Source organism: Arvicanthis niloticus, chromosome 23 (assembly GCF_011762505.2).
Source record: "Arvicanthis niloticus isolate mArvNil1 chromosome 23, mArvNil1.pat.X, whole genome shotgun sequence".
Taxonomy (NCBI): Eukaryota; Metazoa; Chordata; class Mammalia; order Rodentia; family Muridae; genus Arvicanthis; species Arvicanthis niloticus.
The window spans coordinates 39,159,197-39,226,499 of NC_133430.1; the positions used below are offsets into that span (position 1 = coordinate 39,159,197).

The 67,303-nt window shown below is 44.9% G+C and overlaps 1 protein-coding gene across 4 annotated transcripts; it reads left to right on the forward strand.

Annotated features, from left to right (window-relative positions):
• The first annotated feature begins 33,079 nt into the window (after nucleotides 1-33,079).
• Nucleotides 33,080-58,261, forward strand: Max (MYC associated factor X). Of its 4 annotated transcripts, XR_013106758.1 has the most exons (6): nucleotides 33,085-33,361; nucleotides 34,038-34,064; nucleotides 41,808-41,915; nucleotides 55,416-55,539; nucleotides 56,014-56,098; nucleotides 56,781-58,261. XR_013106758.1 is itself a non-coding variant. In XM_076921935.1 (5 exons), the coding sequence occupies exons 1-5, from the start codon at nucleotides 33,326-33,328 to the stop codon at nucleotides 56,966-56,968; spliced, it is 483 nt and encodes a 160-aa protein (XP_076778050.1). In that variant the 5' UTR covers nucleotides 33,093-33,325; the 3' UTR covers nucleotides 56,969-58,261. The 4 variants fall into 4 exon arrangements, 2 of the variants coding, with proteins under 2 accessions (XP_076778051.1, XP_076778050.1); XR_013106759.1 differs by lacking the exon at nucleotides 34,038-34,064 and having other exon boundaries at nucleotides 33,088-33,361; XM_076921935.1 differs by lacking the exon at nucleotides 56,014-56,098 and having other exon boundaries at nucleotides 33,093-33,361.
• The last annotated feature ends 9,042 nt before the right edge of the window (nucleotides 58,262-67,303 follow it).

The window sequence follows — 67,303 nt, forward strand, 5'->3', positions numbered from 1 at the left end:
GTCCTTGTGTTTGCCCTAAGCAAGGTGGGTTTTTTGGCTGCTAGTGAAAGGGTTAAAAATTTTTCAGAAACTCCTAGCAGGCTGAGCAGAACCAAGAGTGCAGGTCAGCTTGGTCGTGAGCTCTGTGTTTCAGGAACTTGGCTGACCACAAGATAGATAGTTGATTACGAATAGGCTCTTAGAGAATAGCCTATACAAAATGTTCCCCATGACTGTTCCTTGCACCCTGTCACTGTGAGAACAAAATTTTCAAAACCCATATTAGAACCATTACTAAAACTCATGGTCAGCAAAAGACCACCTACACTATGATAAAAATAGTTATAATAACAACATCCAGACCTACCAGGGACAGGATGACCGAAAATAAAGGGACATGCCCCAGACAAGTCCAAACATGCCCAAGTGAGTAATGGGCCATCTGGTTTTTTTTTTTTTTTTCCTCTCCCACCCTCCTGGGAGGTCTGAGGTTTCATGGTCACAAAGACATGCAAGGACATGTCTGGACACGTATTGGCACGTAGTTAAAAATAGCTAGTCATCCTGCCAACTCAACTTCCTGCCAGCTGGAAAGACTGCTCACGTAAATTGCTGATGTTTGAAATATCCAATCATATGTAACCATGCCAAATTCCCCCGCCTTCCCCAACCCCTGCCCATAAATATCCCCAGTTTTCTGGACTCTGGATCGAACTTGCTTTCTCCTTCGTGAAATACAGTTCGATCCGAGGGTCCTCACTATTAAACCACCTCTGCTTTTGCATCAAGAAGGTCTTCATGTGTCATTGGGTGTGCGCTTATCCGGACTTGAGTGGGGGTCTCCCTGTGGGGTTCTTTCATCACAAACTGAATAATGGGCTGGGACTTTCCACAGGTACTCTCCAATAACCCTCCTTTACTCCCCCTGGGTTGTGGTTTCCCCCCTGAGTTGTGGTTTTTGGCTTTAAATTCTGTCTCCAAAGCCCTGGGATCAGACCCCATTGCCCCTGCGTGAGCTACAGGTCTTGACCTCAACATGTTGATCGAAATATACCTCTTGCTGATTGTATCAAGTTCGGTGTCTTGTGAGTTATTGGGTGGCCTCGAATTCCTGAGGCTTGGGTGAGGTCCTCCCTTCGTGGGGGCCTTACACTAGAAATTGCTTTGTGGGTTCCTGTGGTGATGCATGCCTGCAATCCAGCATTCCAGAGGTGAAGGCAGGAGGATTGCAAGCTTGAGGCCTACTTGAGATATAAGTGAGACCCTGTATCAAAAAAGCACACACACACACACACACACACACACACACACACACACACACCTGACCTCAGCCTTGACCTCTCCAATATTCCAATGCAGCCATAGAGAGGGATAGAATTCAAGGGCTCAATCCCTTTGGGAAGGACAGCACATGCTCACATTGCTTTAAATGCACTATTGGGGGAACAGGTTCTAACAGTGAAGCCCCCTTTATTGGCTACATACACTAAAAAGCTTGTGGCTAAATCTTGCCAGACCAGATGTTTTGGACCAGATGACAGTGGCACTAACAAGTGCTCCTTTCTCAAATGCCTACTGAGGACTTGCAGCCTCATGCCCTGCTGCTTAGCCCTGCTTCTCCAGACATTTGCAAAGGTCAAGGAGCAAAGTACACTCACACCCTTAGTCCTCTCTGCTGCTGAAGAAATCTCTATGGCTTCTACCTCCAAAGACAATGGCTTAGCACCAACCAGTCCTGCCTGGTCCCTTCAGGCCTTCTCTGGGTATGAAAAGTTATCTGGGGTCATAAAAACCCGGCTTTTGGCACAGGTTCCCTGAGCATTGGAGAACATGAAACCCACCACCTAAGGAATCTACTCCAGTCACCCATCATGAAGCAGACCATAGCAGAAGGCAGAGAAGCCAAGGTCCCATACCAGGCACCAGAGCCAGTTCACCACCACCCTGCACATTATAGGCACAGGTGAGCAGACTAAATTGAGGTGAAAAAAAGACTAAATTCTTTATGCCCTGGGACCTCAATGACTCTCACCTGACATTGCTTCCAGCCTCGTTTGGTTGTGTGGATCCAGTCATCTCTCAGTGTTTGTGGCTGATTAGTCAGATTCCACTGGATTCTGTTCAAATTCTGTGGTACCTCCCTGAGCTCACTCCCACCTTATGAGGGCCTAAAGACAAGACATACATTTTGTTCTCTCTCCAGTGACATTTTTAAAGTATATCCCACATTGGAATAAGGGTTGAGGTAGCCTCCAGGAGTCAATAAGAACTCAGCAAATCTCTTGAATGTCCCTGAACTTTGGGCTACCTCCCATTATTCAACATGCCTAATTCATCAATATTAAATTTGGGAGAGTGAATTATTATAACATGTATACACAGTTCTCAGGCACTTGATGACTAGGGGTGAGAATATTTATTGAAAAATAAGATGTTCTATGTAACCACGAGACAATCAGGGCTGAAGTCATTCAACAAAATTCAATTGTCTAAATTCAATTGAATTCTGCCATTATTCACAGCTAGAATTTATGACTTTGAGGGAGTCACGCTAGAAGCTGCAGCTTCTCATTTGATAGGAGGGGAGGTTAGCCAGGATAGTGGGAAGGGAGTAGAAACTTTGAGGGAGAAGACTCTTGTGTATTAGGATTATGCTTTGTGGGAAACTGAAAGCCATCGAATATTTCTGGAGTGTAATGTGCCATAACAAGAAACTGGAGCAGGGGCTAGAGAGATAGTTAGTCAACAAAAGCATGGCATGCAAGCTGGAAGACTGACGAGCTTGGATATCTAGGTAAGACTGGGAGGAAGGGGAGAAGAGGAGGGAGGATGGAAAAGGGAGGGAGGGGGAGAGGAGGAGAAGAAGAAGCAAAGAAAGAAAACAAGAATGGGGAAGGGGATTCCAGGCAAAGTGGACTTGGTTGAGTAACTTACATGTTATCCCAGACCCAGAAGGTCTAAAACAGTATTGGTTAGCCACAGGTTGGCCTTTAAGTTAGTTGAAATTGAAGTGAAATTAAAACGTACTTCCACAATCACAATTACACCACTACATCCCAAGTGCCCAGTAGCCTCACAACCAATGGCTGCCATGTTCTAGGTGTTTCTGTTGTGAAGGAAACTGTTGGTCTTGCTCTTCTTGATTCTCAGGAGTCCTCAGAGGGATTTTTAACAGAAAGACAGGATCACGTGTCCATTTTAGAAATACCACATCCAAGTGCCTTGAGTGTGTCTGGACATAGCAGACTCCTGACAACTGTCCTAATGGGAAATGTGACCATCCAAACACAGACATGACAGTAGGATTGGAAGAAAGGGGCAGCGTGCAAGGTCACTTGGATGGTAGTAGACCTTGGTGGCAGGTGCATGCCTAGCTTAAAGAAAAGTTTAAGTCTGTGTGTTTCTGTGAAGGACGAGTCAAGGTCAGCATCTGAGACCTGAAAGGATGACTTGAACAGGCTATCTGTCCTCTATAGAGTTGTTGCCTTTTTCATTCTGTGGGGTGGGGCTACATATGTGAGCTTGTGGCACTAGGCATTGGATCCAGGACCTTACATGTGCATTCTACCACTGAACCTCAGCCCCAGCCTCTACAGCTGTTGTTTTTCCGATGATGCCTTTTTAAATGTTTATTTATGTTTTCTTTTTCCTGTGCTGAGGATTAACACGCTAGGCAAGTGTTCTGCTATTAGCTACTCCTGCCCCAACAGTTGAAATGCTTAGACGTTTACTTCAAATCACCTTTATCTAAGTACCTCTTTATCTTAAACCACACGTCAACTCTTAATAACAAAGTGTAAGCAAATTGTCCCTATACATTAACAGCTCTGAGAGCCCTAAGATAGCTCTTTGTCACGTTAGCTATCAACATCCAAGAAGAACAACACTCTAAAGCTTCTCTCTCTAAGTATCAACAGTTATTGAGTGACTGCCACTTATAAGACATTGGTGATTCAAATGAGCCAAGTGGGGCTGGAAGAATGGTTCAGTGATTAAGACCACTGGTTGCTCTTCCAGAGGACCAAGTACTTTTCCCAGAACCCACACAGTGGTTCACAACTGCCTGTAACTCCAATTCTAGGGGATCCGACTCCTTCTGAACTTCTTGACCACCAGACATGCATGGGTTACACAGATATACATATAAATGTTCATACACATAAAAAAAAATAAAACAAGAAAAGATGAGGCAAGGGAAACATGGTCTCAATCCTCAAACAGAAAACACCTCAAGTCAAGAAGTGCATAGCATCCTTCACAACACACTCTTGTCTACATTTTCTGTCCTATGGACAGAAAAGGTGATTTATATTGACCTACTACTAGTAACAAACTACTAAGTGGCCTCAGAAAGTTCTGGATTTGTACATTTGAGTGTAGCAAGAATTTCATCTCTTGGAAAGATCCTACAGGAGATGGATGTGACTGAAGAGATTTGCAATCAGATGAACCTGGGTGTGAAGCCTGCCCTCGGCCATTTACAGCACCAAATGCAAGCACCACTTCTCTGTACGCTAAGTAATAGTTCACCTAGTAAGATCGGTGTGGAAATTAAATAAGGTTAACTATTCAAGAGTAATGCAGCAAAAGGCTGGACCTGAGGGCTGGAGTGGAGGCTCAGGTGACGCCTGCATACTGCATAGGACCCGAGTTCAGTTCCCAACACCCACATTGCACACCCCTCAGCCTTGGGTTTTTGTTTTTCCTATAGAAGCTGTGCTGTGTGCTCTCTGGAGTTTGGTGGGAGTGTCTGTTGGCGTGCGGCCATTTTCTCCACCCGTCCTGCAGTAGCTGGGCGTACAGAGCGTATTATCATCCCTGTCTGCTGATGCCTGCCACCGTGGCTAAAAGTAACAGATTAAAGGAACACAAGACCGCCGTTCGACTTACTTGTAGCAAAGAGAAATGTGCAGAGTAAAAATAGATTACTAACTAGCCTCAGATTATTTTTATATATTTTTATGTATCCCTCACACAGCTAAAAACCATGCTGTGGGAAACCCAAGTGTTGGCCATCTGGCTGTCTCCAAGTCTCCAGCAGGCATTGCTCCTTGCATGGTTGAAAACCCAAAATGTCTACATGTTTCCATGATTAGCTCTCAGCAAATTTCTTGTTTATGATGAAACTTCTTCTAGGCTTGTTTCATAATAATTGTTTTGTTCCTTCAGCTGGACAAAGAAATCTGTCCATTGTGTTTAGAATTTGCCACAGCGACCTGGCTCAATGCAAGCCAATTCATGTACCAGCTTTTGGCCTGGCGTAGAAAGAAAGGTGTGGGGATAGCTTCTAAGAAGTGAATAGAAGTATCCAGGTGTGGTAGTGCATGCCTTTAACCTGGCACTCAGATCTCTGTGAGCTGAAGGGTAACCTAGTCTACATAGCAAGTTCCAGGCTAGCCAGGGCTGCAGAGTGAGACCCTGTACCAAAAATTTATAAATACATAGATATAAATACAGCACTTGGGAGGCAGAGGCAGGCAGATTTCTGAGTTCGAGGCCAGCCTGGTCTACAGAGTGAGTTCCAGGACAGCCAGGGCCACACAGAGAAACCCTGTCTTGAAAAACAAAACAACAATAACAACAAAAAAAAAAAAAAACACAAAGAAATATCCATCTTATATAGTAAGACCTTGTCTCAAAAAAGGAAGGAAGAGCCGGGCGGTGGTGGCACACGCCTTTAATCCCAGCACTTGGGAGGCAGAGGCAGGCAGATTTCTGAGTTCGAGGCCAGCCTGGTCTACAGAGTGAGTTCCAGGACTCGAAAAACCAAAGAGAGAGAGAGAGAGAGAGAGAGAGAGAGAGAGAGAGAGAGAGAGAGAGAGAGAAAGAGAGCAACCAGGGAGAGCCCTAAGATCATTGCTATTAAATCCTCACAAAAACTAGATGGCAGGACCCTCTTGCTTATTACTTACATACTCAAATAGTGGAAATAAGTATGGGGGGGGTCCCCAAAAAACCAAAACTAAAAACTACCATATGATCTTTCTATACCACTCCTAGGCAGGTGTCAGAAAGTCAATCTACTAAATGGGTACCTACATACCTGTTAATTTCTTCACTATTCACAAAGACCAATGTAAAGAATCAGCCAAGGTGTCCATTAACAGAGAATGGATAAAGAAAATACAACATAATGTATGCATGTGCATGTGTGTATGTGTGTGTATGTATGTATGTATGTATGTATGTATATGGAGAATCAATTAGTCACAAAGAAGGAAATTATGTCATTTGCATGAAAGTGAAATTGGAGATCATCGTGTCAATAAACCAAACTAGCAAAGACAATTATTTGCTTTGCAAACAATCTATATTTACAACCTAGATTGTTGTTGTTGAGGGGTGTTGGGGTATATGGCTCGGGATGGCTGCAAAGATGATAGCCGCTTTCTGCTAGAAGTCAGCTCCCAACAGGACCTCCTTTTTAAGTTTTTTTCAAAAGGGAAGGCTGAGAAAACTTATGGAAACCATTCATGCCTTAGGTTGGAACAAAGGACCCCAGCCTCCCTTTCCGGTCTTTGGATACTCAACAACCATTGGTTAAGCTCCTGTCTTAGGATGGTGAGGCCTCCCAGGTAGGGGCAAGGGTCTTGAAGTCTTCTCTTACCCATCATTGACTATCTGGCTTAGCGTGTAAGTTAGGGGTTAATCCTCGTCAGTCTTGATGATAGAGGTTTCAGAGTCCCCTACTTCCAGCCTGTAATAGTGGCCCTGTATGGATTTCATTTGAATAACGTCTATCTGTTGCCGTACAAAAGCCATCAGTTTGTTGAACAACATGAACAACAAGAGACTTAACAATGCCTGAATGGCCAGTATGAAAGCAACACTCTTTTTTAAGGGCAACTCACAATTTCCTCTGTTGGAGAAGTTAAAGGTCTAAGCCTTCTACCCACAAATTTTGAATAGAAGAAATCATACCAATGAAATCCTTGAATTTGCATCAGCTTAGTAACAATTATACAGATATCTACCAATAGATTATGGCTGTGTAATCAATTTTAGCTCTTCCTCCCTGTTCCAATAAAACCATTACTTTTCCCCAGAAAGACAGCCTAATATTAACCACCTCAGTCCCCAAGTCCAGGGAGTTGGGGCACTGACTCTTCATTAACTTCTTCAAACTGAATATGAGCGTTGAGATATTAGAAGAGGGATGAGGGGAAGGGTAAATTGATAAGCCTCTGATGTCTGTCATAACTGCATCCAGCTGGAAGTCCAGGGCATCAGTGAACATGCAGGTGATAAGAAGACTCATTTACCAAGGCTGTGCATTCTGTAATATAAAAATCTCAAAACAAATTTTAGTATCAAGATAATTATTTTGTTTGATTCTCTGGAATCTAGTCTTCTGGAGGCCTACCTCTGTCATGTCTGATCCATATAATTCTAGAAGATATAACTACTACCTTAATGACCTCTTCAGAAAACACATAGAAAAACCTTTTTTCCCAAATCTGCCTATCCTTGAGCCAGTAACCAGAAAAGCCTTTCTATTGACCTTTTATCCAGAGAAAAAAAATATAACTACACAACTCAGAATCACACCCATCTTGAAAGTTAAATCAATCTAATACAACTGATTAACACTATTTTTCTGTTCAGCTCTCTGCCTAGAGCAACCTTCTATTTATCTATTTATCTGTTTGGCTCTCTTGACTCAGAGCAGCCTGCAATTTACTCCTTGAGTCTTTAATGCCTTTTTCATCTGTTCCTGCTCACTTATTTCTTGCCCCATTTTTGTTACTATGACTTACTGGTCTCACTGCAATCACCTTTGTTTGTTTCACTTCTGAATTCTCGGCAGACCCTTCTTCCAGTAACATCCCTTACTGGGTCTCTCATTCTTGCTGTCTGGCATTGAGCACCACTGCCAAGCCAGCTCCGTCAGTCGACAGGTTCTCCAGCGCAGGAGTAAGGACACCCACTTCCAATTCTGGTGGTGTCCTTCACTGTATCCCGCTTACTGGAGCTCCAACGCTGAGGTGCCACTATGTTTCAGTATATGGCTCGAGATGGCTGCAAAGATGATAGCCGCTTTCTGCTAGAAGTCAGCTCCCAACAGAGGGGTTGGGAGATAGAGAACAGAGGATGGATTGGAAGTTTGCAGCCAGTTTAAACTATGTTCAATCCTGTCTCAGAAAAACAAAAACAAAAAAGATAGAGAGAGCACGTGGAAAGGGGAAGAGGCCTAGTGGAAAGGGATCAAGAGAAGAAGGTGCTAGGGTAAAATTAGTGATGTATACTACTACATATATGAAATGTCATAATGGAGGCTGGGGAGACAGATGAGCAGGTAAGAGTGACATAAGCATGAGACCCTGAGTTCTAGTACCCATGTAAGAGTCTGGGCATGGCCACACATGTTCCCATAACCCCAGAACTGTGGGGGCAGAGACAGGATTGCTAGGGCTTGTTGATCAGTAGCCTTGCTCCAGGTTCAGCGATCAACTCTGTTTCTAAGGGTATAGGGTACAGAGTGATATAGGAGGACTCCCAGCATCCTCCTTGGGCCTTCACATGGTACACACACTTGTTCATATATATATACCACATTCTCTCACACACATACACCACACACAACCACACACATTAACACACATACACAAATAAAATGCCATAATGGCACCCATCATACAATTAATATATGAAGAGGGGTAGCATGCTTGGCATAATGGTACAGAGAGGCAGGAGAATCAGAAGTTTAAGGCCATGTTTAGCAATATACCAAGATTGAGGCTAGCCTGGACTACATGAGACAAAGAAGAAGAAGAAGAAGAAGAAGAAGAAGAAGAAGAAGAAGAAGAAGAAGAAGAAGAAGAAGAAGAAGAAGAAGAAGAAGAAGAGAAGCAGAAAGAAAGGAGAAAATGGGGGAGGTGAGAGAGAGGAAGAAAAGGAGAGAGGGAAAAGAAAAGAGAAAGGAAAGATGTGAAGAAGGAGGGGAAGATGGAAGAAGGAAGAAAGAAAGGAGGAGGGAGGAAAGGAAGAAGGGAGAGAGGGAAGTGAGGAGAGAGGGAATATGCAACAGCCAAGTCCCAGGTAGCACACTCCTTTAATTCCAGTACTTGGGAGGCAGATGCAGGTGGATCTCTGAGTTCGAGGCCAGCCTGGTCTACACGGTTCCTGGACAACTGGGGCTACACAGAGGAATTCTGTCTCAAAAAAAAAAAAAAAAAAAAAAAAAAAAAAAAAAAAAAAAAAAAAAAACAAAACTGAGGAGGAGGAAGAGAAGGAGGAAAAGGAGAAGGAGGAGGAAAGAAGGAAAGAAAGGCCCAAGCTGGGCGTGGTGCACTCATGTCATCCCAGCACTTGAGAAGCTGAGGCAGAAGGATCATGACTTAGAGGCCAGTCTGGGCTACATAACAAGACATCCCATCTTAAATGAGAAAGGGATGAAAGCACATCCCTCCCCACTCCTAGCCCTATGTGAAGGCATGGGAAAGAAAGTAGTGGGAAGATGGCCCAGTGAGTAAAGTAATTTTAAGTATGAGGACCAGAGTTCAGATCCCCAGAAATTTCATAAATGCAGACAGCCATAATGGCTACCTGTGATCTAAGCACTCAGGAGTTGAAGACAAGGGATCCTTAGGCTAGCTGGACTAACCAAGTCATCAAGTTCTGGGTTCAGGTGAGAAGCCCTACCTCAATATACAAAGTGGAGAGAAACTGACAACAACCAACATAATATACCAATGGGCTACACATACACAAACATATAAACAAACCACACATATATGCATGCACACATGATATACATATATATGTGTGTATATATATACATATGTACATATGTGTATATGTATATATACATATATACATAAATATACATTCCTATGTATATATACATAGGCTCTGCTTCCTATATATATGTATATGCATATGTATGTATGTATGTATATATGTATGTAGCAGAGCCCAAGCAGGAATGAAGTTTCAAGGTATGGGATTGTAACCTCACCTGTAGCAGTGAGCCCCAAAGACAAGGAGGCCAAGCAAAGCAAGTAGTAGAAGTCAGTGCTTATTGGAAGCTGATGGTGTCCCAGACACTATCCTATACATGTGTGTTATGAACACAGCACAGCCCTGTAAGGGCTTGCTCTTCTTGGCTCTGTTCTGCAGACTATTAAATTAAAACATAGAAGACACCAGGTAAAGTTTTCAAGGCCCCAGAGCTGGTGAGGAACAGAGGCAGCCGTCCAACTCAAGTCCCTACATTGGGATGAGCATACACAGTCCTTAAGGGGCTATGGACTATGCCCAGCTTGCCTAGCATGCACAGAAGCCCTGGGTTCAATTCCAGCCCAACAGGCACAGTGGTATACACATGTGATTCCAGCATCCAAGAGGTGGAGACAGGAGGGTCACAAAGTCAAGCTCATCCTTGGCTACACAGAGAGTACAGGGTCAGCCTGAGACAACATGAGACATTGTCAAAAAAAAATCACACACGCACACACGCACACACGCACACACACGCACACAACCTGCAAGTAAACTGAAGAGCAAAATGCCAGAAGATGACTATTAACTACTTAATGGATCCTGAACTTCTGTTTAGGGGGATTTAAAAAAGAGCTTCTTGAAATAATAGTGATCATTACACAGCATTGTGAAAGTAATTAATCACACCGAATCATATTCTTTAAATGGCTAAAAACATCAATTTACATGGTCTTTACATTCTACACATACATACCAGAGGAGGTTGACGGTTTCCCTCAACTCTATGGGATCAAAGACAGACAAAGCAATAAGGATCAAACCAGGTAAGAGAGAGAAGAAAAAAAAAAAAAAAAAAAAAAAAAAAAAAAAAAAAAAAAAAAAAAAACCCACACCGGGTGGAGTCTGGGGAGGGGCAGTGGTACACGCCTTTGATCCCAGTAGAGGCAGAAGCAGCGAGTTTGAGTTTGGTATAAGGAGTGAGTTCTGGACAGCCAGGGTTACACAAAGAAACCCTGTCTCAAAAAACAAAAGCAAAACAAACGGTAAGAATTTACCCTTGTTTCTCCTTTGAAAAAAAAAAAAAAAAAAAGGTAGTTTGTAAAACTCAGAGCAATAATACAAATGTTTGTCTCTTAAAGAAAACACTGAACACCTTTCCATGCACAGACTCAAGCTTGGCGATCTCATCCCACAGTTTCATAGAGAACATTCTTAAAAGGCTGGAGAACCACCAAGGGGGAATCTACCTTCTAAATTAAGGGAATCTTAATACAGTAAGGGCTGTGTTTGTTGGGCAATATTTCTTTCTTGTGTAATTAAGACTTAGAATACAAAATGTTCTCCCCGAATAACGGATGAAGTTAAATAAATGTGTGAAAAATGCCAGGCAAATAGAACAGGCGACACCTCTGTAAATCCCCCAAGAGAGATTTACGATAAGCAGGTTATTTCTAGTCATAAAACAGTCTATAAAACAAAGGCATGGGATGAATGCTGGTCTGCTTTGTAGAGTATGTAGGAATGTTAGCATCTCTCACGGGGTGCGCAGGGGCCTCTTGTTTGCCTTGTCAGACACCGGCAGTTCTCTAAACAGGTGTGTGAGAGGACTGGAGGATTGCAGGGGTAGCCCAGGATGCCCTGTTGAATGTTCTGCTTTCCAGAGAAAAATCATCTGAAAGTGGATGATCAGCCTGGCACGCTGAGACACAGTGTAACAGCGAATTCCCTGTCTCTGTTCAATACATGGACTTTGGCTGGATCGTAAAAGGGCTGGAAATGTCCACTTTCCATTGGGTAGTGTCCCTGTCCGATGCATTGGTCATTAGGCGTTGCTAGAAGTCTGGGAGATGATAAGAAGTCTGACCAGCTCATAGGAGCTTTGTTTACTGAATTCTTGTAAACATGTCCATGTGGCACTGACCTCTGGCCCACAGGCTCCTCACAGGCCTCCTCCCTGTTGCTATAGAAGAACCCATGTGAGGGGAGACTTAGAGAAGGCAGTCTCAAACTCAGGCAAGAGGAACCCTTGCCCTCACGCATTAAAGGGCTCCTCTCTGAGGTCTAAGTGCTCAAGAGACGGGGGCAGAAGAATTGTTGCAAATTTGAAGCCAGCCTGATCTATGTGGCAAATGCCAAATGAGCCAGAAATGCAAAGTGAGATCTCATCTAATTTTTTTTTAAAAATCAAATAAAGTCTTCTCTCTAGCTTTTCACTGGCAGCCACCCTCTCTCGGGGCCAAAGGATGTGCTATATCCTTTTTTCCTAAGGACCAAACTCTGTACAAGTACAAGCTCCCCAAACCCAACAGGGAGCCCATCAGTGAGTGTGGGGAAGGAGATGCAGCATGGGGGTGGGTAGGCTTGTTTCTAAGTTGCATCCCTATCTACCAGATGACGCTTCACGAGAGTAGAGTGTTCAGTGTGCCCCCTCCCTTGGAAATTAGAGGGCTAAACCCAAGGTCTAGAAATAAAGCCCAGTAGAGGACTAGGCTTGCATGCACGAAGTAGGGAGTCACTCTCTAGCACTCTAATAAATAAGCCCACTCATCTTTGATCTGCAAAACCCTGGGCGTAAGAGCACAAAGGCTAAAGTGTTTGTCCCAGAGTTAACCAAATTGAGTAAGTTCAACACCCCACTGGCAGAGAATGAATAACTCAGATACAGCCCACAGGAGTTCATGGGTAACAGAAGTCCCAGATTTCCCTTGGGGATGGTCATTGCAGATCTAGGCATGGGGCTGGAGGCTGGGGGTGGGGGTGGGGGGGTGTCCTCTCTGCAGCTGGGAAGCTGAGCTGGCTTTTGTTTTCAACAGGCAAGAAGCATGTGCGGAGCCCCTGTTGGCTGGCAGCTCAAAGCTTTCCTTCTTCTCTCCCAGAGGTACCTGTTTCTGCCTGGGAGGAAACAAGAGGCAGTCTGCTCAGAATAACAAGCCTGGTGAGACTAAATGGGGCCCAGCCTGTGTTACCAGTGGAAGGGCCAAAGGGAAAATAAAAACTGGAGTGGAGACAGGCTGGAGAGCCATTTGTCACCTGAATGTACAGGGTGAGCACCAGGCAGGCCTCCTTCTTGGTCTTGATGATTCTCATACCACGTAAGGAAAGCCCATGGGTCAGGTTGTTGACATTTACAGTGAGGAGGAAGGAGGGAAGAGTCTAGTGAGTCAGGAGAGCAGTCAGGCCAGGTTAGCCTATGACTCAGCTCTAAGAAAGCTGAAGGTTGCAAGAGGCTAGCTCCTGGCCAGTCCCACTCCAGGGCTGAGGGATAGTCAGATATGAATATGGAGCAGCCAGAGCGCTAGAGGAGTTAAACACAGGTGACATAGTTTATTGCCCAGTCACCCTGTCTACTGGCAACGGCATTTGGATCCTGGACACCCTTGCTTTATCATGACAGATAGACATTGTAACTTGACAGAGAGTATACATCAAAGTCCACCTATCTGGGTTCAAATCCCGACTCTCATACTCAGTTGTGAGACTTTTGTGCCTGACTACATGAGACAGGTATCAGAAGGCTGTCACCAAAAAAAAAAAAAAAAAAAAAGGTGAGTTACCACCTATACAATACCAGATACACAATAAGCACAATAAAAGTCTGCAAAATAAACACATGATTACATGTCTAGGCTGGAATATAGCTAGTGGTCAGATGCGTGCTTAGCATACCAGGGTCCTGAACTCAATCTCCTGCACCTGGAAAAAAAAAAAGTTTACTCATTTTCTGTCTCCACAAGAAGGGAAAAGTCATGACCTAGTAGTGTTAGGATGCATTGAGTCCCAGAGAGGGTTTTCCAAGGATTTCTCATGAATAAAGAAAACCACATAGTGTCAACTTTTAAGAACAAGGTGGAACAGAAACCACACTCAATCCAGGTTCTTACTGTACAAAAGTTGACGCAAACATTATCCTCAAGGGGCTGGACAAATGGCTCAATGATTAAGAGAATTGATTGTTCTGCCAGAGAATCCAGATCAGTTCCCAGCACCCACAATGGGAACCCACAGTTGCCTGTTAACCCCACCTCCAGGGAATCTGATGCTCCCTTCTGGACTCCATGGTACCTGCACCCATGCACCATACATTCACACACGCATACACATAAATAAAATAAAATCACTCTTCAGTAAACCCAGTCTCAATTTGAATTACTTCCTGGAACTGTCATAAACAGTAATTATCTTAACCAAAGGTGCTTACGTTACTTATGCTTTAAGTAATATGGGTTTTACATGTATCACTAAATTGAGTTGGAATTGAATACATTTTTTTTTAATTCATTAAGCTGGACATGGCCGTGTACACCTGTAATCTCAGCACTTGGGAAGCTGAGGCAAGAGGATTACCAGAAGTTCAAAATCAGCCTTGTTACTGTAGTGAATTCCTAAACACCCTGAGCTACAGAGTTGGGGATCCAATACCTTTCTCCCAATAAGTACATAAAAATTTAAGGATAGTTGGGTGTGGTGGCATACTCTTGTAATCCCAGCAAAGTCCAAGTAAGGCTTAGCTATACATCAGTTTGAGGTCAATCTAAGTTACATGAGACCTTGTCCCAAAATGCCAAAAATAAATAAATAAATAAGTAAATAAATAAATAAATTTTAATAAAAAATATTTGATTGACCTCTACATGACTTTTGTTACATCTTCAAGTCATCGTGTTTTGATTATAATTCAAGCCAGGTCCAGTGGGTCACACCTGTTATCCCAGCACTAGGGAGGCAGAAGGGTAGGTAAGAGTTGGAAACCACTCTGGGCTACACTGTTAAGTTTCAGGTCTGAGCTAGAGTGAGACTCTGTAAGAAGTAAGAAGAGAAAAAAAGAAATACCTGAACCTAGTTATGAAAAAAAAAAAAATCTCAATGTAGTCCTGAATCCATCCATCATGCCCTCTAGACAAATTTTACCACTGTGCTGGGTAAATAAATATGACCTTCCTCATACCGCAACTGTAGCAACTCATTCTGTGCATGACTGGTAAGCTTATTATGTGGTTATTATACTTTGAAAGGGCAATATAGGCAGATTTTTACAAGACCCTTGGGTGTAAGGATCTCATGTGAGTGAATCATCACAGAATGTTTCCAAAGTGGGTGGAGCAAAAACCCTGCCTGGAAAGGGATTAGAAACGTCTGGTCCACCCTCTGTGTTGCTCAACAGCTCAGCTGTGGACAAGGTGTGTCCTTTACATTGACTGCATTAGGAGAGAATGAAAAAATTCCTAGAGATTCCAGAGGTTGTGTTCAATGAAGCTGAAGTTTTTTCTTTTCTTTTAGCTCTCAGGACCATTAATCCCATGGCTGAATATAAAGGTGTGTGAACTGACACAGGCATATGAACTGACGCGGGCATATTAACTGGAGGACAGTAAGCTGGTTCAAGGGTAGAGCAGCTGAGTGCTGTCCCTGAAGGCAGCACACAGAGCTCAGCTCTTTTTACAGAACACAGAATTAATCAGTTATTTTTATTGTGGTGACAGAGTCTCATGTAACACAGGCTCCCAAATATTGGGATTACAGGCATGCACCATCATAGCCGGTTGTGTGAGGTGTTAGGGATCAACTCCCTCATTCGTCTAAAGCAAGTACTCTACCAGCTAAACTACATCTCTAGCCCCTTCCCTTTCCTTAGTGTGTGTGTGTGTGTGTGTGTGTGTGTGTGTGTGTGTGTGTGTTTACAAGGTCTTGCCGAAACATCCTACCTAGCCAGAACTCACTACTCTCCTGTGAGCATCCACTATTCAGCTATGCCGCCTGAGTTCCGGAATTACAGCTGTTAGCCATCCTGCCCAGCACAGAATCTTAAAACAAGAAACTGAAGAGCCAGTGAGATAGCGTAACAGTAAAAGTACTTGCCACGCAAGCTTGACAACTAGAGTTCCATCCCTGGAATGGTGAAAGAAGAGAACTGACTCCTAAAAGTTGTCCTCTGGTTTCCACAGACACTCTATGGCATATACAGGTGCAGGCAAGCACACATGCACATGTGTGCACACTAGCAAAATAATAATAATGATAAAAGAAAAACTCAGGGCTAGCTTAAGAATATAATATTATATATATATATAATAATATAATAGCTTATATTATAAAGCATTGCTTTCTTTACATAATCCTTTCTTCATATATCTTTTTCTTCCTATCACCTCTCTAAGTTCTGTTAAGGAGATTTACCCATGGTGTCCTTGAAGAAAACAAGGAGTACATTTTACCCATAGGATCCTGACAAGCAAAAGAAGAGGAGCTAAAAAGGGGAGCGTTACAGCTGTGGAGATAGCTCAGTAGATAAAGTGCCTGCTGTGCAAGCAGGAGGTCCTGAGTTCAAGTCCTCAGTAGTCATATTAAAGCCAGGTATGGTAGTGCACACCCATAATCTGCATAGCTCAGTTCAGCCAGTATAGCCTATTAGTGGGCTCGTCGTTCAAAGATCTTGTCTCAAAAAATAAGATGAAGACCAATAGAAAACCTGCAGCATCAACCTCTGGTCTACACATGTATGTGTACATGTGTAGTGCACCTGCGTGACATGCAAGTAAACACAAACATATGTTACACATGTATACATACATAAAAATGGTTTTTTTTTTTAATTTTTTTCGAGACAGGGTTTCTCTATGTAGCCCTGGCTGTCCTGGAACTCACTCTGTAGACCAGGCTGGCCTCGAACTCAGAAATCCACCTGCCTCTGCCTCCCAAGTGCTGGGATTAAAGGCGTGCGCCACCACCGCCCGGCTTGTAAAAAATGTTTTTTAATTGAGAAGTTTGACTGGTGACACAGCTCAGCGACAGAGTGTGTGCGTAACATGTATGAGAGCATGGTGGGTTTTGGTTTGTTTGTGTGTGTGTTTGTCTCAAAACAGGGTTTCTCTGTGTAGCCCGGGCTGTCCTGTAACTCACTATGTAGACCAGGCTGGCCTCGAACTCCAATGTCCACCTACCTCTGCTTCCCAAATGCTGGAATTAAAGACCACCACTAGCCTGAGAGCATGGGTTTAATCTCCAGCAAGAACACAAAAGAAAAGGCAGAGATCCTCTGCAAGCGTGAACATAGAACACTTACCTGGGCTCAGTTCCCAGAGCTGCAAAGAAACAAGCGCTTAAGCGTGTTGGAAAAATCATGAGTAACCATATTATTATTATTTTTTTACTTCCCTAAGATTACATATAAAACATAGAATTGTATGTGCATAAGTGTATAGTTTATACACTTACAAACTATCAGTATATAGCGAAATTTCACTGGAAATTTCATTTTGTGCTGTCAATACTGCCCCCCCACCCACCCAGAGCAACAAGAGCCAAAAACTAACAAAGCTCCAGCATCAGGAGTGAGAAACCACCTTTCGAGTTGTTGGTCAGTGGTTCCAACAGTCTCATAAAACAATATAGGCTATTGCCATTGTGCTTGGTTTCGTTCCAGAGGTTGAAGGTAAGTCCATATTGCTTAAGATACCGTGCTCTTTGGCCTCAGAGGATGGAAACTAGACCTGACTTGAAGGCCTCCTCCCTAAGGACTAGCTGTCACAGTATCTTCAGGTGCTATGCAAGCTTCCAAGAGAGGTGAGGAACCACCACTCTGCTATGACACCTGTGACCCACACCAATGACCAACTTGGCAAGATATCCTTAGGAGCGCAGTAGTGGCAGGCATATCTTGGTGGCAACCAACAGCTGTCTAATTCAACTTAAGGCCTGCAGAACAAGATCGTGTCTGATCCTGGAAACCTACCCAGCTTCTCAGGGCTTATGAGGTCATGGGTCTTAGAGCAAAAGCTTATACCACTATTGACTAAATCAGCATAATTCCCAAGTGCATTCTAATACTTATGCCCCCAGATAAGTGTATTTCTCCTTATCAAAGAAACATCTCTTTAAAAGAGATGGAGACCAAATCAGAAAAGCACAAGTGGTCAATACGGAGCAACTGATCATGTGGTGCCCAGCCCCAACAGATACATCCTGCACCAAACGCTCAGAGACAGTCGAAGAAGAGGGGATAGTGAAACTGTTGGAGCCAGAGGACTAAGAATCCTTTTGGGAGGTTGTGTCTTCTAGAAATGACAGAGAAGCATCACCCATGAAACTTCAACAATATGACTGCTTCAGCAAGACCTGAACAAGTACGGCACCAATAGCCGTACTAACGTGGAAAAGGAAATTTCACAGGTCCTCACCCCTAGACGAAGAAGGATAAGCAACTAAAGAATTTGGGGAGTGAGAGAAACGAAATTCCCAAGGGTTGAGCCCACCCAATTGATTATCCAATGCTAGCATTTTGTCTAGGCTCTGCCCCACAGTTACCTGGCAACAGCCAGGTGTGCCTGACTCACTATAAAATGAGCTGCTTGGCCCCTCTTCTGTCTCTTGCTTTCTTGCTCTTGCTCTGTCGTGTCGTCCTGCTCCTGCTTCCCCTCTCCCCCTAACACCCCTCTGTGCTCATTGCCGGCCTCTATTCCTCTATTCTCTCTCTCTCTCTCTCTCTCTCTCTCTCTCTCTCTCTCTCTCTCTCTCTCTCTCTCTCTCTCCCCCTGGGCTTGTAATCTTGTAATCCCAGCAAAGTCCAAGTAAGGTTTAGCTATACATCAGTTTGAGGTCAATCTAAGTTACATGAGACCTTGTCCCAAAATGCCAAAAATAAATAAATAAATAAGTAAATAAATAAATAAATTTTAATAAAAAATATTTGATTGACCTCTACATGACTTTTGTTACATCTTCAAGTCATCATGTTTTGATTATAATTCTCTCATGTTTGTGAGCAAGATCAAGACGGGTGGCTTTGAAGTACAGATAGAGCCGGGCAGTGGTGGCTCACGCCTTTAATCCTAGCACGTGGGAGGCAGAGACAGGCAGATTTCTGACTTTGAGGCCAGCCTGGTCTAAAAAACAAAAAAAAAAAAAAAAAAAAAAACAAAGTACAGATAGAAAGATTGGTGGGGGTGGGAAATGGTGGCAAACACCTTTAATCCCAGTTCTCCAGAGGCAGGGGCAGAGGCCGGTGAGTCTCTAAGTCCTAAGTCAGCTTGCCTTCAGAAGCCTCTTTTCTGGCTTTTATTTGGCTTTGCTTTTGACAAATCCTTGCCCTGTAACCCTGGCTGGTTGGCTTACTTGGAACTCAGTCTGTAGACCATGGTGAACTAAAACTGTGGCAATCCTCCTGCCTCTGCCTCTCGAGTACTCAGATTATAGGCACGTACTCCCACACCTGACAAATATAGTCTTCTTGACAAATAGTAATTTGACATACATGGTTTTTTTTTAATGTCCCTTGGTCTTTATTTTCATACCCTACATATAAATTAATATAAATTAATCTGACAGGCAGATCTGTTGTGATGGAAAGTAGACAGAAAGGTGACAGTTTAGAGCTGAGGGGAGGGAGATGTGAGCCAGTGCTAACGAATGTGAGGTTTCTTTCAGAGTTGATGAATACCACTGATTGTTTTATATACATCGAGAAATTTGTTTGCTGGGATGGGAATTATATTTCGATAAAGCTATAAAAAAGAGATAAACTAAAGCTGAATCGTAGGCCTTAGATCTAACACAAAGACTATAAACTTCTAAAGGAGGGATACAAGAATCACAGTGTGATGGGGACTTCTGTAATCCCAGAACCAGGCAGGAAAGTCCAAGGATATCTCAGTATACATGGAGAGGCCCAGGCTAGGAAGGGTTACATGACATTGCCCTGTTTGAGGAAGAAATAAAAGAGAGGAAGGGAGGGAGGAAGGGAAGGAAAAGTCTTTGCTATCTTGGATTAGGCAATGGTTCTCAACCTGCAGGTCGAGACCCCCACCCCATGGGAGTCATATATTGGATATTTACATTATGATTCATAACTGCAGCAAAATTACATTTATGAAGTAACAACAAAATAATTTTCTGGTTGGGAGGGTCACCACAACATGAGGAACTGAGTAAGGGTCTCAGCATTAGGAAGGTTGAGGATCATTGGAATAGGCAAAGAATTTTAGTTTTGTTTGTCTGCTCACTTTGCTGGCAACAAGGTCTCACCAGTGTAGTCAGGCTGGCTTCTGTACCCATGTTCTTCCTGCCTAGATTCTACATCACTAGAATAGAGATGTGTACCACGAAGCCTGGCAGAAGGATCAGGAGTTCAAGGCCATCCTCAGCTACTTAGGAAGTTTAAGGTCAACATGGGCCTTGATGTGATGCTGTTTCAAAACCAACAAACAAGAAGGTTGGTAAATATTCTTGTGCTTATCTTGAGAAATGCTCCTGTTGGACCTCACTACTAAGGTTGTAGTCTACCATGTCTGGACCGCTTTCCTGAGCTTGTTGCAAAATGAAAGACTCTCTTCTCTTAGTGTAGCTTCCTCTTCTTCACCTGATCTGGGGAGTCCGACCCCCCCAATCTGAGGGATGTCGCATAATCCTTGGCAAAATTACAGGTTCAACTTCCTGGAATGCAAATGAGGTATCCCCAAAACCTTAAGCCTCAATCAATGAAACTTCACAAAAAGAACCCCTTCCCAGTCTCTATATAGCCCTTGATTCACCCGAATAAAGTATAAATGCACAAGCTCTTTCACTGAACCTCATCTAAGAGAGCTGTTCCAGTGAACCTTGTCTAGGAGGGCGGTAACAATAAAATCCTCGGAGAAACCCCACCCACCTACCACCACTCCACCCCACCCCACCCACCCCACCCCGCCACCCCCAATTCCCCACACCTCCACCCTCCCACTTCCAATTCCCTCATCCCCCCCACCCTCTCAAAACCCCACCTCCCCACCCCTCTGCATTTACTATTGGACCAGGATCCCGCTGACCGGTCTGGACTTCCGCTTCATCCTTCCCTGCCTAGATACAGCAGTGTTGGATACTCCAAAGGAAGAAAGGGCAAATGGAACTACAGTCTGCCTTTGTATCTCAGGCTGCTCTGGAACTCCAGATTCCCACTGTCTCGTCTTCGCTGGAGCTCAGGGCTTGTGTCACCACTTCAAATCACCTTTCTCGTGAGCATCACCTCTTCTTTTATTAGTAGCTGTCAAGGATGCAGTGGACTTTCTATAAATATGCTGACTGTCTCCGCTTGCCACGAGTTAAGTGGCCTGAGGGTCAGTCTGACCTACGGGAACAGACATGCAAGCAGCTATCTTTGCCCAAAGAACACCGTGTTCTTTGGGACTGTTACCAAACCATCCAGGTCAGTTTCTCTGCCTATTTCAATTTTCCTCCCATGAATTTGGACTCTTATTTTACCAAAGGAGTTAGGGGATGCTGGAGAAGGTTAGCCTCGAAGAAAATATTTCTAAACGCACAGAGCTTCTGTTCACACGTCGTCATTGTTTCTGCCCCTTTTCTCATTTACTTATTTTAAGCAAGTGCTTGAAGTTTAGAGTCCTCGTGAAGCCAGTTCAAGGTCACATAAGCCTCTAGCAGCAATGGAGATGGGTCTGCTGTTTCCAGGGAGCAGAAGGGCTGCGCCAGGCACTGCCATCCCTACCAAGCCCAGGTTGCCAGAGCACGTGGTTTAACGTTAGCAGTTGGAAGTGAGAGCTGAGTTTTGGAAAGTTCCATAACAGCTCTGCTGGCATTTTCTTATCTCATCCTTAGAAAGAACACCTGAGTGCTCTAAGCACCCAAGTGTCTACTTCAGAGACACCACCCCTGCATGCCTCCAATGCCCCTTGAACTCCGAACACACACACACACACACACACACACACACACACACACACACACACACACACGTTCAAGTACATGGTGAATTCAGAATGGGGCTGATCACATGGGGACCTTAATCCACAGAAGAAATTCATAAAGTGGGGCCTCCCACTGCATCATACAAACATAACAAAGGTTATGCTTGTTTTTTCTTTTTTTTTTTTTTAAGATTTATTTATTTATTTATTTCATGTATATGAGTACACTGTTGCTGTCTTCAGACACACCAGAAGAGAGCATCAGATCTTATTACAGATGGTTGTAAACCACCATGTGGTTGCTGGGAATTGAACTCAGGACCTCTGGAAGAGCAGTCAGTGCTCTTTGAGCTGCTGAGCCATCTCTCCAGCCCCAAGGTTATGCTTGTTGATGAGGCCCTGTGTGCTGAGTCTGGTCAGAAGCAGTATGGGCAGCCCCTGTGAGTAGGTCATTTCCGAGACTCTCACACTCTGGAGCCCGCTACCAGATTCCTACGCCAGCAGCAGCGTTGTAGTGAGAAGCACGCACTTTGACATCAGAGAGACTTGGACTGCTTCTGCACCTACTAACAGAAAAACAAGGAACTTGACAGTGATAACAGAGACTTTTGTGGTGGTAGTGGTATTGTTGTTGTTTTGATTTTTTATTTTGTGGGCTTTGCTGTTCTTGTTTGTTCTTTATGACATCGTCTTGCACAGCCCAGACTAGTCTTGAACTTGCTATGTACTCTGACTGACCCTGTTGCCTCCTAAATGCTGAGATTAGAGGCAGGCACTGCCACACTTGGCCTTACCAGTCACTTGCTTGTTCGTTTTAGGCTGACATTGATTTAGCTCAGGCTGCTTTCAAACTCAGTGTAGCTCAGTATGACCCTGAACTTCTGATTCTTTTGCCTCTACCTCTTGACTTCTGGGGTTACAGGCGTTATTATCACTATTAAGCAACTTACTGAGTTTGGAGAGATAGTCCAGCCATTAAAGCTGCTGCCCCTGAAGGGGACCTGACTTCAGTTTCCAGAACCCACATCCATACTGGGTGGCTCAAAACCACCTGTAACACCAACTTCAGAGTACCTGACACCCTCTTCTGGACTTCAAGGGCACCTCACACATGCACATGCACACGTGTACCACACACCACAGAAACACACACACACACTTAATTTTTTTTCTTTTTTTTACAAAAGGAATTGTATTAGATTGGGGAGATGGCTCCTTGGTTAAAAGCATTTGTTGCTCTTGAAGAGAACCTAGGTCCAGTCCAAGGGGATCTGAAGCCCTTTTCTAACCTCTTCAGGTTAGACATACACATGCTGCACAGATGTTAATCCAGGCTCAACACTCATACACATAAATAATAAAATAAATAAATCTTAAACTTTTTAAAAGAAACAGCTTCTAAGAGAGAAAGAAAGAAAGAAAGAAAGAAAGAAAGAAAGAAAGAAAGAAAGAGATGTTTTCACTGGGAGTACAGCTCAGTGGTAGAGTACCTACCTAGTATATCCAAAGCTCGATGTTCAAACCCCAGCATTACACATAAAAGAAATGTATCATTCTGGGACAGATGGCTCAGTGGGTAAAAGAGCTTGCTGCACAGGTATGACAACCTGAGTTCCATCCTTGGAACCCAGAGGGGAAGGAGATAACCCTAAAAGTTATTGTTGGACTCACACATGTGCATCATAGTATGAAACATGGGAAATATAGTTATAGGACTGATACTTACTGGATAAACTGTGAATTCATGTGTGTGTGTGTGTGTGTGTGTGTGTGTGTGTGGTGTGGTGTGTGTGTGGTATGTATGTGTGGTGTGTATATGTGGTATGTGTGTGGTGTGTATGTATGGTGTGTATGTGTGGTGTGTGTGTGTGTGGTGTATATGTGTGGTGTGTGTGGTATGTATGTGTGGTGTGTATATGTGGTGTGTGTGTGGTGTGTGTGGTGTGTATGTGTGTGTGATGTGTATGTGTGTGTGGTGTGTATGTATGTGTGTGTGTGTGTGTGTGGTGTGGTGTGTGTGTGGTGTGTATGTGTGATATGTGGTATGTGTGTGGTGTATATGTGTAGTGTATATGTGTGGTGTGTGGTGTGTGGTGTGTATGTGGTGTGTGTGTGTGGTGTGTATGTGTGGTGTGTGTGTGTGTGGTGTGTATGTGTGATATGTGGTATGTGTGTGGTGTATATGTGTAGTGTATATGTGGTGTGTGTGGTGTGTATGTGGTGTGTGTGTGTGGTGTGTATGTGTGGTGTGTGTGGTGTGTGTGTGTGTGTGTGTGTGTGTGTGAAGTACAGTCCACTGTATAAAAGTATAGAAAATATGTAGACCACATTATTGACTTACGTATGGTACATAATTACATATGCTATCATGCACTGGCAAACCAGTCAGCTTGTTTACAGCAGCATATGAATGACACATTGTGCCACAGCTGGGTTGTCATTTGGTGATGGCATTTTCCAGCTCCATTCTAATCTCAGGGGGCTAGCATTGCATAAGCAGTTCAACCCACTGCTGAATGAAACGTTACTCCGTGTGACATGACTACTTCCATTCTGTTTAAGTGGGACACTCAAGGATGTTAGCCTTGCTCTTGAGTTATTTCTCCCGTTTTGTTTGTTTGTTTGTTTGTTTGTTTGTTTAATTCTCCTGAATGTCTGCTTTGGGGTATGTTGTTGTTGTCATCACCATAATCATTTGTGGATTTTTTTGTGGAATTTTTGGGGGATATTTATTTATTTATTTATTTATCTATCTTTGAGACAAGGTCTCACTATGTATCCTTCACTGGCCTAGAAGTTGCTATGTAGACCAGGGTGGTCTCAAATTCAGAGACCTGCCTGATTCCTGAATATTGAGAATAAATGAGTGTGCTAACACCCCTGGCCTTGGCTTCTTTTGTTCTTTTAAGGTTTATTTTTATTTTTAACTATGTATACATTTGTGTGTCTGCGTGCAGGTATTAACATATAAGGGCAGTGACATTGGACAAGGGGGTCAGAGGGCATTGGATTCCCTGGGGCTGGAGTTACAGGTGGTGGCCAGTCAGCCCACATGGATGCTGGGAATGGAACCTGGGTCCTCTGCAAGAGCAGTATGTGCTCTCAATTTAAGCCATCACTTTGAATAACACCAAAGAAATTGAAAAAAGGTCACGATGCCACACTCCTGTCTTCTCTGCTCCTTGGGAGGCTCAGGCAGGGGCTCAGGACTTCATGGCCTGCCTGGACTACAGAGGAAGTGTAAGGCGAGCCTGGGCAATCGAGTGGGATGTGATCTCAAAATGCAAAATGAAGGAAAGGGCTGAGGACATAGCTCAACAGCACCGCATCTGCCTGGTATTGTAGAGGCCCTGGGTTCAGGCTCTTGTACTGCAAAGGGAGTAGGGAGAAAGGAAGGCTGACAAATTGGTTTGTTAATGAATGAAAGGTTTAGTAGTGAGAGTGTGAATTGCAAAGGGCCTCTGAGAGCCACCTTCCCTCCAAATTCCTTAGGAAACCCGAGTACCCCAGGGCATGTTCCTCCGGAAATAAGAACGTCTTCAGAGGCTAAAGGCGTGGTGCTCCAGGTGCTTGGTGCCCTGGGTTCAACCCCCAGCACCAGGAAACAAGCAGCAAAGACTGGTATTGTGGTTTATGTCTAGACTCTCCGAGCTTGGGAGGGGCAAACAAGAGGCTCAGGAATTCCAGGTTAGCCTGGGCTATGTAGTGAGTTTGTAGCACAGGCTACATAAGACTCTGCCTGAAACACAAACATGCAAGCACTTGGGGTTGGCAGGTTAAAATGTCCTTGCTGTAGTAAGCAAGGTGCAGGACTTTATCTATCAGCTCTCAGCAGTGTCTTTTGGGGACCATCAGAATGGAAACCCTGATTGATTTTTTTCTCCAGCAATGGAAATTGAACCTAGGGTCTCACACAGGCTAAGTAAGCAAGCACTCCCAGCTCTGATTTTTTTTTTTCCTTTTATTTTAAATAAAAGTTGTCAAGTCAACGAGATGGCTCAAGGTCAAACAAAGCCTCTATTACACAAAACCTTGAATTTCGTCCCTGAAATCCATGCTGGAAGAAGAGAAGCTGTTCTCAAGTGTTGTCCTCAGATCTCAACATTAGCTCCATGATGCGTGTGTGCACACACACACATGTACCTGTCTCACACAGTGCCCATCACACACACACACACACACACACACACACACACACACACACTTAAAATAAGTCATTGTTAAAACTAAGTAAAAGCTGTCGGATAGCCATGGTGGCTCACATCTGTAATCCCAGTGCTTGGCTAACGCAGGAGGATTGCCACAAGTTTGAGACTAGTCTGAATTACAGAGTGAAATTCTGTTTTTTTTTTTTTTTTTTTTTTTTAAAAAAAGTGATTGTTCATTCAACTTTAAATGTATCCACTAAGGATTTGTGATGTTTATTTTTTTCTAATTCTGGTTTGACCATGTATTTGAATATTTGACCATGACGGGATACATTGATATGTGTCCTATTCTATTATGTTAAAATGTTACACACATACATGTATATTACATAAAATCTTGTCTATTACTAGCCGTTGCCAGAATGATTGTTGGAATGACTTCTATCAACAAACTTCCAGTTTGTATTAAGAAATTCATCCTGATGTTAACAGACAAAACATCTCCAGCTCGTTTTGGACTTTGAGTTTCAGAGGAAGGAGTCAAACTAAATAAAGGCATTAGAGTAAGATGTAGGTTAAACACAGGTGGGTCCTTGATACTAACAACCTTCTCACCATGACGTCTGAGTTGTCAGGAGTGTTGAAACACATTTAACAATACCTCAGAGCCAAACATACTGTGAGTGGGGACTAAACAAATACGTTCTTTATCCTCCATCAACCCTAGTTGTTGAAGTAGAGAAACTCTTCTCAGGCCCATCTCCCAACAAGCTTCATGACTGACTTCCTAGTACTTCAGAGTATGTTAGAATTTATTGCCGTGGTCTATACTTAATATGATAATCTCCAGATTCATCTACGTTCCTACAAGTCTCTTTGTTTTTTTTCTTTACAGTTGACTACAATACCTTTGTATCTGAAAGCACGCTCATTTTTTGTTCATCTGTTGATGGGCATCTTAGGCTGGGTCATTTCCTTGCTATTGTGAATAGTGCAGCAATAAACCACAGAAGTAGGATGTGAAGTCCTTGAGTGTATGTCCTGGGATAGCTGAGTCGCATGGAAGTTTTAGTTTTAACTTTTTGAGAAACTTCCTTATTGATTTCCATAATGGCTGTCCTCGTTGACACAGCCAGCTACCATAGGGTTCTTCTTTCTCCATATCCTCGCCAGCATTTGTTGTTAGTATTTTACAAACTTTTGTTAATTGTTTTATTGTACTGAGGACTGAACTCACCTTTACTAGGCACAGGCTAGCTACAACTCAAGCTCCCAGCTCCTTCAGTGGTCTTTATTTGAGTGTGCCTGCAGGTTGCTGTGGAGACCCTGGTGGTTACATTTTCTCCCCCAAACAAAGAAAAAGCAAGCACAGCTGACACAGAGAAAGGATGGGCCTGTCTTCTTAGGGCTGTGACTTGAAACACTTGCTGCTTAAGGATAGCTGACTTGTGGAGATAGGGGCTGTCTTTTAATAGCTCTACTGTTTTGGCAAGAATGATGCTGCATGCTTTAAAAAAAAAAAAAAAAAAGAAAAGAAAAATCATTGGAATTTTCCACTTTTTAAGGACATATGTTTTTGTTAAGATGATATGTACGTCTCTATATATTTGTATTCATATAGATACACTCAATGTTAATTACTATTAATTTAGAGAAGAAGCCTCTTGTATGTAGTTCAGGCTCTCAAGCCTACTATTATAGCCCAGGTTAGCCTTGGACTCTTATTTATTTATTTATTTATTTATTTATTTATTTATCTATCTATCTATTTATCTATTTATTTAGAGTGGGTGTGGTATGTTTATGTACTGGCACAGTTGTGCCTGTGTGCAAATGTAAAGAAAAGAAACTGACATTGAGCCGCCCTTTTCCTCATCCTTGTCATTATCTTCTTTCTCTTCCTCTTCCTCTTCCTCTTCCTCCTCTTCTTCCTCCTCCTCCTCCTTTTTCTTGAGACAGAGTCTCTCATTAAACACTGTAGTTTGCCTTTTTGGCTAGACTGGCTGGCCAGTGAGCCCCTGAGATCTGCTCCACACCCATTGCTGGGGCTATAGATGTATGTGGCTGGGTCCTGTGGTGGATCAGAACTAAGGTTCCCATGCTTGGGAAGGGAGAGCTTTACCCACTGAACCATTCCTCATCTCATGGCCTTGAACTCCTTCTTGATCCTCCTGCCTAAGCCTTCTAATTGCTGGGGTCATAAGAATATTGCAACCAGCCAGGCAGTGGTGGCGCACACCTTTAATCCCAGGACTTGGGAGGCAGAGGCAGGCGGATTTCTGAGTTCAAGGCCAGCCTGGTCTACAGAGTGAGTTCCAGGACAGCCAGGGCTACACAGAGAAACCCTGTCTCAAAAAAAAAAAAAAAAAAAAAAAAAAGTTGCAACCTGCTTTGCTGAGATTCAGTCTTGGTGTTGTTTTCTAAAAATAAAGAAGAGAGAGGGAATATGTTTGGTGGGTGTGCAGTAAAGGGCTGCCTCTGCAGGCCCATGCTGAGGCATCTCTTCCCAGAGGGACTAGCCACACATAGTATAGTATAGAATAGAGTTTATTCAGGGTTTGGGGAGGGGAGTTGAGGGAGTAGAGACAGTCAGAAAGAGAGTAGAGAAGTAGAGGCCAGCCATGAGCACGTGGAGAGAGGGAGGGGAGGGAAATGGGGAGAGAGGGGAAGCAGGAGCAAGGGGGCAGAGCAGGAGCAAGAAAGCAAGAGGGAGAGGAGGGGGGTGAGCAGCCCCTTTTTATAGTGAGTCAGGCACACCTGGCTGTTGTCAGGTAACTGTGGGGCAGAGCATAGACAAAATGCTAACACTTGGGATATCCTTGGAGAGCTAGTCAGCAAAGCCTCAGGAGGCAGAGGATCCTACCAGATAGAAGATGGAAAAAAATTTAAGGGTCTGGCCAGAGGGATATTTCAGTGGGTAAAAGCTCCTGCTGCTAAGCCTGATCTGAATTCAATTTCAAGAAGTGTGTGTGTTTGTGTGTGTGTGTGTTTGTGTGTTTGTGTGTGTGTGTGTGTGTGTGTGTGTGTCACACAACAAATAAAGAAGAGATTTTTTTAAAAAGAAGATTCAAGGGTCGAGGGCCACAAAAGTTACACAGGGCCTAGGCAGAGAAAACCAGAGACACAGAGAAGGGGCCAGAGAAAGTAGGAGAAAAAAAGAATTCCTCGGGGCTGGAGGGGCTGGAGAGATGGGTCAGTGGTTAAGAGCACTGACTGCTCTTCCAAAGGTCCTGAGTTCAATTCCCAGCAACCACATGGTGGCTCACAACCATCTGTAATGGGATCCGATGCCCTTTTCTGGTGTGTCTAAAGACAGACACAGTGTATTCATATAAATAAAATAAATAAAAAAGAATTCCTCAGTAAAAGGCGTGTACCACCACTGCCTGGCTAGCTTTTTATTTTTTAATATATATTATTATTACTATTTTGCAGTGCTAGAGGTCAAACCTAAGTCCTGGTGCATATAAGCCAAGTGAATTTAAGCCTACTCTGGTATTATTGTTATTTTCATTTTAACTCTGTTAGATCTAAGAATATGCTCTCTGGCCGGGCAGTGGTGGCACACGCCTTTAATCCCAGCACTTGGGAGGCAGAGGCAGGTGGATTTCTGAGTTCGAGGCCAGCCTGGTCTACAGAGTGAGTTCCAGGACAGCCAGGACTACACAGAGAAACCCTGTCTCGAAAAACCAAAAAAAAAAAAAAAAAAAAAAAAAAAAAAAAAAAAGAATATGCTCTCTGAGATCACATCTGTCAAAACTTACTGAGATTCATTTTATGGCTCAGAACTCAATCAGTTCTCATAAATGTTCCATGAGTGCTTCAAAATAACATTCAATTTCTGAGTAGAGGTTTTTTTCCTTTTTCTTCTTTCTTTTCTTTTTTTTTCTTTTTCTTTCTTTCTTTCTTTCTTTCTTTCTTTCTTTCTTTCTTTCTTTTCTTCTTCTTTTTTTTTTTTGTCTACTAATAGACAAAGGTACTAGCCAGACTGACAGATTTGAATAGTCTGTCAATTTCTATGAAAAAGCTGGATTTGGGTGACACGCACCAATAATCCTGGGCCTTGGCTGAGGCAGGAAAATTATTGAGAGTCAGAGGGTTTATACTGAGTTCTAGGTGCTGAGTGAGACCCAGTGTTCATTGCTCCCCCCGCCCCCCCAAAAAAAATATTATCAGGAAGAGATGTGTTAACAACTATGGTCTCTCCTCCTGGAAAGCCCTTTTTCTATTTGTCCAGATGTCCTTCCAACATGTGGAGATTTGTGGTGAGCAGAATCTAGTTTGGTCTTTGTAGGCCTGGTCCTTGTCTTGGAAGCCTCAGAAAACACCTGGCCTTCCCCCCTACCCAAAATCTGGCATTCTCCTCTAAATTCATTGTACAGCTTGCTGCTGTACAATCCACTTGACATGTCTGTCTTCCCTACAGAGTTTTTATAATTTACTCCTTAGTTAGATTTTAGCCGTGTGAGCGAAGATTATCTTTATAACAGCTTTTTGAAGTATAATTATTAATATATCACAAAGATCACTCTTTCAAAGTATATAATTCAGTGAAAGCTTGTCTTTACCTTGGCATCCTCTAGGTTGCACATACGAATCACCTGAAGATTTTTTTTGTTTTGTTTTGTTTTGTTTTGTTTGTTTTTGGAGACAGGGTTTCTCTGTGTAGCCCTGGCTGTCCTGGAACTCACTCTGTAGACCAGGCTGGCCTCGAACTCAGAAATCCGCCTGCCTCTGCCTTCCAAGTGCTGGGATTAAAGGCGTGCGCCACCACCTGAAGATTATTAAAACTTTCTTTCATTGGTCTAATCTCCCAAAACAAGGTTTTGACTTAATTGGGCAGGGGCATGGAGCAGGCATCAGATGTTTTTTTAAAGTCCCCAAATATACTAACTTGAAGCTAAGGATGTCTGATAACACTCTGCATACTTCAGGTAGATACATAAGGATAGTTTGCTGTGATCCGTTGTCTCTACTTCTGGCATCCAGTTAACTCCTACTATCTTTGTCTTCTTTCCAGACCCTTACTTCTATTACGGGTCAGTGTCTGTTTATGACTGTGTTCTCAACACTAGGCTTGGCCACACACCCATTTTAAGGCCAGCCTGGGCTAGGTATAACAAAGATTATATTACACCATCAGGTTACTGCACTCAATAGTCAGGGATTAAGTGATTTTTATTCAAAAAACAGTAACTCATAAATCAAACTCAAGACCACACTCATTTTGAAGACCAGTTACAAAATGGTAGTTTGGTTAATTTCTCAGATGACAGAAGTGCCTTTATAATGGGTTTTTTGTTTCTTTGTTGTTGGTGGTGTTGTTTCATCGAGGACATGGTGAAGACCCCCATACTCGGGAGACCCTTCCTCAAGCCTCCGGATCCCGACCACCCAAAAATCACAAGAAACCATACCTGGATGCAATCAGCAGAGGTTTATTAGGGGAGGAGCCGGCGGTCAAAAACAACAAGCTCTTTAGCTCCAAGAGCAGGGTTTTTGGCCCCGTGTGGTGGGTTAAAGGGTCTTTTATAGCATGGGGTGGGGGGAGGAAGGCATTTTCGCATGCTTACACATGATTGGTTGTTTTACAAATTTTGAACTTAGCACTGGGAAGACCAAGGGAGGGGTAACCAAGAACAGTGGAACATTTCAGAGAATCTAGCCCAAATGATCTAGAGTCATGTGAGATCACTCTGCACACTCATTCTTCTCAAAAATGTGGTTTTCACCGGGCGGTGGTGGCGCACGCCTTTAATCCCAGCACTTGGGAGGCAGAGGCAGGTGGATTTCTGAGTTCGAGGCCGCCTGGTCTACAAAGTGAGTTCCAGGACAGCCAGGACTACACAGAGAAACCCTGTCTCGAAAAACCAAAAAAAAAAAAAAAAAAAAAAAAAAAAAAAATGTGGTTTTCACCATGCTATTGTGTCCTATTCTGCCATTTCAGATTACTGTCTTTACTTTTTCCGGCTATAGGGCTATAGCCCCACCTAGGTGATAGCATCTTTATCTGTAGTCAGGAATGCCTTCCTGCCTTGGGCGAGGCTTGGGGAATGTAATCCAGCAAGTGTCCTTCACCTGGAATGTGAAGGCCTGAAATCTTATTTTCAGTTCCGAGTTCTTTAAGGCGGAAAAATCTACACATATTTCATAAAATGGCCTTTATAATTTTTCACTCTACACTGGTACACATTGAAAATGGTGACAAGAGCAGGGGGGGGGGGTGGCGCACGCCTTTAATCCCAGCACTTGGGAGGCAGAGGCAGGCGGATTTCTGAGTTCGAGACCAGCCTGGTCTACAGAGTGAGCTCCAGGACAGCCAGGGCTACACAGAGAAACCCTGTCTCGAAAAACAAAAAAAAAAAAAAAAAAAAAAAAAAAGAAAAAAGAAAAAAGAAAATGGTGACAAGGGTAGTCCAGTTTTGGCTTCCACAGCTGTGAGGTCTTTGAGGGGATACATCATGCCATTTGGGCTGCCACATATTAGATAGTTAAATACTGGTGAGATGAATGTAGTTACATTTCATACCTCGTTGTATAAGTATGACCTTAACTGGACAGAGAGCTGCACAACTTTCCCATTTTGATTCTTTTTGCAGTTAATTAAGGTTCTCTAAACTGGGGCACTCCCTAATCTGCTCCGGCTACTACAAACAGAAGGTAGGTTCTACTTGCACCTACTAGAGGCTTTGTAAACATTCAAGCCCAGTAAGTACAGTTCTCTCGGACAAATGAAAGCAAGATTATTGAGAAGAAGGACACCCTGCGAAGTCGGTCCTTTAGCTTGTCCCATAATGCATCTTAACACCTTAAACCCGGATACACAGGGTCCGCGTGGGCATCTCGACCGCGCCCCCTGGTCAGCCGCAGCGTGATTCCTTCCCGGGAGGGTTACGCCCCAGGATGCAAGTGGAGCGACTCAAGCATTAAAAAGACAATGTAAAAACAGTCTAGCCAAGAAGAGACAGTGTTATTTTGGCAGCCAGTTTCTCCCCCAGAGCCTCCACCCAATCCCTTGGGCCAGGCGCCCAGAACTCGGAATTGTGGCCGGCTACAGGAGCCCAGCTCCCTCCACGTGTCCTGTCTTCCCAGCAGCCTCTCCGCCGCCTGGGGAAGAAAATCTCCTGACAACTCGCGGTCTGTGGACTACATCTCCCGGGAGGCACCGCGCCACTTCTCGCAGCCAACACCCGGGGCGCAGGCGCTCTGCGCTCTGTCAACAAGCGGGTCTGGCGAAGACTGTGTGCGGTTCCTGATGGGATTTGTAGTTTCTCTGGCTCTCTCCCAGTCGCCCATCAGACGCTCGAGGACTACAAGTCTCAGCTACCCCAGCGCAGTGAGCTGGGTCACGTGTTAGGGGGCCGATCGGGCGTGCGTGCCGCCGTTGATCCGGTGCTGCAGTGAGGTGGTTGTCGCCTGTGTTGTGTGTGTGTGTGAGTGTGTGTGAGTGAGTGAGCGAGTGAGTGAGTGAGTGAGTGTGTGCGTGGGGGCACTCGGCTTGTTGTTGTCGGTGACTTCCCCCTTCCCTCCACCCCTCCCCTCCCCGGCCTCCCGCTGCAGTGGCCGCTCCCTGGGCCGTAGGAAATGAGCGATAACGATGACATCGAGGTGGAGAGCGACGTGAGTCCCGGGGCTTCTTCCTTTCCGTTCGGGTTGTCAGGCGGGGACAGCGGCCAGGGCTCTCAGCCGGGCGACGGCGGGAGGGGGACCGGGTCGCCGCCGCCTCCGTCCTCTTCCCCCTGGGCCGGGACCGCCTGCGTCGCGCTCCAGGCTCGCTCCCCTCCAGTCCTATCCGGAGAGGCCTCCTGGGACTGAAGGTGGGAGCAGACACGCGGCCTCTGGGACCCCCACATTCTCCCGTGGAGGAGGGTGTCGAGGCCTCCCTCTCCACTCTGCCCGGCTGGGGATCCCATTATCCGTCCGGATCCTGGGCAAGGAGACCAGCGCTCAGCTCTTGCTCCTTGGGTCCGTGATCTCCCTACTCCCGTGACCAGTTGATCCTGGGGGTGTAGGGGCTGGGAGTGCTCTGACGCCCGAGAGGGATCGGGGGAGAGCAGACAGTGCTCCGGATCCTTCTCGTCCTGTTCGGATCCCAGAAAGAGGGGCAGCGCCTGGGATCCCTACTGGGCTATGGGATCTCGCCGGAGAGAGTGGAAGGGGAAAGAGGGAGGGAGGGGTGTCAGGCTGACTCCCCACCCGCTGCTTCCTCCGCCGCCGGCATTTTCTTTCTTATTATTGAATTGGAAGTGTGAAAATAACTTCTATATTTTCTATTTTTTTCTCTCTCTTATTCCAGGAAGAGCAACCGAGGTTTCAATCTGCGGTACGTCTCCTACTCTCCATTTCATTTTCATTTCCGTTCAGTTTTGGTTCTTTTTGGAGTCAGAGAGAAAAAGAGATCGTTCTATTACTTTTAATATTCTTGTAAACTCCTCTTAACCGCTAAGGTGAGGTGGAGTCAATTGGGGTTGGAGGGGGGGGGGGGCGTTGCAAATCCTCTTGATCCTGGATTCTCAGGTGGTAGATTCTAGTGAGTAGGTAGCTAGGTGAGTGAGAGGAGGCCTGTGCTTTGAACTGAGTTGTTCTGTAGTGTTCAGTGAAGGATACAGTGGAGGCATGTGAGAAATGAAAGAATTCTGAAGTGAATGGTAGTGTTATTTCAGAGCAAACTGGTCAGCTTTTATTTAGGAGCAGGTAAACTTTAAGCAGTATCTCCATAGTTGTGTGAAGTTGCAGGCACATGTGAGAATCGCCTTTAGCCAAAGTCAGGTGACTGCTGCAGACCCCTGGACTCTAGAAAAGCACAGTATTCCAGCAACAACAATGGGAAAGAGAAGTTAGATACTGAAAGTGTCACCACTTTTTGTGGTCTGACTTTCCATTTGAGAAGAAAAAAAAATTATTGGAAAGTGGCACTGTAAGAGACAGCTTTGCTGAAAGGTGGTGGGTGAGTCTTCTTAGGGTTTTGCTATTAATTTTTTTTTTATAGGTGTTTCTGGCTTTGGGTTGGCCCCCATGCTCTCTTGTCTTTGTAGTCCGAGGCTTAGGAGTAAATAGGTATAGATTAGGGAGAGAGAAAAGGAATGGATTCCGAGTAAATGCAGTCAGAGGAGCCAAATGTAATATCTGATGGTTGTTAAAGTAAGGAAAGAATAATGAGATGCAAGGACGGGGAGAAGTGAGGGCTGGTGAACTAAAGGATGCACACCCTTGTAAAAGGTCAGTGCCACCTACCTCTACTGCTGCCGCCTGAGAGCGGACTCGGTGCTACAGGGTCTCGTCTCTTTTTCTTTCTTTCTTCCTTCCTTTTGTTTCTTTCTCTCCCTTTCTCTCTTTCTTTCTTTCTTTCTTTCTTTCTTTCTTTCTGTCCTTCAGGGCTGAACCATATCCCTGGAACTTCCAACTTTATGAGAAATGTTAAAATACTAGAAAGACAGATTATTACTTTTGGGGTGTGTTCATGTGCAGTTAATTTTTGACTGTGCCAGGACTTGAACCCAGGGCCCCAAGCATGCATGCAACCCCTCTGCCATGGGGCTACAACCTCAGCCTACTTAATTGATTTTTAAAATTACATTTATTTATTTAACGTGTGTGTGTGTGTGTGTGTGTATGTGTGTGGTCATGTGTATGTCATGACTCACATGTGAAGGTCATAGAACAACTTGGGGGAGTCAGTTCTCTCTTTCCAATAGATGGGTCTGGGGATTGAATTTAAGGTCATTTGGTTTGACCACAATGCCTTTACCCACTGAGCTTCTGTACCTTCTAGTTTTCTGATTTTTAAATGATATGTGGAACAGCCGTTGAGGAGCTTGTAAAGAGTTTGCAAGATGCAACTAGGCTTGGTTGTTAGGCCTGTAAGCCCAGTTACTAAGAAGACTAAGGTAGGAAGATCAAACATTGGAGCCTGCTTCAGTTTACTGAGACCCTGCCTTAAGGTACAAAACCCAACACAACAGTCTTGGGATGTGACCAAGTACGTAAGCCCAGGGCTTCTGAGGCTTTGGCAGAAGGGTTGCCCTGAATTTTAAGCCAGTCTGGAATATAGAATGAGTTCCAGCCTGGACTACAGCATGAGAGTCTGCCTCAAACAAGCAAGAACTCTCTACTTTTGTCTCTTTTCCTGGGGAACAAGATTGCAGGATGCCCACACTGATAGCTCTGCTGTAGGACCTTACTAATCATGGGGTAAAAACAGGTTCTTCAGTTGTATCTGCTCTTCATCAGAGCATCAGAGATTGTACAGATGGCCTGAACACTAAGAAAAACCTTTTTGAGAACTGATTGATTCTGAGTGCAGTTATCTCAGTGGTCTTAAGGATTGTTCTGAGATCCTCACTGAAGATAGATAAATGTTTTATTTCTTAATGAAGTGTTAACAAATACTTCCACGGAAAGTCATATTCCTTTTTTTTTGTTTTGTTTTTTCCCTGGCTATTATTATCTTTTTTTCTTTTTTCTTCTTTTGAGAGAGAGGGAAAGGAGTCTAAGCTGTCTTGGAACTCAGAGATCAGTCCACCTCAGGTTCCCTGATTAAATGGGATTTAATCAGCTAGGATTAAATGTGTGCACCACCCTGCTTGGGTACTATTAGTCTTAATACTATGGACTTGGTTGTTTTCTTTTGAGCCTGTTTTACCAAAACAAGAACAACAAAAACAACTTCTTCCCCCCTCCAAGTCTCTAGTTCTGTTCTAAGGTCTGCTGCAAGGCTTGATCAGGGTGAGAGGGCAAGGGTGGGACGGCTTGTCTGAAGACTCATCCTTGAGCTGGAATTAGGTTTGCCTTTCAGTGAGAGATCGTTTCTTACTTTATAATAAGCAGTTATTGTAGGCTTTCAGCTTTTTTAAAGCATCCACCTGGGTGGTGATGTAAATTAATTTACTAAATGCTTCCACTCCCATGAGGCTGATCTGTCTAGATGTTTTTACTTTTTTTATTGTTAAGGTGCTTAGGATTTTTTCCTTTCACTTTGGGACATAGACAGTGAAATTTTTGTTGTGCTGGAGGTTGAACCTTTGAGACCCTTTATTTTCATTCAGTATGCTTATAGAGATTTTTCTGGTTCAAGTTTATCATAGCATAGACAGAAAAAACAGGTATATTATAGACAGTCCATCGTACAACTGCCTTCCTTTATCCCTGTGAATATATCCATTTGCTTATTGAAATTTAGTTTAAATAATACATTTTTTTCTAAAATGTGAAAAGCTATTAGGTTTTATCTTTAGAAAAACCATTTTAAAAATGTGGACTCTGAACAACCAGATATTTAGGACTGCAGAAAAACTTTTAAAAAGTTATTTGGAACCCAAGTGTGGTAGCTCACACCTGTAATCCCAGCACCCGGGATAACTGAGACAGGAGGAGTACCATGAGTACAGAGTGCAGGCCATTCAGATCTGTATGGCAGGGAGGCTAACGGAAAGTGAAACTGATCTGCCAGTGCTACACACGGAAGCAGCCTCCAGTGAGCGGCAGACTATTAGAGGAAGTCACCCGAAACGCTAGTTACTAAACTTAATAATTGCAGAATCTCACTAGTACTTTTGGGGGGGGGGGTTGGGAGTAAGTTGTATTTGCAAGATAAGTTCCTGCGGCAGTTATTTTTATTTCAGTTTGGATAATTTCTCTGGGAAAGAGTGAAAGTATATGTAAAATGTAGGATTCCTGAGTTGGTCAAGAAACCTCCATACACTTCCTGCACTGCATCACCATGTTGCAGTGACTATACTGGCTGGAGGTTTAAAATAGGCTTGTGCTATTTCATTTCTAGTCCTTTCTGGTTTAAAGTATTTTAACTCCTCAGCTTTTTGCTGCTTTGGAGATTGAGGTGTATTTGGGAGGAAGGGAGTTTGACCACTTTGGAGGTTCGAGTTCAAGGAACTTGTGACTCTTTCTGGGATCAGGTTGGTAACAGAAGTGCTGCAAGGCATGTGCTTGGCTTTGATGACAGAAACAGCAGCTTTTCTCCCTGCTTGTGCCTTTGAAAAGAAAAGACAGTGCTAAGTTTTTAAGAGTTGTGTTGCTTTGTCAACACAACTTTGATAGGATAAAAGAGTTGATCAGGGAATCCTAATTGATCATTTTTGGGGACAAGGGAGGGTTTTGCTATGTAGCCTGGCCTCCCCCCTGCAGGAATTCTCTTGCCTTGGCCTCCTGCTTACAGGTATATGTTGTCAGGCTTGACTTCAGTGTCCTAACCGAGAAGTCCTTCCTCTTAAACAGATATTGTAATGGCATGTGTGGGTTGTAGTGTCCCCAAGTTCTTTTAGACATCAAAACATAATAGAAACCTCAAAAGTAAATATATTGACAGAAATGTGTATCAGCTTTAGACTTCAAACAGAAGAGCTAGGAAACTGGCGTTAATATCTGCCTGCTAAAGATTCTAGTGAGTTTATCTCTTCTCTGGTGCCTGTTGTTCCTTGTTGTAGTTTTAGTGTTGAGTACTTTTGAGTTGCTTAGAAATTGTTGTATTTTATCTAATTCAGCGAACAAGTAATAAGTATACTGCATGAGAATTTGGAACCTTTGTATTCAACATTCTTAGTGTTTCAGTGAGACTAGTAGGATAATCCTGTGACTCTGTCTTCTAAAGAGACAGCTTTAAATTTCTGAAACTAAATATACTAAGTAGCCACTAAGGATGACACATATTTCCTCCACATTGGCACTGAGAAGATTCCCCTTATGTGGTGGAACAGGTGCCAGGCAGCTTGCAAGGAATGGCATTCTGGAAAAAAAACCCTTGTACATCGCTTACAGTGAGGGGTTTCTTTCTCCATGCTAGGTCTTGCAGGAAGCTGGGTTGCTGATTGGTGAGATTCATGAATGAAGATGCATTTTCTGTGCAATACGTTGAAAGGAAATACTCGTGAGAGAATTCTTTGATTCTGAACGGGTCTCCTTAGCTCTCATGTCCTGTCAGTTTAACAACTAAGCTTACTTTCAACATTGAACTGCACTAAGATACACATGCTTGTTAGTGTGAGCGGTGGACAAATTATAGGTGAAGTGTTTGCTTCTGTCTGCCAGCGTGGAAAAGTTTGGTGGAACTAAAGCTGAGACTGCGTAAAAGCCTTGGCGCAGACATCAAAGCTGGAAGCAGTTTGGTGCTGGAGTTCCTGGTGAGCAGCTGTGTCCACTCTCTGGCATCACAAAGCCCTTAGTACTCTCTTAGTCTGGGATCTGCTGATGAAGAAGGGCTTTCTGACAGAAACTGCAACTTCTGGGTTAAAGAGCAAGCAGTATCCAGCATGTGCTCCTGGGGATGTATAGGGGAGTCATTAGGGAACCTGTGAGAACCCAAGAAGACCTGTATGATCAGTTCCACAAGGGTACCTTACCACCAGTCCCAGTGTTAGCATGACCAGACACTTCTCAGAATAGGCAGGAGAGTCTACACTCATCTGAGTTGCTTTGTTCCGCTGCTATTAATTGCTGTGCTGCTTTAAAAAGAAAGTTTATGGGAGGATCTCCAGCACCCTAAGCTGAGAGTAGTCACCTGGTTTTCTTTCTTCGATTCTGAAAGCTTGGCCTTTTGGGAAAGAGCTGTCAGCAAGAAAAGATGGCTAACAAGGCTGTTTAATAGCCTCCCACTGGCCCATCACGAAAAGCGAGGGGGTATCAGCCTCATCTGCAGTTTAGAAATTCTTTCCAGAGAGAACTCTCAGCCTTGTGTGAAGGTGTGTCAGGTTTTCCTATGCTCTGTAAGCACTAGAAATGTCACTTAATTCAGAGTTGTCTGGAATTAGGCATGTGAGTTCAGCATGTTTTTCACGTGTGCTTGCAAATGAGGCTTGTGGAAGGGGAAAAACAAATACACCCTTGCGGCTGTCTCTGTTTAGGCATAACAGCTGAGGGGTGGACATGGCAGGAGGGCTTGGTCTAAGATTCCCCTGTTCTGCTAGTTAAATTGGTTCTGGAACCACCACAGAAATTCCATCCACTGCTTGGAGAACAACAGTCCCCAGCCCAGGCTTTCTACCAGGCAGTGGCCTGCTGCCTTTCCTAGGCGAGCCAACTTCTAACTTGGCTGGCTCCCCAGATGAGAAGCCGAGATTTCTGCTCATGGTCTACCGCCAAGTTCACTACAGTCTTCCAACCAAACGACTTGTCCATTTGAGTCCTTTCAGTGCTCAGCAAATGGGAGGGGGCGGTGCATCTTGTGGGGATGATTTTGTTGTTCGGTTAAACTTAGCTCCTTGCAGCACAGGCCCACAGGAAACAGAGTCCAACTTAGTTCTAACTGCTTGGGATTTTCAGGGTTCTTCCAGAAAGAAAACAGACAATTAGGATTTTATTTGTATTAACAGGAAGGATTGTGGGTAACTGGGGTCACTGCTTCCGTGCACAACTCTTAAGCTGGGAGGAGGGCCAGGAATCTGGGTGATTTAGTAGACAGAGGAGTATCTTGGGCTGCTGCTGAGGACCAATTGATTTTCATGTAAATAGACCATCTTGGAAATTAGAGTAAAGCCAGAAGACTAGTCCATGACAAATGTTGGTTCTAGGTCTCTGCCGCTCCTCAGGTATGGATTGTGACGGGCCAGTTTACCTGGGCATTGATGTTTTAGTTCCCTCAAGCTGTGTCACACTGCTGCCAGGGGGTGGCTGTAGTTATTTTGTCTGGTGTTGTATAATATCCTGTAACCTCGGGTACCTCGTTTCCTAAGCTTAATTGTCCTTTCAGATTTCTCACTCTATTTTCCATATAACTAGTGGAGAAAATGGTTTGCTTTACAGTGAACTGAGGTTTAAGAAGGGTTAACTTTACAAGTCCTGCAGGACAGTAGCTATGATGGGGATTTGTATCCGATTAACACCTGAGGTGAGGCACCCGAGGGATCAGGAGGAAAGTGCAGACCTCTCCAGGCTCTTCCTCTGGAGCGACACAGTCTTTAGAATTTGATAGTAGAAGAATTTCAAATCCTTTTCTTCTCATGGCTCCTTGTCTGGTTTCTGTCTGACCATCTTTTCTAATACAAGGATTCCTTGGAAGCAGCACTAAACCAAGTTTACACTTGTTGCTGCATTCTCAAAATTCCTGGCACTCTGGCCTTAAACACCAGGTCACCCTAATGTATAGCTAGGTTCCTTAGGCTAGTTTAGCCCAGCCTGCTCTAGTCAGGGTAAATCTCAAGGTCTGTGTCTGTAGTGCCTGAAGTATAGGTGTGGTGAAGTTCCTGCTGAGGTAGGTGCTTGTGTTCTGTTTAGAGGGAGATGAAGCTCCGTGACAGTGCTCCCTAGCACGTGACAGTGCTCCCTAGCACGGGGGCCCTACTCTCTTACCTTTCCTGATTGCTTGGCAGTCCTGGCCCTTGACAGCTGACTGTTTATAATTCCAAGCAGGAGAGGTTAAAGGCTGGTTAGGGTATTTAGAAAACTGCCAAGTGGGCCTGCCCTGCTGTGCAAGTGCCTGAGGGAATTTACCAAGAGCTTGTAGGTGACAGAAGGCCTGCTGCCCAAGAACTGCCTTTCTGGCTCAGTCTGTGTGAGAGGAAACCTAAATGTAGTTGGCACATCTGTCACCTGTCATAATGATCTCAGGTGCAACTGTTTTCTAGGTTTGGGGCTCTCTTGTATGACTTGATAAGATGATATGCTAGTGACCTTTAGCAGGAAGGTGTCAGAGCACAGGCTCAAGATGGTGAGTTTCCTGTGGACAGAAGCACCCCCTTCCCCAAGTCTCATGGTAGAGGTGTGCCCACTGGAGCTTTCCTTAGTTACATTTCAACCACGGACTGGCAACTGCTCCATCATGTAGGTTGGGGACACTTACTGGAGAGTCGCACTTTGTCTCCTAAATAACTTTGATTTTACTTGTGCATGAGCTGGATTCATCGTGCTACTGTGGATGTTCCTGTTGCAAGCCTTGCTCACCCCTTTCTCCCCTTTAACAGAGCCTAATTCTGGAGACTCCTTCCTAACTGCCCACCTCACTACAAATTTTCCCAGTCCACTTGCCAGGGACAGCGCTGACTGCACACACTTCCAGGCTTTTCCACGTCTGCCTATAAAAGAAGTGCATTACTAACATGCTCTTTCTTCATTCTCCTAGGCTGACAAACGGGCTCACCATAATGCACTGGAACGAAAACGTAGGGACCACATCAAAGACAGCTTTCACAGTTTGCGGGACTCAGTCCCATCACTCCAAGGAGAGAAGGTGAGTTTATTGACAGTGCCAGAAGCTTGGAGCTTACCAGGACATCCCTTCTGTAAAGAACCACAGTCAGGTGGCATGGTCTCTCTCTCTTTTCTTTTTTTCTTTTCTTGGTTCTTTGGAAGATCCCCACACATCTCAGTTGTTTTTGATTATCTTTAGCAAAAACAATGTCAGTTCTAACAGAGTTGGTTTCAAAACTGGAGATACTATAATTTCTTACTGTTCATGCTGGGGATTGAACTCAGGGCCTTGTACATGCTAGGCAAATAAATTAGTCATTCGTGACATTATTATAACTATATACTGTACTATATAATGTGGTCCATAATTAGTTTGGGATCACTAAAGATTCCCCAGGCCAGCAACTCCCTAAACCTCTGTGGGAATTTTTCTTGTGTGGCTCAACATAAGTACTTAGTGTAAATGAACACTGAAGCAGGTGTGTAGACCTGCCTGGCACCGGTGATTTCCAGTTCTGATAGCTCCTCTTCCCAACACACGGTGAGCATTGTAAGCTGTGGATCAGCAAAGCTGAGACGTGTTCACATGAACGACAAGTCAACCAGTCATTCTCATTCTTCGTAGCAGCCTTTTGAAACCGCTGTTTTCCCTGGCGAGGTAGGAGCCCACTGTTTCTTTGAGCAAAAGCCTATGGGTTAGGGTCACTCCTTGGAATACAGAAAAAACATTTGTTTGCACAGTTAGTTCCAACCTTGACACTGTGTCACAACAGGCTGCTTTTTGTAGCCCCTTGGTCAGCTTGTTTGTTTGAAAGAGCTTCACTGTATAGTCAACCTGGCCTGGGTTTGGGATTCAGCCAGTCTTGCCTGTCAGCATTACCGGCATGTGCTACTACTACTCCTAGCTTAAGAGACACTAATAAAAACAGTGCTTACTCTAGGTATACTTTAAATGCCTTTACTGCTTTGGTTCTGTCGTAAGGGTCCTGAATTTGCTTTGTTATCCAAGATTAAGTTTTTCATGTTTATAAAGAGTTGAAAAGCTGTCTTTCTGTTTTGTCTCTAATGTGGCCTTCTGTGTGGTATGGAGTCAGCCTAAGCTTGAGGAAAACACGAATAGGCCATGTGAATGCAGCGTTACAGAAACAGAAGTTGCTGTGCGTTAAGCCCATGTAGTATATACTTGATTTAATGGCCTTGAACCAAGGTACTTACCGGAATAACAGCATTCCTGAATATAACACTGAGCACCACAGGAAATCTTTATGACTGAGAGCTGCACCCTTTGTGCAAAAGATTTATCTCTGATGCATGTCTGACCTGTTGCCAGTTGGTGCTTATTCCGTATGCTACAAAGTCAGCATCACTTGGTGAGCTTATGGTCTAGAGCTGCCTTCGTCTAAACCTCATATAGAATGAGACATACTGAGGATGTGCTTCTCAAAGGGTGGGCTGTGACCCACCTACTTCCAGTACTAAATGAATTCCTGGGAGTTAGCCTGGTAGTATGCACCTGCAGGAGTCAGTCAGGTGCATCGGAGGCATTCCGAAGAGTGAAATGGAGTTTCCAGAGCTACACTCTGGAAGTGTAGCTCACGAGCCCCAGCCGCAGCTCTTCCTTAGTGGCCTGCCTTACCTTGCTGTTACGTTCTTCTTTAAGTCCTTACAGTTTTATTATACTAAATCCTCTTGCCCCTTTTCTTTGAGGAAGTTGAAGTTTGACTTTAGTAGCTTACAGTGGGATGAGTAGTTTGTCATTTGTGGTCCTCTTTCTTACTCCAGCAAATATTTGTGCAGGGTCTACGTACACCAGCCACTGTTCTTAGCAAGAACTAATAGATCTTTTATTTTCGCAAAGAAATAATAGAACTTAAGTAATCACTACAAACGTGAGTGCTGATTAGGCATGGTGGTAGCAGACGCATCAGAGGCAGGTGGATCTTTTTAGTTTGAGGCCAGTCTGGACTACATATTAAGTTTCTGCCTAGCTGGGGTTCTGTGTTCTTGCATGTGCATGTGCTATGAAGGAAATCAAGGTGGAAGGATTGGTGGAATTTTAGTCGGAACAGACAGATCTCATTGGCAAGATGGCCTTTGGGCAGATTTCATGGAAGAGAAGAACTATCTGTTTGCCGCTGGGCATTCAAGGCAGGAGGAAGGCCTGTTGAGGAACCTTGAATAGGCCAGAATGGGTAAGGAGTGGGTGAGAGGATGATATCAGGCCCTGTGTTGTCATTTCATGTGTTTGCATGTTTGTTGAGATGGGGTTTTTTTTATATCTGGCTGGCCTGGAACCCACTCCATAGTTAAGACTAACCGTGAATTCCTCATCTTCTGCCTCCACTTCTTAAGTGCTAGGGTTTGACTTAGTCTTTTTTTTTTTTTTTTTCTTTCCCAATTTGGGAAAGAGAACCAGATTTAATGAGCCCATCATCAGAGCCCTAAACTGCCAGTTTCAAGGTGCCATTCTTACTTCAGAGGCCTTCCTCTTCTTGTTCTTAATTTTGGCTGCTCCAGCCTCTGTGCTTGTGAAGGGCAGAACTTTTCTTCTTTCATCTGCCAGCAGGCTCAGAGGTGCAGAGAGGCTTCAGTTCCGGAACTCTTCAGTCTCTCAGACTGACTTCTCACCAAATGTTGCAATCTTCTTAAAATGTGGTATTGGAACCAAAGGAAATTGACTCATTCTTGATTTGAATTGCAATGGTCAAGGTTGTGACATGTAAATGGTCATGAAATGAATGTTCCCTGTGAGTTTGGGAGAGCTCAGCTCGGATTGCTGAAGGAAAGCCTTGTTCTGAGTCTCCTTTGATATCAGCACCTTTATGTGCCAGGTGACTCTACAGTTAACATTGTGATTATGTGATATGTGTCCAAGCCTTTTTTTAAGACTTTTGTTTATTTGTTAGGTTTGGTTTCTTGAGATAAAGTTTCATTCTGTGGCTCTCAAACTTTCATGAATTCACAGTAATCTGTTTTAGGCTTTCAGATATTCACTTGGAAATGTGAAGCCTCTTTTTGTTTTGTTTCAGTTTTTGTTTGTTTGTTTTTGTTTCATGTATGTGTATGGGGTTTTGGTTGGTCGGTTGGTTGGTTTTGTTCTTCTGGGGTGGAAGGGTTCTGGTTTTTGAGACAGGTCTTACTACTATGTAGTCCTGGCTATCATGAAACTCACTCTATAAACCAGGCTGGCTTCAAACTCGAGAGATCTGCTTGCCTCTGCTTCCCAAGTGCTGGGACTAAAGGCATGTGCCATCAAGCTTGGCCGTGTGTGTGTGTGTGTGTGTGTGTGTGTGTGTGTCTTTAAATATACAAAGATGAGTTTTATCATGAGCATTAGATATAAATAACATTTTACTTTGTTCTTATTTATTTTTGAGACAGGGTTTTAATATGTAGCTCTGCCTGTCCTGGAACTCACTATATAAACCAGGCTGCTGACCTTGAAATCACAGAGATTCCCCTGTCTCTGCTTTTTTTTTTTTTTCTAAAATATATAAGGAAAAATTGATATTGATTGAATTTGATCCTAACCAAGATACTTGGGAAGAGAAGATGGTCTTTTTAAAATTTAGTGTGGAATTTTGTATAGTGTGATTAGAACTCATAATTCTGCTTAATAATCCTCAAGTGCTTAGACTGCAGTCCTGTGACACTGTGTCTCACAAGGAGAGACATTTATTTATTTTTGAGACAGGGTCTCATAGCTGAGGCTTGCAACCCCCTAGGTAGTCTTTGTTGACATAGAATTTGTAGTGCCGGGCAGTGGTGGCGCACGCCTTTAATCCCAGCACCTGGGAGGCAGAGGCAGGCGGATTTCTGAGTTCAAGGCCAGCCTGGTCTACAGAGTGAGTTCCAGGACAGCCAGGGCTATACAGAGAAACCCTGTCTCGAAAAACAAAACAAAAAACAAAAAACAAAAAAAAAAAAAAAAAAAGAATTTGTAGTGATTTTCCTGCCTCGGCCTCCTAAATACTGAAATGACATGACATGTGTCACCATGTCTGGCAAGAAAGAAAACTTGAAATTAAGACATAAACTCCATTTATTCCTTGAATTCCATGTATTCATATGATCAAATAAGCATCATAAAGAATGCCTGTCTTCCCTAACTCCTGTAATCCTAGCACTTGGGAGTTTAAGGGAAGAGACCTATAAACTCAGGTGCTGCTCTTATAGGGACTTGTGTTCAGTTCCCATCATGCACATGATGACTCACAACCTCCTACAACTCCAGTTCCAAGACACTGACCTCTCGTGAAAATAGTTTTCTTTAAAAAGAAAGAAAAGGCCAGTAATCTGATAGTGGTACCGAACACTTGTAATCCCAGTACTTAGGAGATAGAGGCAGGAGGACTAGAAGTTGAGAGTCATTGTCAGTGACATGGCCAGCCTGGGCTGAGTGAGGTCCTGTCTCAAATGCAGGCCCCCCCCCCCCTTTTTTTTTTCTTGAGGTGCTGACTGTGGGACAGTCACTGTTGTTGCTCCTACTCTTATCAGAAGTGAGGGGCCCTTTCAAGGTCAGGACCCAGTCTGTGGCAGAACAGGACTTAGAACCAGGACTGCTGAGTTCCATATTTCTGTAGTACTGGAGGATAAGCAGTCTGAGGGTACTTTAAAGAAATCAAATGGTACAGTTGAGCAGGCATGCATCACTCAAAGGCTGAGGCAAGCAGATTGCCACAGGTCTGAAGCCTGCCTAGTCTGCAGTGACCTATCTCAGGGAAATCAAGTCTCCCTCCACTCATGTTAGCAACCTTACTTAAGTGCAGTAGGGCTCACCAAAAGGAAAAAATAAAAAGTTGTGAAAGTAAAGGGGAACATAGAGAAGAGGGGTAAGGGGTTCAGTGGAAGGGTGGGGAGGGTAATGTGGGAAATACGCTCAAAGTTTATTTAATGTATGTATGTATGTATGTATGTATGTCTGAAATTACAACAACAAAGAAAATCTAGCTTAAGTACTCGAGTCTTGTCATTTCCTGAGAGTTTTCTTGAGATAGCTCCATTAATCTTAGCAGTATGTAAGTTACTATGAAAATACTCGTCTGAAGTGGTTTATTCAGGTTACACCAGAATGAAGAGTTGAAGGTCACTTCAAGTCTATAGTTTCTTTCTGACTTCACATCTCTCCACTCAGACCTAGAAAGTGGCTCAATCCAGTCAGTGGTCCTTCAGATTTATCATCAGTCCTGGGGTGGAGAGTGGACTTTCATACTCTGTTGTTTTTCTCTTGTAGTTTTTCAATTGAAGGTGTATTTTAAGACAAATAGCTTTGTTACAGCAAAGAATGTAATGGTTCTTGGCAAATATCCAAATCCCAGCGCTATCTTACCAATATTTGTGTCTGCCGGATTTTTTGAATACTGTTGCCTGTGCTGTGCCATCATTAGGACCCCCAAGTCAGGAAACCTGTCTCTCAGGCCTAGTGGAGGAGCTCTGTCTGTTGTGGTTGTAGTATCTAGGAGATGCCTCTTTCCTGTAGATGCCCTGAAGGCAAGCAGCTTACCCTAGCCACACTGCATACAACTTCTGGGCTGTTGGCACAGTGTCTTTGAAATGGAATAGAAACCATAGCCCAGTCCATTTCACCTCATCCATTAGTCAGACTCCAGTTTGGGTAGGTACCGCTTCTGTTTAGTTCCTATACTCTGTCTCTGTGTCTTACTTCCAAGGTCTCACTGACCAGCCTGGTAAGGATTCAGCATTGCTTGCCTGCTTTTCTCTTCTTAATAACCCTTGTGTTATGGAAGAGTATATCTACTTCCTCTGTTGTCCAGAAATGCCATTGTCAACTTCTTTGAGGGCCTCCTCAAGGTCAGACTCTAGTCTCAGGATGCAGCTAATGTCTGACTCTAGGGCTGAGTTAAAGCATTCCCTCCTACCTGCATTCCACCCTCGCAGCCTCCACCTCCAGTCCTCTCTGTCCTTAAACACACTTGTTCCTTTAATTCCAGTGGCTCCATAGGCTCCTCTCTGTCTTAGTTACCAGGCCAGGCCCTGCTTAGCTTTCAAAGTCAGATGGGATCTATGTTTCTAAGCTTAATTCTGTGACTAAAGGTGATACTTCTTGAGGAACATCCTCAGTTCTTACAGAGCCAGGGGTGAGGCTTTCCCTTGGGAGGACCAGGAGACTTACTACCATTCTTGTTTCCTGAGACTGAGGAAGGTAGAGAGACTAATCTAGAGCTTCCCTTTATTTAACATTACTCTTTCTTTTTTGTCTTTGGACAAAATTGCAAAAACTTCACAATAATGGGAAGAAAAACCAAGTCTGTGTCTTTCTCTAACACAGCTACAGCTTCCCTTTGTCCTAAGATTCTTTGATAGTCACTGTCTAGTAAACAGTTACTATCAACCACAAATAGATCTAAGTAGAGCTTAATGTCAATACAGCTAACCTTTACAGAAGATCCCACTAAAAACTAACTCGTGCGGTCTGACACTGGCTCAGTGTATAGAGCAGCAGTGTGAGCTTGAGGGGCTGAGCTCGATTCCCAGGAGCCGTGTGCAACCATAAGCAGTAACTCACATCTGGGATTCTTCATTCCAACTGAATCTATAGGAAGAGGTGGTGAATGTGAGGGTGAAGGGCAGGCAAGGGAGAGGTTGAAAGTGGGGGGCAATGTTATATTTTAATTGTTAAAAATATAACTTAAAAATTTAAAGCAATGGACTAAAATATACAACTTCTATATTCAAAATTAATACGATTAATACTTAATACGATTTTTTGTTGCATTGCCCTTTTTTCTCTTTTAGAGAGAAAGGTGTGGTGGTGGTTGTGTTGTTTTGTTTTATTTTGTTTTTGAGACAGGGTCTCAGTCAAGCTGTCCTCAAACTATGCTGTGTAGCTGAGATTAGACTTGAACTCCTGATCCTCCTGCCTCCAGTCCCCAGAGTGCTGGGATTACAGGTGTGTCCCACCATGCTCAGTTCCTATTCATTTATTTTACTAAGTATTAAAAATATTACACACACACACTTGTGGTCACTGCAGGTTAGACCAGTTGTTCATGAGCTGTGTGGCTACCGCAGGATCACACTGGTGTGGTAAACTTTACTCCCTGTGTCACCCTTTGTTTAATGTGACTGAAATGGTTGCCACCTTAAAGTAAATGTCAGAGTTGTCTCATTTCTTCACTATAAGCTGCTGTTTTACTTCTCACCCCAGAGGCTGTAGCTGTGGCTCTGTAGGTGGAGAACGTGCCTGATGTCCTCAGCATCGTATAACCAGGTGTGGCCGTGCATGCCTGTGATCCCAGCACTTGGGGTGAAGGTCACGGTCAGCCTCAATTTAATGTGTTTGAGGTTATCCTGGGCTACATGAGAATCCCCACTCCTAATGCATAGAATTGATAAAGCCTAAGAAGTGAGGACATGTGTTGCTCTGCTCTGGTCGCTAGGCGCACGTGCCATGGGTAGTGTTACTTGTTTGCTTCATTTACAGACCCTAGTTTTCCCCAAATGATGTATCATTCATATTTAGCCATTGGAATATTTCTGTTGACCAGTTTGGGGTTTGTACGTGTCTTACATCTTATAACTAAAGTAGCATGAGCAGTATTTGTTCAGCCATTCTGTATGCAGAGTGCCTCTCAGGAGCTGAATGAAGAACCATTGGCTGTGCTCTGTGTTGCAAAGATAGCTCCGAGAGGATGGTTTTCATCTAATTCTCTCTTTGTGCATTCTGAAGTCTTTCCCTAGAGTTTGACTTTGTCCCAGTTTCAACATCACTGGGCCTTCGAGGAAGACTTAGTAATTGCTTTAAAGTTTCATTTATTACTTTTGAAGGTAAATGCTTTTGCACATGTTGTTACTCAGTAGATCTGTTTCCTCTTGAGGCAACTATGTGCTGTACTTGTTCTTCATGAACCGTTTGATGGGAAGAGCCTCGCCTTCTCTAAGGGTCCCAACAGCACAGTCAGCCCTTAAGGTTTGAAAATAATCTTTGCCCCATGGGAAGAGCAACAATACCAACCAACCAGAGCTCCCAGGGTCTAAACTGCCAGCCTGGGAACATGCATGAAGGGACCCATGGCTCCAGCTGTATATACATACAGTGGAGGATGGCCTTGTCAGGCATCGGTGGGAGAGATCCTTGGTCCTGTGAAGGCGGGATGCCTCAGTGTGGGGGAATTCAAAGGAGGGAAGGGGTGAGTAGGTAGATGAGTGGAGGCACACCCTCATAGAAACAGTGGGGGGGTGGGGGTGGGATAGGGGGCTCTGGGCTGGGTGGGGAGAATGGGGAAAGGGGATAACATCTGAAATGTAAATAAGTAGAATATCCAATAAAACAAGAATTTAAAAAGAAAGAAAAGAAAATAATCTTTGACCCTTAACCTAAAGCCTTGCAAGGTCTGTCATTTCTGCCCTACCTCAGCCAGGTCTGCCAAGAGCCTGGAAACATGAACCCTTTAAGGAAAGGCACAGACTGCCACCTCCTTGCTACCACTGATGAGTTCTTTTTAAGGTAAACTACTTTAGAGGACACCCACATTTGTGCACATTGCAAATTTTCATCTCCAGAAAGTGACTTCTTCCACAGACGTATGTGCCAGATTTGCCTGCCCCTCCCCCACCTAAGGTTCTTCAAGAAAGGATCTTCCTTTGTAAAGTAACCTGGCCGTGGGCTTACCTTTCTTCTTCCTCAGCCTTCCAAATACTGGCATGTAGCAAATGTAACGGCCCAGCATGCCCAGGGCCCAGCGTGCCCAGCGAGCACCTGACTAGGGAATAGGGTGAACGTGGCTGCTGGGCTTTAAGCCCTCCGGGAAGGGCAGCAGTGCTCCTGATGCTAATGTCTGGGCCTGCTGTGCTCTCCCTTGCCTCTCACCCCTATTGTCTAAAGCAGATTGGCTTTTTATACAAAAGCAGGTAAGTGTAGTGAGGTGGAGAAGTAGACATGTGGGACTTTGCTCTCTGCTGTGTCGGGGCAGCAGGTGGTGGCCAGAAGAAGACAGTGTTCGGGAGTTGGTTCTTCTCTACCGAGTTCCACCCACTGTGCCATGTCACTGACCCTGTCTGAAGACTGCTGAGAAGCACTGTCTTCCGTGTGACTCACAGCTGTGACATGGCTGTGCTGACGAACCTCAGGAACCATATGAGCCTTAAGATTCTAGTTAGAATCAACTGCTTTTGAAGCCTTTGACTCCTTTTGTGAAAATTTTGCCAAGACACGTGGATAGGAGAGAGAGGCATGTACATGTAGAAATGATTGGCCTTTCCTTGAGGCCTCATGCTGTCACATCTGGAGTCTTCTCCATTGTACTTTGTGGGTTTTTTCCTCCTTTTCTGGGTTTCTGAGAGATAGGGAAGCCAGCAGCAACTGTGGAAGATGACCCTTCAGGCTCTGCCTCTCCCAGCATTTCTTCTCTGCTGGGAGCCTGTTCGGTCTCACCTGTGGAAAACAATGTTCTTTGATGTTATTACTATTACGAGCTGGTGGTTGTTGTTACTGTTTAATTGATTTTGTGTCTTACTTTTTAACCAAAAAGACTACTCTTCAGCCCAGGCCTCTGCCTGTGTAGAACTGGCTCACCATGGGGCCTTGACTCTGCTATGAGGAAACCACCTTCCCTGGGGTTGTCTTGGAAGACAGATCAGTGGTTCTCCCCAAGTCCTGTCCTCATCTTCTGTTTTTCTCTCCATGGTAACTCTGTCTCTGCAGTTCTCTTGACCTTTTAAAGTTAGTGCTACAACTGCCTCTGTTCCTAAAATGTATCTGAGACGTGGGTCAAATTCTGACTACTGCCTACAAGTTAACTAAGGTCTGGTAAGACATACTTTGTGCACCAGTTTCCCCACACAGAAAGTTGTGAGGAGTGCCTGGCACCCAGTACTCTGCGAGCTGCTGCTGTTTCTGTTCACTGGCTGTGTTTAAACATGGCTTTGCAAGAAGAACTGGTAAGGCTGCTTGCTCAACAGCTCCCTGTGGCTGTCCATGCTGCTGTGCACATGTATAGCAACAGAAAAGAATCTCACGGTGCTTACTAAAGCGATGGTTGATGTGTGGGCACATTGACTTGCGTGAGGTTTCGTGTGGTCACAGAACTCACGTGAACGGTGTCAGTTGGCTCAGCTGACTAAGAACCTTTTCAGAAAACAGAAACTGAAAACCCAGGGCCATTCCATAGTCCATGCCATAAATCCTAGGACCTTTATGTTTATTGTACGAGTACTATGAACCCATAAAAGCCAGGAAGGTCCCTCCACACAACATACCAGTTGTGGTTGCTTATGTAGTCTTGTGGTTTGAAGAGATGAGAGGCATTTATTGCAAAGGAATCTGGCATTTTCTGACTTTAACCTTTTGTTTCTCTTCCCCAGAGTACATGGAAATGTCATATTTTGTGGCATTTTGTAGTGTGTGTGTGTTAACTTTTTAGACTTATTGAATATATTGAAAAGGAAAAAAAAAAAAAAAAAAAAAAAAAACCTGACCATTTTCTGGGATTGTAGACTGGCCAGGGGCAGCCTGCCCATGTGACTAAGGGCACTTCTGCTTTTAGCAGGGGCTAGAAGAAGGGCTCTATTGTGTTTAGCTTCAGGGATGCCTTGAACACTGGATTTAAAAGTCAGTGGGCTACAGGGGTGCACAACTTTGATCATAGCACTTGGGAGGCAGAAGTAGTTTGAGGCCAGCCTGGTCTATAGAGTGAGTTCCAGGACAGCCAAGGCTACACAGTACTAAGTTAATGTAAATTTTTTTTAAATTAAAAACAAAAACAGATCAGTGTTCTTTAAGGACCTCCTATTCCCAAAGCACTATTCTGAGTCTTTATAATTCCATCTCCACTGAAAGCTACTGTGAGTGAAACTGCCATCACCTAGAGGCCTGTGCTCACCCTTTTGGCTTGCTGTGTTCGCCTCTCACTTCACCTCAGGGGTAGTACTGCTTTTGTGGTTTCAGTTGTAAGTACCTGAAAGAGAGACTGGGAGAGCACAGGCCTGCTCCGTCTGCTGCTCAACTGCTTCAGCGCTGGGCATCTGCAGACACACTCATTCCCAGATTCTGCTTGTCTCCCCTTGCCCTGGATGCACATGTTTGGTTAAGAAATGAGGCTGTCTTCTGGGAACTATTAGGAAAATACCTTTAAAATAGGCAAATTTAAAAAGAGATTGTATACATTTATTTTTAATCCCAGCACTTGGACTGTATCAGGACGATCACAGTTTCCAAGTAGATCTGGACTCAGTGAGTGAGACTGAGGTAGAAATGTGCACAGGGATTTGTGAGTGATGGAGAGGGTAGAGGACTTGTAGTCAGTAAGAAGCAGCTGTGACCGGAATGTCTATGGTACAGATGGGTAATACAACTCCATCTTCTGAACCCCAACCCTGCCACCTGCCATTTTCTGCTAGGCAGCTTCCGTGACATTTCTATCAAAGGGGCAAGGTATTTTTTAGTCTCTACTAATTATGTGCTCCCTTCCCATTTTGCCAACTCTGCCCTCAGAAGGCTCTTTGAAGAATGGAAACCGCGGAGGTGTCCATTGCTGGGTCTCCTCACTGCACTTACACAGGCTGGCCACTCAGCTGAAGAAACACATCCAGCTTCCCCCCACCTCACGCCCTTGTGCTGCTCTGCCCTTGGTCTAACACAGTTCATTCACTGCTTCATGTGGGGCATAACACAGTGGGTTGTCCCTCAGAAGCTGCCTCTTGAGTGACATTGATAATCTGTTAGTCAACACACTTGTCAGCACGGCCTGTGGCTTGTCTGCATACAGATAATACTGATCTTCTCACTAGACAGTAAATACGCTTATGGGCAAGGAGCTGTGACGAGTACATGTTGTTTCCCCACAGTGAGTATATGCCTTGCACATAACTCCTACCAGATAAAATGATGGATTGAAAATGCATGATCTTTCTTGAGCAGATCACCTTGAGGGTACTGTAAGAGGAAAGCCTGGAAATTGTAATGTTTCCAAAGACTGGCAAAAGCTCAGGCCTTGTACACCTCACCGTATCTACCCTAAGGTCTGTGAGTTGATCATTAGGATTTTTTTTAAATATGAGTAAATTGAGATTTGCTAGTTTGAATACTGGTGTGTTCTTTGCCTTCCCTCACTGTTTTCTGGTTGTTTCAGAGCACTGGGCTGAAAAGCAGAATTGTCAAGAATGACCCTTTTGAGGGCAAAGCTTTTGAATGCTCAACCTCTGGAAGGAACACTAGGCTTGAGGGCTACTCCACTGCCCTGCCTTGAGCTTGTGTGTACCAGTTGATACGTAGAGCTGGTGCCTGGCTCTGACTCTGGCCATAAAAGTAGCCTGATGGGAATCTTCCGACAAGTGTGATTCTAGGGGCACAGTAGACAGTAGCCTGTTGCCCACTTTGTTGACTTTTATTAACTTGTTCTCCTCATGAGCCAGACCCAGACTGCCTGCTGTAATTGTAGAGGTGTGGCTGTTTCCTGGGGTGTCTCAGTTACATGTCCTTCCTGTGTTGACATCAAGTACTTAACAGCTCTCATGAGCGTCAGACAGGAGGCAAAAATGGTGATACAACACAAGTGTTGGTCAGTTGAGCCTCCTTACCAATAGTCTGGGGGTTTGGTGAAGTCTAAGACTATGATGGGAAAAAATGTACCCACTTTCATTCCAAGCCAGGTCTGTCCCAGCCCTTGATCTTGTCACCCTGAACCAGCTGAGCTTGGCCCTAGCAGAGTCTGTGTGGCCTGAGCTTGTCTTCCGTTATGTGGTTGAGCTGTGTCTAGTATACACAAAGCCCTAGGTTTAATTGAGAGCATCATGTACAACTGGGAGTAGTTATCCCAGCACTTGGAAGCTGGAGTGGCGTACTTGGCTACATAGTGAGTTTAAGACCAACTTATCTCGGGCGTGGGCAAGCTGAAGACTTTAAAGCAAACTAAAGAGTTGGGGGAGCGGGAGCTGGAGAGGTGGCTCAGAGGTTAAGAACACTGCTCTTTCAGAGGTCCTGAGCTCAATTCCCAGCAACCACATGATGGGTCGTCACCATATATAACAAGATCTAGTGCCCTCCTCATCTGACCTGCAGGCATACAGGCAGGCGAACACTATATACATAATTAATAAGTAAATCTTTTTTAAAAAGAGCCAGAGTGTTTAGAGTGTAGCCCATGGCTGTAATTCCAAGTACTTGGGTAGCCTGCCTGCCTGGTCTTAAAACCCTGTTTCAAACCAACAAATAAAAACTATAAGAAAAAGCTCCAGAGGGGATGAGAGGAGTTCACAAGTTCAGGAGTCAGATCAGCTCTAAGCCCAGGCCATCCACAGACTAGCTGGTGGTTTTAAATAAGTCAGTGTTGCTCTCTGAGACCTGGCTTCCTGGTAGAGCTCCTGAGACTCCTTGTAGGTAAATTCTGTGAGTTGCGTAGCACTTTGGGATAAAGACCATTTACTCTTGCCTCAGCCTTTTCCATCATGGCCACCCTCCTGTTCCAGCCTTTCTTTCCCTCATGCTGTTGCTAGGGAAGGGCATGGTTCTCCTGCTGTGCAGACTTGGTCTTTATTTTGTTCTTCTTCTTCTTTTTTTTTTTTTTTTTCCATATTGCTACAGGCATCCCGGGCCCAAATCCTAGACAAAGCAACAGAGTATATCCAGTATATGCGAAGGAAAAACCATACGCACCAGCAAGACATCGATGACCTCAAGCGGCAGAATGCTCTTCTGGAGCAACAAGGTGAGCAGCCAAGCTCGTGGGGCAGCTGGCCCTGCTGTGCCCAGCCAGGCTGGGGCTCCACACCTGGGCCTTCGGTCAGAGCTAGAGGACCGTGCCTCAGAAGCATCCTCAGCCCGGCTCCGCAGGCCGCGAAATTGAGTGTTAGAGCCATCCTGAGGAAGGACCAGACCCTCCAGTGAGGAGATGGAGGAGCTAGGGGATTGAACATCCAAAGGCTTGTTTCTTTTCTGGCCTGATCTCTCCCTTTCTTGGGGCTCAGGTTCTCTACCTACAGTAAGAGTCATACCTGTGTCAGGTATTTGAACAGAGCTTTGAGGTCCTTGCAGTAGAATGTGCCGTGTAAGTACCAGAGTCTCCAGGAGTTCAGGGACAGTGAGCCCTCCCCTTTGTCAATCGTAGTCCACTCAGGGCAGCCTATGGGCCAGGCCCCTGCTGTTCTCCAATGCTCACACCCGCCTTTTCCTACAACCACAGGGGAAAGCGAGAGCTGATCAAGTTCTTTGTTCCTGGGGAATTCACTTCTCTTCCTCCCTCATGGAAGATGCAAGTAAAAGGAAATGCAAGTAACCACCTGGGTTAGAACATCTCACATAAAATAACATGAAGGGTTGATCCTCCAGGCTCAAGCTGAGCTGAACCAAGGGATGGGCAGTGGGCGGCGGCAGCGGGTTGGATGATGGGCCAAGCAGCCTGCATGTAGGGGTGTCTGTTGAAAGGCCCAGGTATTTTGTGTGTATTGGTGACTTGCTTCCAAGTGTCCAGCTTGTCATTCCAAGTGGATTTTGTTCATGAAAGCCAAGCCAAAAGTTTTCTTTGACCCAATCTATTTTGTCATCCTTTCCTGCTATCATTGGGCCTTCACACCTTCATGGAGTCTAGCATTGCTAGGCTAGCTTCTTCTCTGTCATTGCATTGCTCAGTCCAACAGGGAACTCTTGCTCTGGTCTCTATGCTGGGTCCATGGCAGGACGGTGTCTCATCACAAGCCTTCTCTTCAGGGTGGTATGGCTGTGGCTGGCCATGTCTGCTGGGCCCCCAAGCCCATCTGGGAAAGGAAAAGGGGGAATTTTCCGGAAGTGTGCAGGTGGAACAGCCACCAGAAGGGAATGACTTCTGAGCCACCCTGTGCCTTGGGGGCCAGCAAGCAAACCCTTAGGAAGAACAGGCTGGACCCTGAGTCTGAGACTTGGTTGCTCCGGATCTCCAGAAGGTGGTAACATGCTCCCTTGGTTGCCTTTTAGTCCGTGCACTGGAGAAGGCAAGATCAAGTGCCCAACTGCAGACCAACTATCCCTCCTCAGACAACAGCCTCTACACCAACGCCAAGGGCGGCACCATCTCTGCCTTCGATGGCGGTTCAGACTCCAGCTCAGAGTCCGAGCCTGAAGAGCCCCAGAGCAGGAAGAAACTCCGGATGGAGGCCAGCTAAGCCATGTGGGGCAGGCCAGCAATAAAACTGTCGACTTTTCCGTCACATCCTCCTTCAGTTCACCATTAGAACCCTCAGAACCATTGAGAAGACTCTTTATTTTCCTTTTCTCTTTATTAATTGTTATTTTTGCATAGAAGCTCTTGGACAACAGCTCTCATCCCCTTCCCTCTGTCCACTATTTTTAAATGTGTTCCCTTCAGGGGTTCCTGTCCCCACCAGAAATTTTAAACCAAAACACCCTAACTTGGCAGCTCTTTCTGTGGAGGACAGACGGCCGGCCAGACCTCTGAGTACATGGTGTCCTGCCCATCCTACCAGCTCCTCCAGCCCTCAGAGCATGTGCCTGGAGGACGCCTGCTCTGCTAGGCTCTCCTCCCAGATCCCCCTCACCTCTGTTTGGTGGACTTTGTGAATCTCTGAACTGCTCTGCTTTGACAAGATGACCAGATTGGAGTAATCAGAGCTAAGCCCCTTTCCTTTGTAAGGATTATTTTTTGGAAAAGCTGTCTCTCCTGTTGAAAGGCCAGATTCTTGAAGAAGTTTGTGTGGTAGTAAAGGAAAGCAGGGACAGGTTTGCAGCACCCTTGGCACGGCCACTCTCCAGCTGTTTAAGCCTGCACAGCCAGCCTTCCAGAAGGCCACGGGACGCTGGTACGTATAGGAGCCGGCGGCTGGGAAACGGCTCTCAGGAGTGGGGGTGGCTATGCGGGTGGGGCTGGGAGGGAGTTTTAGGTGGGGTAGAGGTTTTGTATTAAGGGCCAGTGATGATGTTTTGATATTTATTTCCTGCTACTGAAATTTGAATCTGAATGAAATGCCCCTATTTCTGATGATGTCGATATTGTAAAGCGACAGATTCATAAAGTAATGATCAAATCTTCATTTCTTTCTGTGTGTATTTCTAAGAAATAGAGCCAACTATTTTGTATGTAAATACCAAGAGCGACTTACCTGGTACTAAACCCACAGCCCAGTCCAGCCGCCCACCTGACCTCTTTCCTCCTGTCCTGGAACTTGTCGCCACTGTGTGATCCAGCCCTGGCTCTGGCTGTGGTCAGCAGATCCCAGTGAAGGGTTTCTCTTCTTTAGGCTTCGTCTCTTTGTCTTTTCCTGCTCTGTTGCCGCCATTTGCTGTTTTCTAGTGTACACTTTGTAGTCTCAGTCGGTGTTTGATTCCATTCCATGGAAATAAAAAGTATGTTGTACATACTGCCCAAGAATTGTCTTGCAAGTTAAGGCTTCCCCCTTTACTATAAGAATATAAAAATAAAGACTTATTTTATCCTTGTTGCTAGTGGTGTCTTCTTACCCCTGCAGTGGCCAAGATAGTTGAGGGAAGATCTTTCGGTAGCTACTGGGCCTCTGTGGAAACTTGAAAGAGAAGCAGAGATCTCTTACTGGAGCCTGCAAAGCCAGGAGCTGCTAGCTGTAGGCAGACCTGCTTCTCCTGTGTCCTGGCCTGAAGGAGTGGCTAAGTGAGTGACCGAAAGCGCCTTTGAGGCTTGCAGTGGGAGATCTGTAACAGCAGTTCCCGCTCTCTGGAGGAATCGATGGATGATGGCTCAGAGCTGAGACGCTCCTCCCGGTAATGAATGAGTGTCTAGTGTAAAAGGTGGCTGGCTAGTAGTATTGGCCAGGGTTGTTCAGTTTCTAGAGCATTGCAGTTATAAAGAAAACAACAGCTGCCAAAGACTGGAAGTCAGAAGGTCCATAACAGAAGGTCCATCAAGTTAACTGCTATGAACCCAACTCCAACCTGAAACCTTGACCATTGACAGAAAGGATTTCCGGCCAGAAAGCATCTCCGTTTGGTTTTCCAGTCTGGCTGACAGGAAATACTGCTTTCCTAGACTAAGAGAAGAAGTGAAATCAGGTAAGTTCTTTCCTTTATATGGCAGAGAGTACTGGGGTTTCATTCCCTTTATGTCCATCTGTAGTGTCTGCTTAATGGAAATTGGTAGGTAGGTGATGTTTGTACAGGAAGAGGATCCTCAGCCTCACAAGCAGTGGTGCACGAAAAGAAAGCAGAGTTCCTGAAGGCCCTCCTTGCCTAGGCAGAGGGAGAGCTGAGATGAGGGATGGTCATAAGCAGCCTGGTACTTTCACAAGTGCTTGCAGGTCGGCATGTCATCTCAGTTAGCATTATTAGGGCACTACATACTGGTTTGGTCAGAATAGATGTTAGAGATGAGCTGCCAGTGGAACCAGCTGGTGAGCTGACAAGTGCAGAAAGTTAGGCACCCAGCAGGCTGAGAGCAAACAAGAAAAGGCAGCCAAGCTGGTTGGCTGGTGGGATAGCTTGGGTACAAGGCCCTGGCTCCAAGATGGGTATGGGACAAGGGTTGAATTCAGGCTTCCCTGGAATCCATACCATTTGAATGTAAAGGGGTGTGATGTCTAGCTGGAATGTCTGGGGAAATCTATACTACCTGATATGACGTGGTGGAGGACAGGTGGTACCGTGGACAACATTGACTGGACAGGAAGGTGAGAGAGACCTGGGGCTGGAGGATGCTCTGCAGAAAACAACAAGCAAAGGAAGCGAAAGTCATAGCCCGGTCGCCTTTGGCGTGTGTGTGTGTGTGTGTGTGTGTGTGTGTGTGTGTGTGTGTGTGTGTGTGTGTGTGTAGGAACTGTGTGTTCCATGGGCTCACTCAGTGATGCTGGTCTTGCCTGTGTTTCTGTCATTATGGTGGGTCTCCTGTCATTAAGAGCCCTGGTTACCTGTTGGTTTTTTTTGTTTGCTTGGTCATGGCAGCAGGTAACTTCTCTTAGGGACCTGTTGAAACTCTGAGCTTCCTTGCAGCAGTGAGCTTGGTATGACTACTTTTGCAATCACCCCAAGCACAGGGTGTTTAAAGATGGTCTGGTTCCTCATATGTGCATGCTTTCTTGACTTACCAGTCCCTTGCAGAGTGTGAAACATCTGCTAGGCTCACAGAGCTCGCAGGTTTTGTTTGGTTTTCTTGGTGCATGCTCTTATTATGTAGGTCAGGCTAGCCTGGAACTTACTGGGTAGCCCAGATTGAATTTGAGATTCCTCCTGCTTCAGTCTCCCTCTTGCTGGGATTTTACCAGTGTGCCACCACACCCAACAGCTGTCAGCTGGGACAGGTTTAACAAAACTTGAGTGGGACGTAGAGACATGAACTGTGATGCAAGCAAGCAGAATTCCATTTGCAAAAATGACAGTATTTTTAATGCCTGGGCTCTGGAGTCAGACTGCCTGGATTTCATAGCTTATCTTTTATGATGTAGCTTTTCTTAGCATCAGCATCCTTGCCTCTAAAATGAGGTTCACAATGGCCATAGCTATATAAGGTGGTTGTGTGTACTACGTGAGGTAATGTGACCAGTGGCAGGTGCAAGATGGGAAATGCTAGCACATCTAGTATGAGTGCACAGGGTGAGGGTTGTCTTCTGTGTCTCCCAAATGCTCACACCTGCTCTACCCTCTGAGGTCTCAGTGACCAAAGAGCAGGGCTCCCTAGGTCTAGACTAGCAGGCTCTTCAACACAGAGTTCCTACAGAGGGGTTAGTCAGCTTTCCTCTGTAAACTAGGGTAGTGACTCTGCTCTGGACACCATTGGAGACCTGGGGAAATTGCACAGAAGCCCCAGTAGGTCAGGCTGACCCCAGGGTGCTTGTGCAAGGGGCTCCACAAGAGGCCCTAGCCTCTCTCACCTATAGCACCTCTGGCTCAGCAGCTGGAGTTAGTTTCACAGGTGGTCCTTGGGCCACCTAGGTTTGGCTCCCAAGAAGCAGGTTCCTGGAGCAAGTGAAGTGTAGCTGGGTTGATCCGCTGACACGCATCTGAGGTCTGCTAACTTGGAAATAGGAAGTGGCTGCCCTGCCATGGCCCCTGCTCCAGTGGGGCTCCAAGACTCTGAGACTACCCTGTTACCTCTTTCAGATGTCCCTTGCAGATAACCTGCTCTCAGGTCACCTCTTAGAGCCTGTTCTCAGCCCCAGGGACACAGCTCAAGACTCTTTGTTCAACAGTTTCTCTAGGCCAAGAGCAGACCCAGGTAGGAACAAGATTTGCCAGCCTCTATGGTGTAAGGTGGTAACACACCCCCTACTCTCCCTAGGGGCTGTGTTACAGTACTAGTCCCTTAGGATCAGACAACAGGTTTCTGGACATAGTAGTGCATGCCTACAATATAAGCCCAACACTTGGGAGACAGAGCCAAAAAAGTCTATATTTTAAGGCCAGCCTCTGTTGCACAGTGAGGCCCTGTCTGAAGCAAACATCATGGTTTTTAACTACCATGTTGTGCCTTGACTGCAGTTCACTAGAGCGATTGATTCCTCCCCCACCATCACCTTGTGGCTAAGTGTCATGGCTGCTGGTGCTTCAATGGGACTAACCTGGAGAACTGCAGAACCAGTGCTGATGTAGCTGAGGCCTGTTGCTGCAAAACAAAACAAAACAAACAAACAAAAAACCCTCCCATCTCAAAGAGGATAGAGTTTATTCTGGAGCCAAATATAAATGGTGGAGGGCTGGGAACAGTGATTTAGATCACCCCAAATTTCATGTTCTAGCATGGAACATTTCGTGAGCTTTTTTTGTAGGAACAGAACAGAATGCCGTAAATTAAGGCACTTGAAAGTACATTGGTGGGAAATAAGGTGAGCAGGGTAAAGCACAATGGGTGGGATGATAGAGGCCTTGGACGCTGTCAGATTGGTGGGAACTGGAGTCTCTGGACATCCCAAGGGAGTTTACCTGTTCGTCATTGGGTATTACATCCAAAACAGAAGTGGAAAGGAATGACTAGGGAGATAAAGACAGTCCAAGATAAATTGTAATCAGGCTCTGGACCTGAAACATTTCAGCCTCTCCGCATTGCCCACGTTCTAGTCAGCTAATGACTGCAGACACAGCTTCTTTCCAGGAATGCTCATCCACAGGCCAGAGGCTTGAGCTTCCATGTCTGAATTCTCTCAGTTGCTGCAGTCTTTAGCTTTAGTTGGTGCCCTGGTCTCCAAAGCCATGCCAAGGACAATAGCCAGGTACCATTGTGAGACTTTAGGTGTACATGTACAATGTCCTTGAAGTGTCCCAGCACTCAAGATACTCAGTGTAATGTGGCAGGTCTTAGTTCCTGGCTCTGGGCTGTTCCTGCCTGGGTGTTGTTGAGATATGGAATGAATGATCTCCATCCTGTACTGACGCCCGGAAAGTTTAGTGTATATAGATACTTCAGAAAAGGGGATGGTGAGATACAGTGAGGGCCGAACGAAGGGCAGAGGCTTTCCTTGCTTTCTGAAGGAGGAAGGCCTTTGAAACAGTCTTGAGGAAGAGTGTATACCTGTTGGCGCCCTCACCCATCCCTTCCTCTGACTGTGGCTTGTATTGTTTAAGAGAACCATGTCTACCAGCGGGTGCTTCTGTCACATGAGCCTGTTTGATGAGGGCACTGAAACGCTGGACTTCACCTGCCACCCGGTATGCCAATTCTTGAGGCAGTGAGGTTTACAGAAGCCAAGGAGTTTAACCCACTAGGCCCCCAGCCTGATGAGGAGCCCTGGATTTCTGTTTGCCTTTCCTGAGGTAGTTTAGAAGCATTTATGGGATGGAAAGACTGCTGAGGTGTGGGGAAGGGTGCAAACTTCCTGTCACTTCCTAAGACATTGGGGGGTGGGGTATGGCTGTTTTAGTATAAGTAACCTGGGGTGACTTGTGGACCCCCTGCTGCCTGTTCACACTTTTCCAGGGTAGGTGAATTTGTTGATTTCAGCCAGTATGAGCCAGACAGTGCTTCCTCCAAACCTCTAAAAAGCAATTTAAAACAGCCATGGCAACCCCACGGCACAGTAACACCCACAGGGGCTCAGACTTCTTCTGAGTGAGCTTCAAAGGAGAGAATGCACTCTTTGATCTTTAAATTTTAACAAGGGAGAATGGCTCATGCCTCTTAGAGAGGAAGAAATGGTAATTTCATTATGGAGATTCCTCATGGTGGGAGGAGAGGTAAGGCAGACATCTTTTGGCTGGACTCAAGGACACTCACTCTGCTGCAGATATTCAATCTGATGGGTGGGTTTAAAGGGGTGTAGAACAGGAAGTCCTGCATTTACAGGGACTGACCAGGCCCCTTCCACAGAACCCATGCTGCCAGCTGCCCAGCAGGCTTTCTGTGAATGCCTGGCCCCAGTCAGGACTGTTTACCTCTGATGTTCATTGAAGGGTGGGGCCCTTGTATGCCTACACCCTCTGGACTGAACTACCCAACAGTCTCTATTATTAATTTGTTTCCAGCAAACTAAAGACTAGAGGAAAACAAACACGGAATCAAGGGCCCAACATTAAGAAAGCTGTTTCCACCAGAATTTTCCATTCCAGTGCCGAAAGTGGCCAAGGATTAAGCTTTCTGCCAAAGAAAACAAACCCGATGGCACTGGCCGACGGGGAGAGGTACACATCTCTCCATATTCTGGTTCCTGCAAGGGACCCAAGAACAGGGCAGAGAAGGAACCAGATGCCCCAGGGTTGCCACCCGCCATCTGATGACTCATCCCAGCTCGGGAATCCAGTCTTTGTTTACCTATCTCAGTGTCCTTATAGCTCCAAGATGGTAGGGACAGGTCTAAGGCAAGGCTAGCCAGCTAAGAAAGGAATGTCACATCCATAGCAAACACCTACCACAGGGCCTCTGAGAGACCAGGGAAGGATTCTGGGTCCAACAACTTGACCACATTTCCTGTCCAGGAAATGAGTCCGGGCTACTCCCTCCCTGTATGCAAAGAGCAGATGTGAGATGAAGCAGTCTTTCAGCCTAGAAGCCTCCAAGAAGTCTCAGGCTGGTCAGTTCTTGCTGCTTTACCTTAGCCAAATGCCTGGTCTGCCATGGTCCTCTACAAAGTCATTGAAAATGCATAGGGGGACAAGCCTGGATGTGCAGTTATCTCTCACTTTTGATAGGATTACCCCACGTGATTTGGGCTCACAGGTGTTTGAGCGGTGTGTAGTCTTGGGGCTGTCCTGTACCACCCACTGGAAATTTAGGCAGGTTATAAAGCCCGGCCCCTACATTGGAGAAGCTTACATGGGTAGAGATAAGACTCATACACAAGCCATAAATATGCATTCCCAGTTTCCAAATGCCAGGGAAGTTGAAGTGGAGCCCTTGGGGAGAAGGGGAGAGAGGGAGGAAGGGTGTCCGGTCAGGGAAGGGCCCACTCAGCCCTTCTCACACTCTTTCGATTTCCTTCCTCCCTTGAAAAACCAGTGTCAGACCACATGGGCCATAGGTAGCTATCATAAGGACTGACTGCAGTTGGTGAAGACACGGACCCAAAGCCTCTCATCCTATATAGGTTGGATTCTCGTTCCAAACTAATGGGATCCAGAGACCCTTGGGATCTGGCACTGATTTAGGGTAAAGGACTTCAGAGGTCTTGTCCAGGGAAGAGCCTACACACCATCGGCATCTCTTGTAAGGATATGGCTTGCAGGGCCCTCCCTCACCAGTGGTGCATGACGGGTGCTGGTCATCAGGCTCTGGGAGCATTCTCCTGGCAAGGAGCTGAGATCCAGCCCTGCTCTGACTGATAGCTGCAGGCTCCAGCACACCCTTTGTCCCATCAGACCTGGCCATCACAGGTACAGAGGTAGCAAGGAAGAATCACACCCAAGATAACAATTCAGAGTTCCTGTTATAGAAGGAAGTTAATGTGAGCAAAGGTCAAGAGCATGGCATGCTGAACCCAAACAGTGTGTTTTGAAAGAAAAAGATAATAGATTGCTATTGAATATTTTTAAAGTATTGATATGTAAAAGAAACAGCCATTAAAGAGTTCCAGTAGCCAAAGTAGAGACAATTTGAGCAGCAAACCAGGCTACAGTATTAGAACATAACTTGGAGTATTTTGGAGTCTGTGCTGATGGAGTCATCCCTCCAAGGCTGGAGCTCGGCTCTGAACCCCTCATAGGTACCCAAAGCTACAAGTGCTCCGACCTCTTAGTCAGAGGGCATAGTATTTACACATAACCTCCATAAGTCCTCCTATAGACTCTAATCTCTTGAGGCTGAGGATAAAGCTTGGTCTAGAGGGCCCTGAGTCTGCTCTCCAACGCTGCCCTCCTTCCCCAAAGCTCTAGTTGATTTACAATATGTGATACAAAGTGAATGCTATGCAGATAATTGCTAAACTGTCGTGTCTCGGACGTAAATGGTGAAGGAAAAGGTCCGTATGTGTTCAGTGTGGACATGAGTTTTCTAGTATTTCTGACTCAGTAAACTGAACTCACAGCTGCTGACACAAAAGGCTGACTAAAGGATGGAATGAGAGGAGGGTAAGCGAGTCTCCAGGGAGTACTGTATTCATTCCAGCGTTAGATTATGGAGCCTGATGTTCCCAGTCCTTAAGTATAAGCCAACCTTAGTGGCCCCTCTCTAGAGCATGTGGGGAAGAAGGAAGGAGGGAAAGAAGGAAGGGAAGAAGAGCTTTGGAGACATCTGACCACATTACCTTGGCTAGAGATCAGGGTCAGCGCATTGCTGTGATTTACCTCTGTGGTTTTCTTCCTCTAAAGTATAACCCCTCAGGAGTGTCACACCAATCTCACTCGAGGACAGTCTAACAAATAACATGACCTGAACCTCTAAATCAACCAAGGTCATTCCAGACAAGGAAGTCTGAGAAGCAGAGTACAGTGTATTCTACATAATAGCACCAAAACAATGATACTAAAGTGGCCAGAGAGGTGGCTCAGTAGGCAGACTTGCTGCCAGTTCTGATGACCTGAGTTCCATCCCCAGAAGCCACGTGGTGGAAGGAGAAAACGTCTCCACTGCCTTTGAGCTTCAGACTAGTGACTTGTATATACCCACACACAGTTTTACAAAGTGTAATTTTAAAATGGCACTAGACAAAGGCTATAGGAATTTGAATGAAATGTGGCCTTTAGCTGTTACATCCATATTACATACCCCACCATATGTATGCAGTCTGTGTGGAGGCCAGAAGAGGCCATCAGAGCCTCTGAAACTGGAGTTACAGACTGTGTGCCTCCCACCGTGTGGGTGCTGGGAACTGAACCCTGGACCTCTGGAAGAGCAGCAGCCAGTGCTCTCCACTGAACCACGTCTCTGCGTCCTTAATGTAAAACACGTAACAGCTGGGGTAAACAGGCAGATGGGTGTATAGGAGCTTTGTGATTGTTTTTCTGTCAATATAAAACTAAACAAGTTTTTGGATTTATCTAATACATTCTCTCTCTCTCTCTCTCTCTCTCTCTCTGTGTGTGTGTGTGTGTGTGTGTGTGTGTGTGTGTGTGTGTGTGTGTGTGTGTGTGTGTGTGTAGACCCTGTGAACATGTAGGAGCCTGAGGAGGTCAGAAAAGGCATCAGACCCCCATGGAACTGGAGTCAGAGATGGTGTGAGCAGCCATGTGGGTGCTGGGAATCAAACCTGGGTCCTCTGGAAGAGCAGCTAGTTCTCTTAACCACTGAGCCATTTCTCTAGCCCCTATTTTTCTTCTTCCTGAGACACAGTCTCATGTTGCAGTGACAAATGTAGCTGAAGCTGGCCCTAAAAATCCTAATCCTCCTGCCTTAACAGGCTTGCACCATCATACCCAGCTGCTCTCTGTCTCTTCCCTCCCCATGCCTCTCCTTCCCTCTTCTCTTCTCCCAGTCAAATCCTTATTTTAAAATACACTGCTGCTTCTGCTGCTTCTCTTCCTCCTCTTCCTTCTTTTCCTCCTCCTCCTTCTCCTCCTCTTCTCTTCTTCCTCTTTCTACTCCTCTTCATCCTTTCCTCCTCTTCCTCTTCTTCCTCCTTCTCCTCTTCCTTCTACTCTTCCTCCTCCTCCTCTTTCTTCTCTGCCCCACCTCCCTTTTCTGTCTCTCTGTTTTCTTTTTGGAGACTGGGTCTTGCTATAACCTAGACCTGGCTCACCTGGACCTCACTATGTAGCCCAAGCATTGAGCTTCTGATCCTTCTACTTCCGCCTCCTGAGTGCTAGCTCAGCATCCACTGTTTTTGTGGTTGTTTTTGAAAAGCTGTGTTTCCTTAGGGACAGCTGAGGGCAGTGAAAAGGCTCCCAGTAAACCAAGCTCTGTTCCTGTCTGATCTTGTTCATGGATATGCCAGAATGGCAGGAGGAAAGAATCTCAGCTGCCGGGTCCAAACTCCTGTACCAGCTGGTGAAGAGCTCAACCAGAGCTGTCCTTGTGAGAAATGAGGAAGATTTCCAGGAACCGGTTACACATGCTGGGGCAGGTTGTAGAAGGCTGGCTGCCATCAGGGCTGCAGTCAGCTCCCAGAGACTTACATCACAGTGTCACGGCAGGGTGGCACACACTTATTTAAAGAATA

Coding starts and splice junctions, on each gene's coding strand:
- Max (XM_076921935.1), top strand. CDS start 33,326: ATGAGCGATAACGATGACATCGAGGTGGAGAGCGAC. Junction 33,362..34,037: donor ACATCGAGGTGGAGAGCGAC/GTGAGTCCCGGG, acceptor CTCTTATTCCAG/GAAGAGCAACCGAGGTTTCA. Junction 55,540..56,780: donor TGCTCTTCTGGAGCAACAAG/GTGAGCAGCCAA, acceptor GTTGCCTTTTAG/TCCGTGCACTGGAGAAGGCA.